The sequence below is a fragment of the Quercus suber genome, unplaced genomic scaffold (genome assembly GCF_002906115.3).
Source record: "Quercus suber isolate HL8 unplaced genomic scaffold, Cork oak 2.0 scaffold_455, whole genome shotgun sequence".
NCBI lineage: Eukaryota > Viridiplantae > Streptophyta > Magnoliopsida > Fagales > Fagaceae > Quercus > Quercus suber.
In genome coordinates this window covers 521,176-593,264 of record NW_027069906.1, presented here as the reverse complement: position 1 = coordinate 593,264, position 72,089 = coordinate 521,176, and the positions used below count along the sequence as shown (strand labels likewise).

At 35.3% G+C, this 72,089-nt stretch overlaps 4 protein-coding genes, 3 long non-coding RNA genes and 2 other non-coding genes across 10 annotated transcripts; 1 reads left to right on the top strand and 8 right to left on the bottom strand.

The window, feature by feature from the left end:
- Positions 1 to 28,454: 28,454 nt before the first annotated feature.
- Positions 28,455 to 39,834, bottom strand: LOC136062806 (uncharacterized). Its single transcript, XR_010624512.1, has 3 exons — positions 39,745 to 39,834; positions 39,291 to 39,386; positions 28,455 to 28,601 (listed from the first exon to the last, which is right to left on the bottom strand). It is a non-coding gene; the product is annotated as an uncharacterized LOC136062806 (long non-coding RNA).
- Positions 30,775 to 30,848, bottom strand: TRNAV-AAC (transfer RNA valine (anticodon AAC)). Its single transcript has one exon. It is a non-coding gene; the product is annotated as a tRNA-Val (tRNA).
- LOC111989232 (uncharacterized) lies at positions 31,941 to 35,167 on the bottom strand. The gene is made up of 4 exons (XM_024021016.2): positions 34,784 to 35,167; positions 33,833 to 33,886; positions 32,742 to 32,801; positions 31,941 to 32,398 (listed from the first exon to the last, which is right to left on the bottom strand). The coding sequence occupies exons 1-4, from the start codon at positions 35,135 to 35,137 to the stop codon at positions 32,270 to 32,272; spliced, it is 597 nt and encodes a 198-aa protein (XP_023876784.1). The 5' UTR covers positions 35,138 to 35,167; the 3' UTR covers positions 31,941 to 32,269.
- LOC111997222 (uncharacterized) lies at positions 38,261 to 38,949 on the bottom strand. The gene is made up of 2 exons (XR_002881329.2): positions 38,703 to 38,949; positions 38,261 to 38,600 (listed from the first exon to the last, which is right to left on the bottom strand). It is a non-coding gene; the product is annotated as an uncharacterized LOC111997222 (long non-coding RNA).
- Positions 39,835 to 42,213: 2,379 nt separating the features above from the next.
- LOC111989231 (uncharacterized) lies at positions 42,214 to 48,135 on the bottom strand. Of its 2 annotated transcripts, none has more exons than XM_065762373.1 (11): positions 47,985 to 48,135; positions 47,750 to 47,890; positions 46,933 to 47,091; positions 46,403 to 46,486; positions 45,951 to 46,046; positions 45,409 to 45,504; positions 44,704 to 44,823; positions 44,471 to 44,614; positions 43,765 to 43,885; positions 42,656 to 42,707; positions 42,214 to 42,553 (listed from the first exon to the last, which is right to left on the bottom strand). In XM_065762373.1, the coding sequence occupies exons 2-10, from the start codon at positions 47,846 to 47,848 to the stop codon at positions 42,700 to 42,702; spliced, it is 927 nt and encodes a 308-aa protein (XP_065618445.1). In that variant the 5' UTR covers positions 47,849 to 47,890; positions 47,985 to 48,135; the 3' UTR covers positions 42,214 to 42,553; positions 42,656 to 42,699. The 2 variants fall into 2 exon arrangements, with proteins under 2 accessions (XP_065618445.1, XP_065618444.1); XM_065762372.1 differs by having other exon boundaries at positions 43,778 to 43,885; positions 47,985 to 48,133.
- Positions 48,136 to 50,205: 2,070 nt separating this feature from the next.
- Positions 50,206 to 50,279, bottom strand: TRNAV-AAC (transfer RNA valine (anticodon AAC)). The gene has a single exon. It is a non-coding gene; the product is annotated as a tRNA-Val (tRNA).
- Positions 50,280 to 52,964: 2,685 nt separating this feature from the next.
- LOC111989204 (non-specific lipid-transfer protein AP10) lies at positions 52,965 to 53,327 on the bottom strand. Its single transcript, XM_024020996.2, has one exon. The coding sequence runs from the start codon at positions 53,325 to 53,327 to the stop codon at positions 52,965 to 52,967; it is 363 nt and encodes a 120-aa protein (XP_023876764.2).
- Positions 53,328 to 54,298: 971 nt separating this feature from the next.
- LOC136062815 (uncharacterized) lies at positions 54,299 to 56,388 on the top strand. Its single transcript, XR_010624525.1, has 5 exons — positions 54,299 to 54,439; positions 54,554 to 54,606; positions 54,752 to 54,884; positions 55,144 to 55,298; positions 56,126 to 56,388. It is a non-coding gene; the product is annotated as an uncharacterized LOC136062815 (long non-coding RNA).
- A 2,694-nt stretch (positions 56,389 to 59,082) lies between these two features.
- LOC111989236 (xyloglucan glycosyltransferase 4) lies at positions 59,083 to 62,166 on the bottom strand. Its single transcript, XM_024021023.2, has 4 exons — positions 61,192 to 62,166; positions 60,584 to 60,892; positions 60,095 to 60,499; positions 59,083 to 60,003 (listed from the first exon to the last, which is right to left on the bottom strand). The coding sequence occupies exons 1-4, from the start codon at positions 61,828 to 61,830 to the stop codon at positions 59,368 to 59,370; spliced, it is 1,989 nt and encodes a 662-aa protein (XP_023876791.1). The 5' UTR covers positions 61,831 to 62,166; the 3' UTR covers positions 59,083 to 59,367.
- Positions 62,167 to 72,089: the final 9,923 nt, after the last annotated feature.

The window sequence follows — 72,089 nt, the reverse complement described above, 5'->3', positions numbered from 1 at the left end:
TTAAGAGAATCATAATTATAACTATTGGAAAAACACATGTTTATATCGTACACAAAACATACGCAACAAAAAATTAACAAATCTACTTCATTCGCAATTGATAACATTTATTATGTAAATTTCAAAATATAAGAATAAGAGAGTGTACCTTGATGTGGAGAAATTCAAAACAAAAAATTAGAAGTGGGATCAAAAGGGAACAAATAAGACACTAGCTCCAATGGATTTTGAGCTTTTCTATCAGCTCTTGACAAGCTCAAGATTACCATTAATTATATTTAATACTACTATATAAATATAATTGCACTCTAAACCTTATTAATAAATTATATCTCAAGACTTTATTATATATACGACCAATACATTAAAATATTCGTAGTAAAAAAGTCATGAATGTTGACTGCCACTTTGAAGATCACTACATCTTAATCCTTCAATACCTAGTTTAATCCTTTAAGTTATTCATTATATATTTATCAAATCCAATTTCATAAATATATACTTTAGTAACTCCTTACTAAAGTGGTTAGACCAAACACTCTGAATAACCAAATCTATTAAACTTATTTTAAGAGAATATTTTATATCTCTGTTAAGAGATTATAAATTTCATCTTGAGAATATATGTTCCATCAATACTAAATGTGGCTGCCCAACATACTGAGATTTTGATTGTAACTTTAAATCTCACTCCTGATATATCAAAGCAACCTATACCTCATGATCAGATTCATTATTCTCTCAGGATTAAAAGTTGATATAAATAGAAGTCGTGAGATTTATTATTCATTTGACAGTTGTTAGTAAAATAATAAATTTCACAGTGATCCAATTCAATATGTCTTAACACTTAAAAACATATCAACTAGAAATATTCACTTCCATGATTAAGACAAATTATCTTAGTTGATATATAATATCTTCGCAGATGAAATGTCCAATTTCATCACCGACTAAGAACTAAAATTATGAGTTTACAAAGAACTTGTGTCTTATATTTTTTGTGACTAAATCACATACTATACATCTCATGGACTATATGATAATGTCCAAATATTCATGTTGCCATTATTTTAGATAATAATAAAACAACTTTATTAATCACAACATAATGTCATACATAGCATTATACAATAAGATTTAAAGGGCACATATCCTAACAATAACAATCTCCTAATTTATGTCTAACTTAGAAATTGGTCTTCAAATTCAAATTATATCATGATTAGGTTCATTATTCTCTCAGGATTAAGAGTTTATGTAAATAGAAGTCGTGAGATTTATTATTCATTTGACAGTAGTTAGTAGAATAATAAATCTCACAGCGGTCCAGTTCAATATGTTTTAACACTTAAAACATATCAACTAGAAGTCTCCACTTCCATGATTAAGACAAATCATATTAGTCGATATGTTATAGTCTTCGCAAATGAAATGTCCAATTTCATCATCGACTACGAACTAAAATTCTAAGTTTACAAAGAACTTATGACTTATATCTTTTGTAACTAAATTACATACTATACATCTCATGGACTATATGATAATGTCCAAATATTCATGTTACCATTATTTTAGATAGTAATAAAACAACTTTATCAATCACAACATAATGTCGTACATAATATCATACATAACATCATACAATAGGATTTAAAGGGCACATATCCTAACAATAACAATCTCCTAATTTATGTATAACTTAGAAATTGGTCTTCAAATCCAAATTATATCATGATCAAGTTCATAATTCTTTCAGAATTAAGTGTTGATGTAAATAGAAGTCATAAAATTTATTATTCATTTGACAGTCGTTAGTAGAATAATAAATCTCACAGTGGTCTAATTCAATATGTCTTAACACTTAAAACATATCAACATATCAACTAGAAGTCTCCACTTCTATAATCAAGACAAATCATCTTAGTTGATATTGTGGGCATCCAGAATGAGCTTAACGGGCTGACTTTCTCTTAGGCTCACAATCTATTTGTAATGTGGGCTTTGGATTTCCTACTTTGGGTGATTTTGGCTTAAAGACTCAACAATATCTCTCTTACCTTTGTATTTCTTCCCCTCCCCTTTTACGACTCTGTTGCTCTCAACTCTAAGCTTCCTCCCCAACCTCTCAACAACCTTTTCCTTTTCCTGGCTTCTCATATATATAGCCCAAAATTAGTGGAAGAATCATGATTACTCCTATGGCTAGTGGGAGAGGAGGTCCAATGTTGTTATCGCTAAGTGGGTGTTTAGTTGGGAATGGGGTGCGGTGAGAGTGGCATTGGAACTGGTTCCCACCTCAGGGGGGTGATGTTTGGCAGAGGTACTTCTCAAGAGGTCACCAGGCATCTAGGATATGGCCTTTCCAAGAAGTCACTCGTTGGAGATGAGATTTTCTGAGCAAACTCCTGGGCGTGAACCAATGAGCATATATTACAATGACCTGCCTAACGGGTTCTGGGCTGAACATGATGACATAAGTTTCACGTCCATGATCTTATTGGGCCTCAAGCCTGGCTTTTGACAAGGGTGTTAATATCATGGGCCATACTGTAAAGCTGGGGTTCAAAAGCCCTAATGGCCCTAGAGGCCCGGTGTTGTACAATAGCCCCCCCTTGATTCGTGCTTAGGGCCCGAGGACGAATCAAGGAATCCAAGAGACAGTAGCCATCCGGAAAGCTCCATGGGTAGGTATATTACAGTTGAAAGGCCTATTAATGTGCCCTCAAAAGATGCATTATATCTAGCTATTTGGTTCATCCGTCATCATTGTCTGAAGGTTCGTGAACCGAGGCGATGCCTGTGTGGCAGTTAAGAGGGGGATTCGTAGGGTTTCCCACCTCCCAAATATTAAATGCCATTTATTTCCCTTTTGGCTCCTATAAATAGGCATCCTTAAGTCTCTCCTTCATTTTTGCATTCCTCACCTTTCAAACTTTTACTTTGCTGAGCATACTCTCTCGTGCATTCATCCTCCCACCCAGAACATTTTTCCTCACCCACAGTAAGTCCCCTTTTCCTTTCTTTCTACTTGTTTTATTTCTTTCTATTCTATCTTAATCATAGTTCCAGGAGTCCTAGCTTAGATAATGGGTTATTCTTATCTCCTTTCTTCAGAAGCCTCTTTAGCTACCTTTAGGGCTGCCTACAACATCCCTGAGGATGTTAATATTGCCTACTGTCTGAGGGCGATATTGACATCCAAAGACGCAGTGGTGTAAATACAGTTTTCTTTCCCTTGATTGCAATTCGTGAGGGCGAGGTCAGGTTCCCCGTTGACCCCCTCATCCTAGGTACCCTTAGATTTTATAGTCTCTATCCCAACCAACTCTCCCCCAACTTATATCGAGTGGTGAGTTGCGTCAGTAGGTTGAACCAGTTGTTCGGGTTGCGACTGGATTACCATGACATCAACTTTATGTATAGTTTATGTGACAACATTAAGTCAGATTATTATTTAAAGATAAGAGACATAAGGGTATGGCTCATTTCATGCCTACCTAACTCTAATAGGAACTCGGCTGGAGAGTTCGTACGGGTGAGTAGCAACTGGTTTGCTGAGGAGCTCCCTTGTGCGTTTTCACCGCGCGAGGTTGGTCGGTACTGAGCATACCTTTTTAATTGCCTTCTATTAATTTCAATTTGGTCAAACAATTACTAACCGGTTTTTTTGTTGCTTCTGTGCAAAGAGCAAAAGGTTTAAGCCAAATCTTAGAGTTGTACACGTTTAAGACCAAAATTTTGTGCTTAGGTCAAAAATTTTAGTTCATTGGGATAGGCAACTCCGAGCGTCCCATTTAATCCTTGGTATTGAACTTGTGTATTCCACTTGGCAAGCATTTGGCCAAGCTTTATTGGTTGACAGTCCCCTCCTTTCCCACATCAATGTACGACATGCAAACTTCCTCCCCCTAAAACTTACAGTAGGTGAAGCTCGTGACATTAGTTTGCGGTATACCTGCATGGACAAACTCACACCCATACGTAACGAGCCTGCTGAACATGTGTCTAGACATCACTGAGAACAGGCACACGTGCCAATCCAGCTTGAAGCCCTCACTTAACCCGAGGCCCCTAGAACCCGAGGCTCCTCTTCAGGAAGCCAAGGAAGCAACCGTTGAATTAGTCAACTCTTTAAAAACCAAGTCCACTCAAGATCAGGACATGATGATAAGGAAAATAATGATGATCATTCGTTTTGTGCCTAGCGCCCGCTCGGCTGTGCTTGGGTAGTGCACCCGTGAGGACTCCTACCCAACCATCGGCAGGTATCGTCAAAGCCTACAGTCCAAACGACAATAAACATGGCATCTACCTACTGGCTCGACGGTAAACCTCTCCCCACAACCGCCTGTATAAGAGTATGGGATAAGGGCCAAGTGGGCCGTATTGCCCAGAGTTTGGTGCACGACCTCCTTTTGCCTGAGGATATACAAACTTTTAAGGACGGGACAGATGAGTCATTGGGCAGGCGGTTGCAATGGCACACTGTAGCGGTAATCTCTCGTCCCTTGGTTTTCTATTTGTTTTTACATACGCATATTCTTCTTGTTTTCATACTCCTCCTTATTGCTTGGTCAGGCCACACAACTGACTCATATCATTGATGGGTGGATGAAGGAGCTTTCTGAAGACGCTAAGCAGGAAAAGGCCCTTAAGGACATTGCCGAGGCTACAGCGAAAGAAAAAATGAAGGCCGTTGAGACTGCGGAGAAAAGGGTTACTGCGACCAAGACGGCTAGGGCTATGGCAGAAGGCAAGTCCGCAAAACTAGAGGTGCAACTAGGTGGTACCGAGCTGAAGTTGGGAAAGTCCTAGAGTCTAAACACCACTCTAGCAGAGGAGTTGGCCGATCTGAAGGCAGCGTTGGAAGCTTGTGAAAACAAGTGGTACAACAAGGGTTTTGCTGACACCGAGAACTCTGCAGAGCCAGTTTTTGAAGCTCAGAAGCTCGAGTTTGAGGAGGGGTGGTTGGCTTCCCTACAAGCTATGGAGGTCCCTAAGGATTCTTCTTTAAGGAACCCCAATCAAATCCCTTTCTTGAGTTTTCCAACTGTCGTATAGAATACCCTTGGAGCAATTGATGAGGAAGAAACCACTAGCATAAGGGAATTTGTGAAGGCAATTGACTCCCACACGGAGCTAGTTGACTTGGAGGCCACTAGCAACCCCTATGCTATAGACCAACCCAATGGGAATGTTCAGCCACAATCACCCCTTGCAGCTCAATAGCCTCCCAAGGACGTTACTCATTTTCAACCCGCAAACCCTATAAGTTAATTGTCGAACTAGATTTCTTCTATCAACTTTATTTTTCATTTACTTAAATAGTTTTTCTTTTCAGCAAGTTTGCCTACGTCACCAGGCTGTGGTGACAGAACAATTATTTTTCCCAGATTTAACTTTTCTATAGTCACCGAGTTATGGTGACAAAACATTGGTTTAGTTTTCATATGTCAGTTTTAATTACGTTTATGAATGTTTGCTATTATCTTTCATATTGTGTTCTTTGACTATTTTATGCACGTGTTCTAGATGGCCGGGTAGTCTAATCCCGATTCATCATAAGATGGAGATTTGATTACCCTGGACAGGGTCACCTATATCTAGAAGGAATTGGCTCCTCGGCAGTAACAACAAAACGTGACATGCATTGATCCTTTTGTACTTAGATAAATTTTGAGAATAGATTTCCTCCTGTTTGATGATGAGAATTGAACCTATTATAGGTTTTTGTTTTCGGGAGAATCAAGGTTTCTTCCTGCTTGACAATAAAAATCGAGTCAAGACTAGGTTTTTGTCCTTAGAATAATTTGGCATATGGTTTTCACCTGCTCGGCAATAAAATTGAGTCGGGAGCAGGTTTCTGTCCTTAGAGAACTTTTAGTGTTAGGTTTCCACCTGTTCGGTGATAAAGATCGAACCGAGAAGCAGGCTTCTCTCCTTAGAAAATTTTTAGTGTAAGGTTTCTACCTACTCGGTGATAATGATCGAACCAAGAAGCAAGCTTCTGTTCTTAGAAAATTTTTAGTGTAAGGTTTCCACCTACTCGACGATAATGATCGAACTGAGAAGCAAACTTCTGTCCTTAGAAAATTTTTAGTGTAAGGTTTCCACCTGCTCGGCAATAATGATCGAACTGAGAAATAAGCTTCTATCCTTAGCATAAAACAAGTTGCCTTGGTCTCCTTAACCTCTCTTCTTCTTCTTTTTTGTATTCGTTGACCGGCACTAATAAATAAACAATAATGGAATTAAATGCACCTACAATGGATAAACATCATCTATATTAGTTGATAAAGTATATATACAATGTTTCATTCAATTTACGCCCACGTGTACAATTGATCAGTGGTAGAACTTTTTTAAGTTGTGGATATTCTATGGCCGGGGAAGTGGTCTTTCATCTAGATCCTCCAAATAATATGCTTCTACTCCCGTGATAGCAATAACCCTGTAAGGCCCTTCCCAGATAGGGGCCAATTTCCCAGCATTCATATCTCGCATGTTCCCTACTGCTTTCCGTAGCACCAGGTCCTTAGCACTGAATTCCCTTGCTTTCACATCTCGGTAATAGCGCTGGGTGAGTTTCTGTTGATTCTTGGCTAGCCATATGGTTGCTGCTTCTTGATACTCTTCTAACGAATCCAAATGCTTCACCATCAACCTATCGTTCTAGGCGGGAGCAAATTCTTTGACCCGTATACTACATAGGTTTACCTCGGCCGGTATCATGGCTTCTGCCCTGTACATTAAGGAGAACGGGGTTTCTCTTGTAAATCTCCTAGGTGTTGTTCAATATGCCCATAAAACGTTGGGCAGCTCCTCTGCCCACCTACCCTTTGCTCCGTCCAATCTTTTCTTCAATCTGTTCACAATTGCCTTGTTGACGGCTTCAGCCTAGCCATCACTCTAAGGATATGGGGGGTGGAGTACCTGTTCTTAATGCACAGATCACTGCAAAACTCGTGAAAGGCTCTGCTATCAAATTGTAATCCATTGTTGGATATGAAAAAGTCCGACACCCCAAATCTCATGACTATATTCTTTCACATGAACTTCTTAACATCTACATCCTGAATATTGGCTAATGCCTTTAACTCCACCCACTTGATGAAGTAATCAACAGCTACTAAAACAAACTTCCAATTGCCAATTGCTCAGGGAAATGAACCGAGAATATCCAGCCTCCATCGTACAAAGGGCCAAGGGCTACTAATCAGATTCAGATGTCCTGTTGGCTGGTGGATCAAGGGGGCATACTTTTGGCACCATTCACACTTACAGACATACTCGACGGTGTCCTTCTACATCTGTGGCCACCAGAACCCCTGAGTCATCGCTCAATGGGCCAATGAGCGCCCCCCCCCCCCCCTCCCCCCCCCCCCCCACATGCCGCACACCCCATCATGTAACTCGGCCAAGAGTTCATTTACTTTCTCGGGGTGTAAACATAAAAGGTACTACCCCCTAAAGGACCTCCGATACAGCTTTCAATCTGCTGACAACCAATACCAAGTGGCTTTTCGGCGAACCCTATTAGCCTCCTTTTGATTGTCTGGGACCCGATCCTTGGCTAAGAAATCAATGATCGGGTTCATCCAACATGGCCCAGTTGTTGAAATCACTATAACACCAACTCTAGCGAAACCAACATTAATTGTCGTATTAATGCTCGACTCCATAATGAGCTTTACCTTGATTAACCTAAGCACGTCCTTCATCATCGCCGACTCCAACGCAGCTAGAGAGTCAGTATGTCTGTTCTGCCCTCGAGCCACTTAGGTCACCTTTGTCATACAAAACTTACTTAAAACTTGCTTTGCCACCTCTAAGTACTCTTTCATTCGAGAATCCCGAGCTTCAAAACTGCCCTGCACCTGGTTAACCACCAACCATGAATCTGAATAAACCTTTACATCTCGGGCACCCATGCCCAAAACGGTCCTCAATCTAGCAAGCAAGGCTTCGTACTTTACGTCATTGTCAGAGGCCCTAAACCCCAACCTAAAAGAATGCTCCAATTGCATTCCTTCTGGAGTGATAATGACAATTCTGGCACCAACCCCCATGGAACTTGACGCACCATCCACAAACACCTTCCATGGGTGACACTCCACATGACAAACTATCCCCCCTTGGTTCTTAGGAGAAAACTCCATAACAAAATCAGTAAGAACTTAGCGTTTCATCGAACTCCTTGGTTTGTATCTTATATTAAAGGATCCTAGTCGGGTCGCCCACTTAGCTATCCAACCTGTAAAGTCAGATCTCTTCAACAACGACTGTAAAGGATACTTGGTCAGGACATAGATAATATGGGCCTGAAAGTAGTGAGGCAACTTTCTCATAGCATGCACTAATGCCAACACCAACTTCTCCAAGGGTAAGTACCTTGTCTCAGCATCGACCATGGTCTTGCTAATGTAGTACATAGGCTGCTGCATCCCCAGGTCCCTCAAAAGCACAGCGCTCACGGCATGATTAGACACCGAGAGGTACATAAACAAGTCTTCCCTGGGCTTTGGGGCTGCTAACATGGGTGCCCGCATCAAATATTCCTTCAAGTATTGGAAAACCCTTTCACACTCCTCATTCCACTAAAACTCCCTCCATTTCTTCAAAAGTTGATAAAATGGATGGCAGCGGTCGGCAAAATTAGAAATGAATCGGTTAAGGGCAGCTAACATTTCGATTAAAATCTGTACCTCCTTTGGATTGCTCGGTGGCTTGAGACGCTGCACAGCATCAATCTGATCAAGATTGACCTCTATCCCACAGCTAGTGATCAAATAACCTAGGAACTTGCCAGCCCCCACCCCAAAGGCACACTTGTTCGCGTTTAGGCGCAGTTTATGTTGCCAAAGCACTTCAAATACCCTCGAAGATCCTCTATATGTCGTGCCTCCTATTTACTTTTCACTACCATGTCATTGATGTACATCTCAACCGTACGCCCAATATTGTCCCGAAACATTCTAGTCATCATTCGTTGGTATGTTACCCCATCATTCTTCAACCCAAAGGGCATTACGGTGTAATGGTAGTTTGCATCTGGGGAAATGAATGCAGTCTTCTCTTGGTCCTCAGCAACTAAGGCGATCTGATGATAACCCTGAAAGACATCTAGAAAGCTTATGCTCAGGTGCCCATAGGTAGCATCTACCAATTGATCTATCTTTGGTATAGGGAATGGGTCCTTTGGGCATGCTCAGTTCAAATCTGTGGAATCTACACAAACTCTCCATTTGCCATTCTTCTTTCTAACCACCACTGTATTCACCAGCCACTCTGGGAAAAAGATTTCCCTTATTGCCTTAGCCTCTTTTAACTTCCTGACCTCCTACCTCACTACCTCAACGTGTTCCTTGACCAACCTTCTCGGCTTCTACTTCTTTGATGGAAACGACAGGTCTACGTTGAGCTTGTGAACGATGAACTCGGGATCAACCCTGGGCACCTCATACGGGCTCCATGCAAATACATCTACATTCTGCATTAAAAATAACAATGTTTCTACTTATCTTCATCCTTCATACTTGCCCCTATCTGAAAATATCGGCTGACATCCGATAATATCTTTACTCTAATTAATTCCTTGGCACAACTAGCCCCCATTCCCTCTTAAGGCTTTTGTAATTGCTATGAAGGGGCTTCCTCAGCGGTCTCCTTCTGCCTGGCCTTCTTATTTTTCCAGTTTACCGTGGCCACTAGGCATTGCCTGGCCACCTGCTAGCTCCCTCTCACTATGGCAACGCCTTGTTCAGTGGGAAATTTAATCTTCACATGTAAGGTGGATGAGACAGCCCCTATTGCGTAAATCCACGACTTTTCCAGAATCGCCATGTATGGAGAAAATGAGTTAACCGCTATGAATACCAGCATCACTTCCTTACCTTCCATATTTACAGGAAGGGAAATTTGACCTTCAAGGATCACAACCCTTTCATCAAACCCGACTAATGGTGTATCATACTTTAAAAAGTCCTGGTTTTTTAACCCGAGCCCTTTGAATAGGTCCAGATACATCCTGTCGGCCCCACTTCCCTGGTCTACCATCACCCTTTTTATTAAGAAATTGCTTATCTGGGCCATGACTACCAATGCATCAATGTGTGGTTGAATTGTTCCTTCTAAATCATCCTCACCAAAAGCGATGGGCTCCTGGCTGATCTTCATATTCTTCTCGGGCGATCGCTTACCCATGCAATTTCCCATTAATGCTATGATCAACACTCCTCTTCCTGCCACAGTCGTGCATCTCGGGACGGTGTGTATAACCTCAATCACCCTTAATGGCGATGGGAGAGGGTTTCCCCTTTGTTGAGCACCATGCCCGGTACCCTGGTTTTCGGAATCTACCATAAACTCCTTTAGATATCTTGCCTTTACTAGTTGCCCAAGATGATCTTTTAACACTCAGAATTTCTCTGTGGTATGCCCCTTATCCTTGTGATACGTACAATACAAGTTTTGGTTCCTCTGAGACGGATTACCCCTCATCTTGTTCGGCCATCTAAAATACAACTCGTTCTTAATTCGGTCAATGATCTTATGCACCGGTTCTTTGAACATCACATTTGGCTCCCCCATTTGTACCTCTTGCTCTTGTATCTTTGAATCCTTACAGGGCCTTGGTTGAAAACTGCCCTGCCGGGGACGATTCACTAATGGGGCTTTACCCTTACTCTGTAGCTGATCATCCTTGAGGCATTTATACTCCTCAATACGCCTTTTGAGCTATCTCATATCCTCGGGAGGCTTCCTCGTCAATGACTCCCGAAGTTCGGAGTCTTCAAGCAACCCCATCCTAAAGGTGCTCGCCGCAATCTTCTCGTTCCCCCCACCTATCTCATTATAAAGCTCCCAGTACCGGCTGACATAACTGCAAAGGGTTTCCCCAACCCTCATCTTCATAGATAGTAACGCATCCACTGGTTGTGGTACCCGACTATAGGTTACAAACCGGACACCAAATTCTTGGATTAACTCTGCAAAACTGTGAATGGAGCCCTTCTATAACCCATTGAACCATCTCAATGCTGTGGGCTCGAGACTTGAGGGAAATACCTTACACATCAACGCATCATTGTGAGTGTACAAAGACATCATTTGGATGTAATGGCTAACGTGCTCCATTGGGTCTGTCCTCCCATCATAGGAATTAAACAATGGACGGGTAAACCTGCTCGGCATTGGGGCCCATTCAATGTCATTTGAGAATGGCGACTAAGCAGCTCTTCGTAAGGCGCGGCTCATAGCATCCATGGTGGCGTTACGGGGTCGTCGCTCTTCTAGGGAATCTAAACCCCGATCTGCATACTCTTATGAACGTGAGCGTTTTCGATGTTGACGGGACTCTCATGAATGTGAACAATCCTAATGTCGATGGGACTCCCGCAAATGTGAACGGTCCTGGTGTCGATGGGCGTCGGACCGATTGGATCTGGTACCATAGCAATCTCCCCCATTCACAAACCCCCTGGCTTGGTTATCTCGGTCCCATCTCTGGTGCCATGCCCCTACCGCCAACTCCAAATTTCTTACCAGTCTACGCAACCGTTCAAGCTCCTCATCTCTCTTGTCCAACTGCTTGTGCCTCAAAGCACCCGATATTGTACGGTTTGTCTGGTATAACTCCTCTCCAAGGCCAGACTGTTCTTCCTTGAGTTCACACTCCCTATCTTCACGCCTTTTTTGCCTTCGCTCTCGCCATGTGGATCCCCGGGATGATTCCACTGAACTGCTTTTAGCAAAACCTTCAGAATGTCCCCCGAACATCTTCTGGGCATGAGTCTCACCAAACCACAGTTTTGTAGGAGATTCCCACAAACAGCGCCAATTGTGGGCACCTAGAACAAGCTTAACGGGCTAAATTTCTCTTGGGCTCACAATCTATTTGTAATGTAGGCTTTGAATTTCCTACTTTGAGTGATTCTGGCTTAAAGACTCAACAATATCTCTCTTACCTTTGTATTTCTTCCCCTCCCCTCTTACGACTCTGTTGCTCTCAACTCTAAGCTTCCTCCCCAACCTCTCAACAACCTTTTCCTTTCCCTGGCTTCTCATATATATAGCCCAAAATTAGTGGAAGAATCATGATTACTCCTATGGCTAAGTGGGTGTTTAGTTGGGAGTAGGGTGCGGTGAGAGTGGCATTGGAATTGGTTCCTACCTCCAGGGGGTGATGTTTGGCAGAGGTACTTCTCAAGACGTCACCAGGCATCTAGGATATGGCCTTTCCGAGCAGTCATACTCGTTGGAGAGGAGATTTGCCGGGCAACCTCCTAGCCGTGAACTAATGAGTATATATTACAATGACCTGCCTAATAGGTTCTAGGCCGAACATGATGACATAAGGTTTGCATTCATGACCTTATTGGGCCTCAAGCCCGGCTTTTGACAAGGGTGTTAATATCATGGGCCATACTGTAGAGCTAGGGTTCAAAAGTCCAAATGGCCTTGGAGGCCTAATGCCATACATATATATTATAGTTTTTGCAGATGAAATGCCTAATTTCGACACCAACTACGTACTAACATTCTGAGTTTACAAAAAACTTGTGACTTATATCTTTCGTGACTAAATCACATACTATATACATCTTGTGGACTATATGATAATGTCCAAATATTTATGTTACTATTATTTTAGATAATAATAAAAACAACTTTATTAATCACAACATATTATCATAAATAGCATCATACAATAGGATTTAAAGGGCACATATCCTAACAATAACAATCTCCTAATTTATGTCTAACTTAGAAATTGGTCTTCAAATTCAAATTATATCATATCAAAACACTAAAATTATGTAATTCACTCAAAAATTAAAATACTAATATCAAATAAGGGGAAAAAAGAACATAAAGAAAGAAAATACTACAAATCATTAAATTAAACTATTAAAAATAATAATATTACTTTTTATCATCTATATTTTAAATAATTTGGATTTAGAGTAGGTACTTTCAACCCAAACCAATCTTTTCTTATTCTTAAGTAAGTGCACCGAATTGGACCGAATGGATCAAAGTGGAGTGAAATAAACCGAAGCAAACCGAAAATGACCAAAATAGACTGACATGGACCAAAGTGAACCAAAATGGACTGAATTGGACCAAATCATACTAAGATGGACCGAATTAGATTGAAATAGACCAAAGTGGATCGAATTAAACTAGATAAACAGAGGTGGACATAATGGAGTGAAGAAGACCAAATTGGATCAAAATGGACCAAAGTGGACCGAATTGACCAAATTAGACGAAAGTGAACCAAATGGAACAAAGTGGACCGAATAGACTGAGATGGACCGACTAGACAGAATGGACCAAAGTGGACTAAATCATTGGCCACATTACCTTTTTTTTTTTATTTATTGATTAATGTTATTCTAATTTTTTATAATATTAAATATATTAACCGATTGACTTTACACATTCATCTCGGAGGAATTTTTTTTTTTTTCTAATAATATCTTGAATAGTTTAATATATTTAACATTCTTTTGGGCTTTCCCTAGCGCTCCCCACACTCTCCTGAGTGTACTTCTTTTATCATTTCTCTTGCTTCTTCAAGGCCCCAACACCTTAAGGGGTTCCCATCATACCCTTTTTTGAAAAGGACCATATTATGCAAAAAGTAACACGTTGCCAACCTCTTGAGCTTGTATCTTTCGTTGTGTTTTTGTGGTAGAAAGATGGGAAGACCTAGAAAGACTTGATGAAAGGAGAGAAGAAGCCTGGGCATCAAACATTATTTTAAAAAAAAAAAAAAATTAGGGAAACAAATTAACAATAAAAACAGTAGTGACATGGCTGTAGATTTCACTCAATAGGTGCATAACAACATTAAAAACTAGTCTTTAACTTTTAGAACTTTTAGATATTAAAAAGAAGAGGGGGGTAAAAAGTCACTATCTTGATGTTGCTTGCTGAAGAATGGAAAGAATTTGTACATGAACATCATGAAGAAAAATCAAACGAAATGTACAACAGATACGATAACAACCCAAACATTAGAGAGATAAATATATAAATATATATATATATATATATATTCTTTTAAAGTTTCCTCGAAATGAAAAATACCAAATACCTTCTTGAAAGACTGATGGTTCCCTCATTGGGTATACTTGAGGGTATTAAACAAACTAGACTTGATACCTCTGATTTTTATTATATGAAAGAACTTCTTTGCCTCTTTGTTCTCGTAACAAAACAAACACACTATTAAAAAAGTAGTAATTTCATAATTTTCATTATAATTATGCTCTTAAGAAGAAGATACAGTAATTGCTTTCTTTTTATTACAAACTAGTCGCAGACCCACGCAATATGTGAGAATATATAATTATTTTGTAATATGATGTAATGTATAATTTATTCTCTAAAACTTATTGAAGATAATTTGTTCTCCTTAAAAATTGAACTATTTTTAAAAGTGTAATGTCCAAAAAATCTAGCAACCCAAGCCCACTTAGAACAGTGAGTTACACAATTAAATATTGGCCCAAATCAATAGAATTTGTAAGAGAGAGAAACGAACAACAAGAGGGGACTCTACCCAAGGATCAAGATAGAGAAAACAAGGTTAATCTTACAAAATAAAGGGGTATATCTCCCTCTACAAGCTCGCCGAAGGAGGCTAAGTTTGTACAAATAGTTACACTATTCACTCTCCTTTCTCTCTCCCCTTCTCTTTTGTGCTTCTCTCTTTTTGATACCTATGTCTCGATCTTTTTCTTAATGCTCCTTCTTTTCTTTATATACTCCTACCTCTCTCATATCTTAACCATCCATTCTCACCTAACTTCCTCCTTTCATGACACTTGTTGCTTTTAATATCTAAAGAAGATGGTGGAAGGAATCTACTAAGCTATAACTTACATTGTTCAGGTTACTTCCTCATCAATGGGGCTGATAGGCTACACTAGACCAGAAGCTTTCCCTAATGTCCACTAACTTCCTCCCTATTCAGATTCTTGCTCCCTTTTCCCTAATGTCCACTAATGAACACTAACTTCCTCTCCTCGGACAGCTCTTTTCCTCGAGCCAATGGCTCGTAGCATTCCCACACCAATGCTGCAACCCTTCAACTTCATCCTCGGTTCTCGGGCACCCATAAAAAGTATTATCTATTTCTGTTCTATTGTTTTGGTTTTTTTTTTTTTTTTTTATTATATTAAAGAAACTTTTGGGGGGGGGGTGCTTGATTGTAAAAAAAAAAAAAAAAAAAAAAAAAAAAAAAAAAAAAACAAAACAAAACAAAACAAAAAAACAAAAAACAAAACAAAACAAAACAAAAATTCATCAACCTAAAGAGGTGAGAGAGAGAGAGAGAGAGAGAGAGAGTCACATTTTTCTTAGCAATTGAACAAAAAATGAAAGTTTCACCTTGATTAAAATTAGTAAGTAAACATATTAAAACCAAAGTATATTATAACATAAAATCGTCGAACCAGAGAAGCAACTATTGAACTACAATATAAGCTACCAACAAAAAGACTCAAGACTTGTTATATTTATTTCAAATTTACTTCATTTTCTTGCAATCAAACAAATAGGCGCATAGGCTTCTCAATTTTTTTTTTTTTTTTTAATTTTTAAAGAAAGGTGTATAGGCATGTGAAGTGAAAGAAACCCACCGTGCAAGCCTAAAGTGGTTTAGAACTTCTCTTTGCAAAGTGGCATTATGGGCAACAATTTGCCACTTTTGAATTCAAAGAAAGAGTAGGCTTTTTGGCGGAGTAGTCAAGACAAAAGAATAGATTGTTAAAATCATTAAGACCTAGTTCTAAAATCTAATTGAAGTGACGAGAGATTTTGAAGTGATTATTTGGTAGGTTTCAATTTGCATGATCTAAATAGTTGCTAGTTGATCTGTTACTGATACAGTAGTTAGGAGTCAAAAGTTTTTTAATTATAATTAAGTTATATCAAGCTAATGTTATCTAGTTAGATAGCATTTAGCTAAGAGTATTGCAACTCAAATGGTTGGCATCTCTTAGTGTGTCCATGACATCCAAGATTCAAATCATCCCTTCCTGTTATTGTTAGAACATATATGTTTTAACTTGATTAAGAACATATGTCACTTAGTTATGTAAATTGGCTAATCCTTTGACAAAACGCACTCTACTTGTAATTGGGTAGTTCTAGGTGTTTTTAATACTTCAAGAAACAATGTTTCAAGGTCAAGTGTTGAAGTCATCAAGTCTGTCCAAGAGAAAGCAAGCTGAAGTGCAAGATTTTTAAAACTCGACACCTGCTCGATAGCTACCTTGACACCTAGCTATCTATCGAGCTCTTCAGCTGATTCTTATCGCAATCTCGATAGCTGGTCGATCGATCGAGAAAGTTTCTGTCTCCTCGACACCTCCTCGATAGCTGCTATCTGTTGAGATTCATTAAACCTCGACACCTCTCGACACCTCTCGATCGATCGAGGTTACGGAAAATCAGAATTTTTAGCTTTTTGATTTTTGGGCCAGGCTTATGTATTTGAGTAGGGTTTCTTTTCTCACAACCCTAGACTTATATAAGGCTTATTTTAAAGGCCGTCACATAAGAGAATAAGAGAATACAAGGAGAACATATGTAAAAAGGTGATAGATGCCTTATTCTCTCTAAAAGAAGCTACTGCGTCTTTGCGCCTTAGGGTTTTGTAACCAAATGCTTCTTGATCTTCATTGTTGATGAAGTGAAGAACTTTGCAGCCAACATTCTTCTTCCTTAAGTTGGTGAGTGAGTCACGTATTAGGATTCGTGCAAAGGAGTTAGTCACGTACTGGGATCCGTGCAATAAAAAGGGTGGCGTTCATATATTGAAGAGTTCAGAGGTTCTGAAGCGATAGAAGGTTTTTGCTGTGAGTTCATCTACGGGGATTGTAGAGTCTAGGGACAAAGGTTTTGTACTAGATCTGAAACTTCTCTTTACTATAGTGGATTGCTTTTCGGGAAGGTTTCCCCCCAGGTTTTTTACTGTGAAACTGGTTGGTTTCATTGGTTTTCCTGGGTCATCATATCTTGTCTTATTTTATTTTTCCGCTGCATGATTTTGACATGATATTGATGTTTGTTTGTTTTAACAAATTTGATTCATAATAATTCTAATTAACAACTTGGGTTTAAAACTTGTTAATTCTATCAACCGGGGTCTATATTTCCCAACAGTTATAACTATTGAAAAAAAAAAATTAGATAGCATATATATTTTCAATCTGCTTTGTTTAGAGTTGGATTGTTTGAATCGATAAAGTGATGATTGCTATTTGCCATATTTTGGGAATAGCATCTCAGGTTGTAACATTTGTTTTGTGCTAATTCTAAATTATAAAAGAAAAATAAGTGTGAATCAAATATTTGAATCACTTGTACATTAACCAATATTAAAATAATGATGGTGAACTGAATTTGTTTGTCTTACTATTTCAAAAACCACAAACAATAATGTATTGGACTCATTTGCTAGGTTTTGCATTGCTCTAGCTAGGGACATCATTTGTTGCTTGGTTTTTTTAGTCTCTTTTAGCCTCTGTTCCATTTATTGAAGGTATGCACTTGTAGTTTATTACTGCTCTCTGAGCTTTCCTAACCTATGTCTTATAAATGTCTCTGGACACTTAAGAAACCTTCATTGTCAAACTCCCATGTATTTGGATCAATGTTCCCAAACCCTACAAGAACCAAATTCCACATTTAGCATTACCAAAATCAGATAAAAATTAAACCCCCAATCATGTTTTGAGATTTTATATTTCCTTGTGACACACAAACCCATCAAACTTTTGAGGCAAATCTATTGTTGTTTATTGGACTACAAGATCAAATTATTGTTTATTGGACTACAAGAACAAATTATTGTGTGCTGCGCATAATAAGAAATAGTGTGCTAAACATAGTATTTATGATTGTTGAAACCAAACAAAAATTGAGAAAGTTCCCACATCAAAAAAGAACCATTGAGTTAAAAAAAAAAAAATGAAAATAGTAGTTGGAGTATACTCTATTATTGTTTCAAAACTATCAAAGGTAAATACATCAAACTTTGGTTTTCTTCTCTTTTTTTGATTACATAGAGTTAAACAAATGTAAGATGTAAGAAAACTAAAATGTCAAAGATAAACAAAGTGAACAAGTAAAACACAAATATAAAATAAAAATTTTACAACATGAATATGAAGTAAGAAGTTCTTGTAGAGATTTCTTATCTTTAAAAGCCCTTCTAAACCAAATCCTAGCCACCCATAGTTGTAAAGTGATCACATTGTTGGCAACCCACAAAAAATCATATCAACCACAAACTTTAAAAATCCAATGGAATATTTGAAGTTAGGGAAAAAGAAAAAATAAGAAGGGAAAGAACACGCCTCAGAGAGACTTTTCAAATCTGATGCCACTTTGGCAACTTTTGTGGAGGTAGAGAAAGAGCAATTGGAAATTTATAGTGTTAAAAATAACTTAGTTAATTGCAAGAGTGGCAATTGAAGGGTTTGAACTTCAAAAGAGCCAATCGGTTTTGAAGGGAAAAATGAAGAGTTGAGAATTGAAAGATGGTTGAATTAATGGTGATTTGGATTTAATGAGTTAAAGAATGTGTAAGGTTGTTAATAATGAGTTGGATTTATTAAGTTAGCGAATGTGCAAGATTGTTAATAATGAGTTGGATAAATGCTATGTTTCAGCTTTTAGATATATATACATATATATATATATATATATAGATTCCAAACAACCAAGAGAGGAATTTAAGAATTCTATGAAATCATTTCCATTCACTCTTTATTTTAACTTTCCATTCTTTTACGAACTCCCACACATGCAAACAACACACTGCAAGATGGACATTTGAGTTAACACTACCCCTAATGGTCTAAATATGTAGATCAGGACACTTGAGTTATGGTCTGTCGTATCAAAACCTTAATGTTGTGATGGACAATTCCACACCTTTAAAGGAAGAGAGGGGGAGTGTGTGTGTGTGTGTGGGGGGGGGGGGGGGGGGGGGTGTGGGGAATAAATATTGCACATGTATTCACAGATTTCTAAGTTGGCAATTAACTCTAGGGCTGTGAATGAACCAAACCGATCTGAATAACTCAGGCTTGGCTCAATAAAAAGTTTGTTCATTTTTTTTTTTTTTTTTTTTAATAAATAAGTCAAGCTTGAGCCTTAGTTTTAAGCTCGTTTAATAAACAAGTCGAGCCCAAACAAAAAAATTTGTTCACGAACATGCTCTGAGCTATTAGGCTTGATGCACAACAATCAAGTATAAACTCATTTATAGGTTTATATGTGTTAGCTAAATATACTCATTACATATATCTTAATAATAACATGGCCAAAATGAGACTACTACTTATATTACCTTAATTTTTTCATTCCTTTTAAACTAATCAAGAACAACTTTAGACTATAGTTACATTTAAAAATAAATGAATAATTAAGTAGGCCACATATGATCCTTCCCTCTCAATCATCTAAAATAAAGTTATAAAAAATATTAGTATTTTCTTATTCATAATGATTACAAACATGTACATTTCTAGTCCTTAAGCATCTAACGTGAATGTAAAAATTGTATTTTGAACAATTGCTGAAGATGTAGACAAGGAATGATGAATGAATGAATTTAATTATGTAAATTATTAATTTGAATAATTACTAATCATAAATAAGACTAAATGCATGATAAAATGAGTATACTATTTTCTTTTTCTTTTTTCTTAATTTTTGAGATTTAAGCATTTAATAATGTAATTTTTTTAGATCTCAAGCTCAAAAACTTGACCTGAGCTCGAGTTTGAACTTGATATTAAGCTTGAATTTGGCTTGACTAATAAATCAAGTCAAGCCAAGCCAAGCTCAGGCTTTTTGGTTTTCCCACGAGCTCAAGCTCAAATACTATTTTTAGGCTTGTCACAAGCTCAAGCCAAGCTTGAGCTTTTGATTTTTCTTGACGAGTCAAGCTTGAACATGCACTACTCGACAAAGCTCAACTTGTTTACGGCCCTAATTAACTCTGAATTCTGAAACATCTCTAATCTTGGCACGGACTAGAGGGCAACAGCTGAAGAAAAAGCTTGAATATAATACATAATAAATAGTATCCCATTAATCATCAAAAGACAATCTGCCCCAATTTATCTAGCAGAATTTAGTAAACTAAGCATATTTGCTGCACTTGCAGAAGGTATCACCGATTCTGGCCTGAAGGATAACAAGTCCAAAAAAGTCAGGCAACAGTATTTCTGCCAATCAAAAAACAGATGCAGTTTCTTACTACATCTTCCTACAATCCTCTTCAACCTGTCCATCTGCAAAACCAAAAGATTCACTAACTTCTGCCAAAACAAAGATATGAAAAAGCACAAAATAATAAAGCAATAGAAAATGAACAGAGCTCAAAATGCACTCACCCTTGAGATTTACAGCTAGGTTTGCTTGGGCATCAGCTTCCGAGTTAAATTCCTTGAAAATGATAATAACGTGTTATTTTGCATTCAGAGAACGTGTGGCAGAAAACAAGAATAATGTTTACCAAAAAAAAAAAACCATTGATCACATTTTATTAAGAAGGTTAATACTACCACAAATATAGCTTGCCATCTTTTGTTACGTAGCATTAGTATCAGGAATAACAACAAACTAATGGTCCACCAACTAGAATCTGATATGTCCTCAGGTACCGAACAAACACATAATGCAAGTGGCAAAAGTCATGAAAATAAAGCATTATAGTATGTTTTACCTCAAAGTTTGGGATGCATTATAAATGTTGAGACAAGATTTGGAGTGATACTGATGAGGGAGACGCAAGAAGATTATTATTTAGTATTATTTATGTTTGTAAGTCAATTGTATTTTTATGTTTTAGGTTTTATTAGCTTATTGGGCTTTTAGTATTTTAATTTAGAAGTAAGGTTACTTTTGTAATAAGGCAATTAGGGTTTCCTAGCCAATTAGAACTAGGGTTTAGCAATCCTTTATAAGCAACTTATTGTACTCCTTGAGGAGATAGCTGATATTTTTTATGAATGAAAACAATGGCCGTTTGGTTTTTCTTTGGTCTGGTGCTGACTCCAGGTCTACCCTAGGTGCTGACTCCTAGTGGTTTCCCCGCTTGGTGCTGACTCCAAGCAAGGCCTAGGTGCTGACTCCTAGGTCATATCCCTTTATTTTTCTATTGTTTAGTTTTCGTTCTGGTTGTCCTGGGTCATATTTGGTATTAGAGCAAATACCGATCCGTTGAAGAATTACCGCAGGAAAGAATCAGAAAAAAAAAAAAAAAAAAAAAAAAAAAAAAAAAAAAAAAAAAAAAAAAAAAAAAAAAAAAAAATAAAAAAAAAAAAAACCATTGATCACATTTTATTAAGAAGGTTAATACTACCACAAACATAGCTTGCCATCTTTTGTTACGTAGCATTAGTATCAGGAATAACAACAAACTAATGGTCCACCAACTAGAATCTGATATGTCCTCAGGTACCGAACAAACACATAATGCAAGTGGCAAAAGTCATTAAAATAAAGCATTATAGTATGTTTTACCTCAAAGTTTGGGATGCATTATAAATGTTGAGACAAGATTTGGAGTGATACATTACATTCTTTTTTCTTTTGGTAAAATAGAGAATTCAATTAAAACTAAAGATTAACAATGGTCTCAGGGCAACGCCTGTTAGAATACAATCCTGACAAATCAAAATCAATAAAAGCCTGGATTTCCACAGGTGGACAGTCATAAACTATAAGATCAGAATCTTGTTGTCCTCCCATTCTGGCCAAACCATCAGCGCATCTGTTTACTTCTCTATAACAGTGCTTAAACCGGACTTGAGGGATCCGAGTGATCAGCAGCCTGCAATCATCAACAATGGAGGAAATGATAGTATTAGTTGGGATTCGCAAGAACATCAAGGATGGCTTTAGCATCCATCTATATTTCTACAGCTTGGCTATTCCTAAGAATACAAAGGGAGAGACCATCTCGCACAGCCCATAATTCCGCCATGAAACTAGAAGTTATGCCAATGCATCAGGAAAATTCAAGTAACCAAGCTCCAGTTTCATCACGAAGAATTCCCCCACCTGCTATTCCCAGGTTACCCAAGGATGACCCATCCGTGTTGAGTTTGATCCACCCTCTACGAGGTTTTTCCCATTTGATTGATTTGAGAATGTATCAAACAGAGGCTTTCCCATTAATAACACTGATTGAATTCCAGGGCTTTTTGGGTGACTTCAAGATGGATATTTTGAGGGAAATGTTTGTTGTGAAACACAGTGGCATTCCTTTTAATCCATATGATCCAGATGGCAAAGATAAAGGTGGTGCTCCAGGATGTTTGGTTCTGCCCCTTCTCAGCTTTTTCTTTAGCATTTCTGGCTAGCCAATTAGCAACATCACCCGAGAACACATTATCATGAGGAGCAATGCCCAGATTTTGCCATACCAGTCTGACCACCCTACAATCACAAAGAATGTGAATGATTGTTTCTGTTTAATCGTTGCATAAGGGGCACAGAGGATCTAAGTTAACTCCCCTTGCAGTGAGACAGGATTTCACTCCAATGCTATTGTGAAGGCACTTCCAGAGAAAGAATTGGATTTTGGGCAGAGTTTGAATTTTCCAGAGCCATTCTCCCTCGAATGGAATGTGCTCGTTAACCGTAGCAAGGTCATAAGCACTCTTTAGATCAGATAATCCTCGCGAATTTTCAGCCCAGGCCAGTTTATCACTACTTGCAGCTGTAAAGTCATACGAAGTTGCTTGGATTTCCAGTTTCACATTGGGGAGGAGATCCATACAAATTTAGACCAATTCCATCCCCTTTCAGAGACCACATCCTTCACTCTCAGGTTGTCCTCTCCAGCAGGAAGAGGGCTTGGATAGTGCTTCTCACTGGATATTTTTCACTTAACTGCACACCACACTTCATCTTCAGCACACAGCACGGCTCCTGCACCAGCTTGTCCAGGATTTCCTTTCGAAGCACCATCAAACAGAAGAATACAGGAAGGCTGGGCAACTTCGATGACTTTCATATACTTCAACATCATGCAGAACACGAAGATCAGATCCTTTATTAACGGGCAAGGTCCAGAGGCTGGACCAGTGACATTGCAATTGCTTGGTTATGTTATACTCTGTTGATGCCAAATGCCACAAAAACTTTGCATATAACAGGACTCACGATTTTCACTTGCAAATACAAGAGCATATTTCTTCCATAAAGCATATACATTATATACAAAACCATTACACAGCCACATCACATGTTTAAAATTTGGGGAGTTACATTCATAGATAAATGAATATCCAAAATAAGAATCCAGATTAAGATATAAAGAGCCCCAACACAAAAGACCAGACTTAGAAAAATCTGGCTTTCCAAGCATTCAGGCAAGTTCCACTGTCATAGAAAACTAAACCTTTTACATCCATTGTTCCATTACATATTTGTAACCAGTGGAATAAGATGTATACAAAATTAAAATACTATATTATATGCATGCAAGTAGATCCATGGACATCAATAGTTTCAAAATTATATACATAATAATATATGCATGTATAGAAATACATATAGTTTTTAGTTCTGGTGGTAGTACATGAATGGTAGATACCAGGTCAGCAGCTTACACTGAGAGAAGAAATTACTTCAGCTTGATTGCTATAGTCTGACTTCAACTGTTTCTTCTGAGGATTTGTTGCAAATGAAGTTGATCCAGACACCTCCTGCGGTACAAGAACCAGACAAAGTGATTACTCACCACTACATCAATATCAATCCACCTTTTCTATTCTCAAGATGTTCACAAATAACAGCTTGGAAAAATGCTATTCATTCTGGGGTATTCTATAATGAACTCATCAAAACTTGTCTTTGACAAACTGTGGACTGGATTCTCAAATTAATGTCTGCATTGGAAACTGCCACAAATTTTTTTTCAAAATCTATATACTTCAATTGATTCCAACATTCTATGGACTATGTCTTCAGGCACAAATTTCTAATGAAGCATATGTTATCCATTTTAACTTACAACACTGTCTGAATCAAGCACTCCTTGTAATCTCTTTGTGGGAAAATCCTTGTCAGATGCTTTTACTCCGGAAGAAGCTGGTTACTGAAAGAAAAATGATATCCCCAATCATACAGTCAAAGCTCAGGAGTTCAACTAAGTTTTATTGAAGGCAGAAATTCAGAGAGATTACATTACTTTCTAACATAAACGCATGCTTGAACTTGAAAGCATAAAGAGCAACAGATGGACTTTAAAACCACCCAAATTCACCTTAATTTAACCCTTTTGGACAAGAAACCTAGGTTACACACTGCCAATTGAACAATGTAACAAACACATGCAAGAAAGCCTCAGTCTTAAACACAACGCAGACAAAATCAAAATAAAATAAGATTAAAAAAAAAAACGATTCCTTTTCACTTCCCTAATAAATTGTAGGGAATCCCTAGAAACAAAAACTAAATTTATCCAAATAAATAAGACCCAGAAGAGAAAATCCAAATGGGTATGTAAAAACTTGACTAAAAGATCAGACAAACCCACAAAGGAATTAACTTTTACATATAAGTTTCAAACAAAGATGAAGTCAGAAACTTTAAGTTTTAGGTTGAAAAAGATTACAGAAGATCCGGATTGAGCTTGGCAATCACTCAAACTCATGTAAAATGCCAACGATATCCCCTTTCCGTACTACATAAAAAGCATCCTTCTGTTCCGCCATTGATGTCCCAATACCCAAAAATCCTAGTGACCCAGCACAGCACTGCACTGCAAGTAAAGCACCAAGTATGATAAAGCAATGAACTTTAAACTTTGGAAAAAAAAATATTTCCGTGGCTTAGCACAGAGAGCTGAGTAGTTCAGAGAGAGAGGTCTAGTCAATTACACAGCTACTACTACTTTTTGAAAGAGTGGCAGAATGAGAGAGATGAAGAGCTAGAAAGTTGTGAGCTATGGTAATATCTGACGCACCTTATTTTGATGGTGATGATACTTATCCACGAGATTTTGTCAACTGGATAAATGGGATGGAGCAATTCTTTGAGCAAGCAAATTGGGCAGATAATAAAAAGGTTAGGTATGCCAAGTTGAAGTTAAGAGGTCACGCACAAAGGTTTTGGGAGAAGCTTGAATATTTCCGTTATGTGGATTATGAACCTGCCATCAGTGTGTGGGAAGATATGAAAGAAAAGCTTTGTGATGAGTATTTGTCACCATACTATCGAGCTAAGTATTTACCCCAATCTCAATCTCAGTGTGGTACTTTTCAAGTTGAAGTAAATACGATGAATTCTCATCATCATCCTATTTCATGTCCTCAATGCACTTTTGAACAATCTACCAAGAAAATATCTACCAAGGAAGTAACGGAATTAACTGTAAATCTCATGAAAGATATTCAAGACAGGATTGCTCAATACAAGAAGACTCAATCCGATTCAATTGGGAAACCAAGGACACTAGATCACAATGAACTTCTTGCTGCCCCAATAGAAGACAATATTGATGATGATATCTTAGTTGTTGAGAATCCTCCAGCAACACCAAAGCCTAATGTTGACATAGACGTACATGCCTCAACAAGTGTTGCTTTAACATGCGTGCAAGGAAATGAATCTATTGAAGAGCGGCAAGGTAAATAGATGGTGCTTAAAGAGAGTATTATGTTAGAGGGTGCACATGATGTGAAAGTTGAAGTTGTTAAATGTGCTTCTGATCAACCCTCCACAGTCCTTGAAGATCTACATCTTGGTGAAGTCGAAGAGGTTAAAACCACAGTGCTTCCTATGGTTCATAAGGTTCAAGAAGAGATTCTACTGATTCCACACATTGATTTTGTTATTCCAAATGAGTTTGATGTGGTGGAATTCAAGGTTTTTCTTTTCCCTGGGCTCCCTAAGGTGATTCCAGATTTAAAGCAAGTGTTACTTGTCAGCATCCTAATCCTTCAACACTTTAGAACTCGAGGTCGAGTTTTCTCCAACCAGAGGAAAATGATGAGGGAGACGCAAGAAGATTATTATTTAGTATTATTTATGTTTGCAAGTCAATTGTATTTTTATATTTTAAGTTTTATTAGCTTATTGGGCTTTTAGTATTTTAATTTAGAAGTATGGTTACTTTTGTAATAAGGCAATTAGGATTTCCTAGCCAATTAGAACTAGGGTTTAGCAATCCTTTATAAACAACTTATTGTACTCCTTGACGAGATAGCTGATATTTTTGATGAATGAAAACAATGGCCGTTTGGTTTTTCTTTGGTCTGGTGCTGACTCCAGGTCTACCCTAGGTGCTGACTCCTAGTGGTTTCCCCGCTTGGTGCTGACTCCAAGCAAGGCCTAGGTGCTGACTCCTAGGTCATATCCCTTTATTTTTCTATTGTTTAGTTTTCGTTCTGGTTGTCCTGCGTTAGATACATTACATTCTTTTTTCTTTTGGTAAAATAGAGAATTCAATTAAAACTAAAGATTAACAATGGTCTCAGGGCAACGCCTGTTAGAATACAATCCTGACAAATCAAAATCAATAAAAGCCTGGATTTCCACAGGTGGACAGTCATAAACTATAAGATCAGAATCTTGTTGTCCTCCCATTCTGGCCAAACCATCAGCGCATCTGTTTACTTCTCTATAACAGTGCTTAAACCGGACTTGAGGGATCCGAGTGATCAGCAGCCTGCAATCATCAACAATGGAGGAAATGATAGTATTAGTTGGGATTCGCAAGAACATCAAGGATGGCTTTAGCATCCATCTATATTTCTACAGCTTGGCTATTCCTAAGAATACAAAGGGAGAGACCATCTTGCACAGCCCATAATTCCGCCATGAAACTAGAAGTTATGCCAATGCATCAGGAAAATTCAAGTAACCAAGCTCCAGTTTCATCACGAAGAATTCCCCCACCTGCTATTCCCAGGTTACCCAAGGATGACCCATCCGTGTTGAGTTTGATCCACCCTCTACGAGGTTTTTCCCATTTGATTGATTTGAGAATGTATCAAACAGAGGCTTTCCCATTAATAACACTGATTGAATTCCAGGGCTTTTTGGGTGACTTCAAGATGGATATTTTGAGGGAAATGTTTGTTGTGAAACACAGTGGCATTCCTTTTAATCCATATGATCCAGATGGCAAAGATAAAGGTGGTGCTCCAGGATGTTTGGTTCTGCCCCTTCTCAGCTTTTTCTTTAGCATTTCTGGCTAGCCAATTAGCAACATCACCCGAGAACACATTATCATGAGGAGCAATGCCCAGATTTTGCCATACCAGTCTGACCACCCTACAATCACAAAGAATGTGAATGATTGTTTCTGTTTAATCGTTGCATAAGGGGCACAGAGGATCTAAGTTAACTCCCCTTGCAGTGAGACAGGATTTCACTCCAATGCTATTGTGAAGGCACTTCCAGAGAAAGAATTGGATTTTGGGCAGAGTTTGAATTTTCCAGAGCCATTCTCCCTCGAATGGAATGTGCTCGTTAACCGTAGCAAGGTCATAAGCACTCTTTAGATCAGATAATCCTCGAGAATTTTCAGCCCAGGCCAGTTTATCACTACTTGCAGCTGTAAAGTCATACGAAGTTGCTTGGATTTCCAGTTTCACATTGGGGAGGAGATCCATACAAATTTAGACCAATTCCATCCCCTTTCAGAGACCACATCCTTCACTCTCAGGTTGTCCTCTCCAGCAGGAAGAGGGCTTGGATAGTGCTTCTCACTGGATATTTTTCACTTAACTGCACACCACACTTCATCTTCAGCACACAGCACGGCTCCTGCACCAGCTTGTCCAGGATTTCCTTTCGAAGCACCATCAAACAGAAGAATACAGGAAGGCTGGGCAACTTCGATGACTTTCATATACTTCAACATCATGCAGAACACGAAGATCAGATCCTTTATTAACGGGCAAGGTCCAGAGGCTGGACCAGTGACATTGCAGTTGCTTGGTTATGTTATACTCTGTTGATGCCAAATGCCACAAAAACTTTGCATATAACAGGACTCACGATTTTCACTTGCAAATACAAGAGCATATTTCTTCCATAAAGCATATACATTATATACAAAACCATTACACAGCCACATCACATGTTTAAAATTTGGGGAGTTACATTCATAGATAAATGAATATCCAAAATAAGAATCCAGATTAAGATATAAAGAGCCCCAACACAAAAGACCAGACTTAGAAAAATCTGGCTTTCCAAGCATTCAGGCAAGTTCCACTGTCATAGAAAACTAAACCTTTTACATCCATTGTTCCATTACATATTTGTAACCAGTGGAATAAGATGTATACAAAATTAAAATACTATATTATATGCATGCAAGTAGATCCATGGACATCAATAGTTTCAAAATTATATACATAATAATATATGCATGTATAGAAATACATATAGTTTTTAGTTCTGGTGGTAGTACATGAATGGTAGATACCAGGTCAGCAGCTTACACTGAGAGAAGAAATTACTTCAGCTTGATTGCTATAGTCTGACTTCAACTGTTTCTTCTGAGGATTTGTTGCAAATGAAGTTGATCCAGACACCTCCTGCGGTACAAGAACCAGACAAAGTGATTACTCACCACTACATCAATATCAATCCACCTTTTCTATTCTCAAGATGTTCACAAATAACAGCTTGGAAAAATGCTATTCATTCTGGGGTATTCTATAATGAACTCATCAAAACTTGTCTTTGACAAACTGTGGACTGGATTCTCAAATTAATGTCTGCATTGGAAACTGCCACAAATTTTTTTTCAAAATCTATATACTTCAATTGATTCCAACATTCTATGGACTATGTCTTCAGGCACAAATTTCTAATGAAGCATATGTTATCCATTTTAACTTACAACACTGTCTGAATCAAGCACTCCTTGTAATCTCTTTGTGGGAAAATCCTTGTCAGATGCTTTTACTCCGGAAGAAGCTGGTTACTGAAAGAAAAATGATATCCCCAATCATACGGTCAAAGCTCAGGAGTTCAACTAAGTTTTATTGAAGGCAGAAATTCAGAGAGATTACATTACTTTCTAACATAAACGCATGCTTGAACTTGAAAGCATAAAGAGCAACAGATGGACTTTAAAACCATCCAAATTCACCTTAATTTAACCCTTTTGGACAAGAAACCTAGGTTACACACTGCCAATTGAACAATGTAACAAACACATGCAAGAAAGCCTCAGTCTTAAACACAACGCAGACAAAATCAAAATAAAATAAGATTAAAAAAAAAAACGATTCCTTTTCACTTCCCTAATAAATTGTAGGGAATCCCTAGAAACAAAAACTAAATTTATCCAAATAAATAAGACCCAGAAGAGAAAATCCAAATGGGTATGTAAAAACTTGACTAAAAGATCAGACAAACCCACAAAGGAATTAACTTTTACATATAAGTTTCAAACAAAGATGAAGTCAGAAACTTTAAGTTTTAGGTTGAAAAAGATTACAGAAGATCCGGATTGAGCTTGGCAATCACTCAAACTCATGTAAAATGCCAACGATATCCCCTTTCCGTACTACATAAAAAGCATCCTTCTGTTCCGCCATTGATGTCCCAATACCCAAAAATCCTAGTGACCCAGCACAGCACTGCACTGCAAGTAAAGCACCAAGTATGATAAAGCAATGAACTTTAAACTTTGGAAAAAAAAATATTTCCGTGGCTTAGCACAGAGAGCTGAGTAGTTCAGAGAGAGAGGTCTAGTCAATTACACAGCTACTACTACTTTTTGAAAGAGTGGCAGAATGAGAGAGATGAAGAGCTAGAAAGTCTCAATGAATATTGGAAAAATGGTTGGTGGGCTTTGGCGGGAAAGGGTTTATGGGTCCAAAACTTCAAACTCAGGCCAACCAGGTTTTATTTTTTTTTGGAAAGACGAGGCTTGGAATTTACTAATGAAAAACAAGTCTATTACAATAAACAAGACCAGTTTTATCTCTAGTTAGTATTTCCGCCGTCATATCTAGTGGGTCAAACAAAAAAAAAATCAGTTACATCAAGTTTAGCTTTCATCCTTGCAAGTTGGTCAGTGCAGCCATTTGCTTCTCTGAACATGTGCACTATCGAAGAGTTAGGAAGGCCTACAAAGTTTCAAGATAAATTATTGTGAAGTTTTAATGTGGGCTATATAATTCATATATTGTTCTACTCAAAAAATAATTCATATATTGTTATTTTTATTCTAAATTTCTTTTCTTTCTTTTATTCTTTTTTTTTTTTTGTTGAGAGAGATCAACTATGATAGGTTAATATTTGTTGTGATTTTCATTATTTGATAGGTTAAGATTCTCCTACACATATTTACCAACCATACAAATATATAAGCAAAGATACAAATCACTTTACCTCATTAATTCAATAAAAAAAAAAAAAAAAATTGAGAATCATATTACAAAAGACTTAAGTCTGTAAACTGTAAGTACCAATATTTTGTGGTTTGTGGGTATCTGACGTAGAAATTAATGCTTAGCATAGAAAAAAATTTATTAAAAATGTTTTAAGAAAAATGGGAGAAGAAAAGACGGGAATAAATGTAACCCATTCCACGAAGTTCTAAAACAAAAATAAAGGAGTTAGCTCACAAAACTTGGTTACAGGCCCAATCCACTTTTTTTTAAGCTCAAAAGTAGAGTAGGAGAGGAAAGGCTTAAACGCAATTTTGAAGCCGAAAACGACGCATACATTTATTAAAACGACAAGTGCTGACAATGGCGTCGCCCGGGTTCGAACCGGAGACCTTCAGTGTGTTAGACTGACGTGATAACCAACTACACCACGACACCTCTTTGGTTCATGGAGTTCGGTTCATTATCATAACACATCGGAGGTTTTTTTGGGCAACCGAAGTGTGTTGGAAAACATTCCCAACTATGTTGAATCAGTCCGAGTTGGGGAAGTGAAAAGTATGTACGGAGGTCCTGGGACTTCATTTTACAACTCTGTAATGATGTATATATCCATGGAATTGAGCACAAAAACCAAACTGGTAAGGGCATACTACATGCTTAATGCTCTGACCCTTTTATTAAATTACTTTATAATTACATTGCTAAGTACTAAATAATATCATTGTGAGTGAGTTATGACTCTGAAATTTGTGATTGTTATATTGTCGTGCAGATAATGCTGCTGCCAATGATGATATCCCATGTTTCATAATTTGTCTTCCTTGAAGTTTTATGGTTTGCTTTGGGGTGAGTGCTATGCCTGGGATGCAGTACGACTCTTGCTTTTTTGTGTTCCAAAGCTACAAAGACTTGCCGTTGAATCAATAGACCACCCTATGTTTTGTAGTCTCGTACTTACCAGTTACTCGGAGGAGCCATTGGATATTCCTGAATGTCTGTCATCACACCTCGTGACATGTCATTATAAAGGATTTTCAGGGAATGAGGTTTAAGATGGAACTTGTTAGACAAATCCTGAAGGCAGCAAGAGTATTAAAGATAATTAAAATCATGGCCGAAAGTCATCTAAGCTCGAAGGCAAAGCTTTGTATTCGCAGGGAGTTAATGAAGTTCTCGAGGAGCTCCCGGGCTTGTCAAATTGCATTTGACTAAGGGAATTTCTATTTTTAGTCTCTCTGTGTTTTTTAATTGGCAAGAGTAGTAGTTTTACGGGATACTCATTGTTCTTTTCATCTTTCATTTAAAACTTAAGTGAATTTAAGATTAAGAAATACAGGGCCTCAGATAACCAAATTGTCTCTGTTTTCATTTGTTTCCGTTCTCCCCTCTCTAGTCTCTACATTACACAGAAACACTTCATCCTCATACTACATGTTAAAGCCAACGTCTTTCCCTTTATTTAGCACAATTGTACCATACTTGTAAATCATGGTCCCACTTAGCATGCACAAATGACAAACCTGACTTCAGTGAAAAAGGAACCCTGAAAAAGTGCCATTGATATGATGGGCAGAACCAAACCCGAAAACTTGCTTGAAACATCTTTTTACCTAGCAAGCATCACAATCACAGCATAACAACATTTGCCAACTCGAATTTTAAAAATGATCTTGGTAAAGCAGTATCATTTTACATCTCTTGAGCATTGCAATGATTTCAGTATTTCACCACACCACCACCACCACCATAAAAGAATTGCCTAATCAGTTCAGTATGTCTAATCATATGCCTACATACCAAGATTCTAAGGAAATAGAGCTCAAGGATAAATTATTTTTTTCTGAGTTTCGTAAGTTCTAGGCAACGGAATCCTCTTCATCTTCAAAACTCAAATTCAAAGTTTGCAGCTTGAAGCCTGAACCTTGTATGGTCTCAACCAAACTAGAAGCCACTCCTGTAGCTTGTACTGTTGTCTGTTTTGTCAACTAAAAAGAGTAGGGAAAAAAAAAAGTCAATGTCTTGATGTCTCTTGCTGAAGAATGAAAATAAATTTTGATCTTGAACATTGAAAGAAAAAATAAATGATATGTACAACAGATAAAATAAACCATTCTCAATAAGCGAACCCCCAACTTCTGGGCAGCCCACCAGAACTTATAGGCAGGCAACTGATCTTAAGGGATTAAATAAATTTTTTGACAATTCTGGAAAATTTTATGTGTGCATGATTCATTAAGCATATCCCAACTTTTTACACCAACTACAGTTTCAATTGAAGTAGTTGTCACTTCCTTACAATTGGTAACCCAAAACCTAGTGCATACACACCTCAACACTTGCAATGCCCTCAACAACTTTAACCTTCAAATTAGTAATGCCCTCTGTTTCCTACAAAAGAAAAGATGAATAAGCAATAGTGCGAATCAAAATCCTACAGATAACAATTTATTAATAAGCGATTCATGAACTAGACATTTACTTTGTTCTCAGTGAGCAGTGAGCAGTGAGCAGTTTGCGTGTGCGTGTCTGAGCAATGTGTTTAGGCAGCAGTGAGCAGTTGACTTTCTTTTTTGAATTACGGTTGTGTATATATATATATATATATATATATAAAACTGACACTAGCTTGAAATTTCAACAATCAGGATGTATCTTGACCACACGGTTCTCTACCATATACCTTCCCCTTTCCTTTCACCCTTTGAACCTAATCTCTCCATTTACATAAGATACTAGCTCTGATTTCCCCACTTATAATATCAATATTTTGGGTTGAACTCTCAGCTATCAAATTTGACTAGACTATGTTGAATTAAAAACTAGCAACAAAAACTTTAAAATCTTCTCACAATCAAGTAAAACTAAAAATTTAACGCAAAAGGTTTCTTGTTAGGTTCCAAACTGGGTAGTCAAAGGCGTGCCAAGTGCTCAGGCGAGGCAAGGCGCCACAAAGGCACCTCAAAGGCCCAATCACAAGATCTACTAAGGCTGCAATTGAACAAGATACACTAAATTGGAACCAGCACCTTCCCACCTCCCCCTCCCTTTAACACTTTTCTCTCATCTCCAAGCAAATAATCTTAATGAACAAGATCAGTATAAATGTTAAAATGGAACTGAGAGAATATAGGGCTTTATTCTTCCATCATCGTATACAGAAATATAATCTCAATCATGGAACTCAAAGTACCATTGTAACACTAGAGCGAGGAAACAAATATGCTTTTGCATCCATTCATATAGGAAGGAGTTACTTATTCTTTTAAATTTGATAGTTACAACAATGGGGAAGGGGGATTTGAACTCTGAGAGTAGGCCATACCACTGAGTTTCAAGGCTCGACATGGAAAAAATTGCTTTTAGTAAGAAGAAATAATAAAAGGGAATCTAAAAGAGTTGGGATATATATATCAATATACCTCTAAAGCTTTGGTGACAGTAGGAACAGTTGCTTCATTCATGACTCCCTCTGCCTTCAAACATACAAATGTAGACTTTTAGTGATATACTAAGCAATTATAATCCATAGGTGAGATCCTATAAAGCTCTTAGATAACTCAAGGTAGAGCCTTTAATGTAACTCCACTATAAAGTTTCTAAAATTCTAACAATTTGTTATAAAGATTTGGTCACATCAGCAATAGGTTAAATTAATGTCAAAACAGATACACTCAATCAATGTTGTTCAAAACTTCAAATACTAACAAAATGTAAGCCACTCAATTGGAATTCTTTAGTAGAGTAGTGAATGGTTAAGATGTTAAGAATACTAAAGTTACTCAAACTTTTAGAGGATCCCACGTCAGAACTCTAGTTTCACATTTCATTTCAATGTACCTTGGGTAAAGTGTAATGGAGGCGATTTGGATTTTGTCAAGTCAGCAATAATTACACTAGCTGTTTTACTCAAATTGGTAGAGTATAATTTTTATAAGAAAAATACAAAGGGACAATTTTTTTTTCCACAAGTTTGCCACATTGACAATTTTTGATTTGCAATCTCACATGACCCATCACTGACACCATTTCAATTATGCCAAGGCAAAGATAAGGTCCAGACGTGTTTATTTTTAGCATGCACACATTGCGACGGGTCTAGCGCATTGGAGACACTAGACCCAAGCCAAAGTCCTTATGCAACAATTACAACAAACTACCATTATCAATTGTGAAAAAATGTGTCATTACTCTTCTTGTTTTACTTATCAAAAAAAAAAAAAAATTACTCTTCTTCCTGTTTTTATTAAATTATTAAATCATATAAAATAAAATAAAAAGTAACGAGAATTGGCACAAATAATTTCCACATTATAATTACATAATTAAAGAAAAATCAAATTAATTAATTTTTTTTGTTAAAAAAAAAATACCTGAAAGAACATGGTAAGGATGTCAGAAGGAGAAACGGGTACCGAAACGGCAGGTTGGTCTGGCGAAGACGACGACGTTTCTACTTCTTCTTCACCTAGTTGTTGTTCCTCTGGAATTATTTGGGTTTCTTCTTCCACAGACCTCACTATTCTCAGCAGCTGCAGCTGCTTCTGCTTCTTGGTGTTTTTCTCTTTAATTGTGAAACGTTGTTGGAAAGAATTCGAAACGACATGGTTTCGAAAAGGCAACCTCAGAAAAGGGCTGTTATTGGGAGTCGTACGGAGTGGTTTTACAGGATAAGCGGAAGCAGAAACTGAGAATGTTGCTGAGATTGAGAGTACATTGGTTGCCATTTTGGTTCACTCTGCTTTGCTTTTTAGCTTTCAGCGTTAAAGAAAAATCAAAAACAAAAAATTGTAAAAAAAAAAAAAAAAAAAAAAAAGGTACCTGAAAGAACATGGTAAGGATGTCAGAAGGAGAAACGGGTACCGAAACGGCAGGTTGGTCTGGCGAAGACGACGACGTTTCTACTTCTTCTTCACCTAGTTGTTGTTCCTCTGGAATTATTTGGGTTTCTTCTTCCACAGACCTCACTATTCTCAGCAGCTGCTTCTGCTTCTGCTTCTTGGTGTTTTTCTCTTTAATTGTGAAACGTTGTTGGACAGAATTCGAAACGACATGGTTTCGAAAAGGCAACCTCAGAAAAGGGCTGTTATTGGGAGTCGTACGGAGTGGTTTTACAGGATAAGCGGAAGCAGAAACTGAGAATGTTGCTGAGATTGAGAGTACATTGGTTGCCATTTTGGTTCACTCTGCTTTGCTTTTTAGCTTTCAGCGACTCTTTTTGTGCTTCTTCCCTCCCTATCCTAATCTGTAGGGAAAAAAAGTCCCTCATTTACACTTTTGACCCCAAAAATTTTAGTTTTAGTTTTGGATTTTTTTTTTTACTTTGAGATTTTTCATTTTAATTCATCAAGTTTATTCTTCAAAATAATTCTTTTACCCATCTATGTGATTGATATAATTTTTTATGTAATAACAGAATAATGTGTTTCTTCTGGTTTTCATCATTTTAATCACAAGCATGAACAAAATTGAATTTGGGGGATTAAAATAAAAATCTTAAACTTTAAGGACCAAAATAAAAAGTAAAACAAGGCTAAAATGTAAAACTGACCATTTAAGTTTTACCCATTTTCATTTCAGTACTTTAGGTTTGCATTTGGTCATTTCAGTCCTCTAAGTTTCAAAATTCCTCAATTCCCCATCTAAAAAAAAAAAAAAAAAAATTCCTCAATTCAGTACTCTATTAAAAAGCCATCCATTTATGCCATTAACACCCTAAAACAATGCCATCTTGGATTGATTTTAAAATTTAATTTCTATTTGATTATTTATTTCTTAATTTTAAAATATGTTAATTAAAAAAACTTAGAAATTAAAAAACAAAAAAAAAACAAAAAAACAATCAAACCCCAATCAAAGTTGTCCCTCATTGAGGGGAGAGAAGGAGATGATAACCACGAAAGCATGGGAAGAAGAGGGGACTATTGTGAAACAAAATAGCTTTGGTGAATCGAGGATTGGAGGCCGAAGATGAGGCAGTGGATGTGGTAGATTTTGGAAAGCAAAGAGTCAACCATGTGTGGGGAGTGTGGCTGACAACAATTTGGAATTGGTCGGAGTCTAAGTGTGACTTAGAAGAGGTCATGGGTGTCTTGGTTCACTTCGTGGTCTAAAATGTTCATAGCCATGGCGGTGAAGAGGAAAAAGGAATTCTAAGTTTTCGGTTTTGAGAGTATAAGAGTGAAAATGCAGAGTGATGAGTGAGTATATAAAAGAAAAAGGTCAAATTGAGATTATTGCAATGGTAATGGTGTTCATGGTATTGAGATTTCATTGTTGACTTATTCGGTGTGGAAGCCATTGATGATAGTTGGGAGAGACGTTTTATTTATTTATTTAATATTTCTAGTTTTTTTAATTAATGTTTTATAAATAAGAAATAAATAATTAAATTAGAATTAATCCAAAATGACATCGTTTTGGAGATATTAACAACAAAAATGGATGGCTTTTTAACATGAGGATTAAATTGAGGAATTTTGAAATTTAGAGGACTGAAATAACCAAATGCAAACTTAAAGAACTAAAATGAGAAGTGATAAAATTTAGAGAGTAAGTTTTGCATTTTGACCTAAAAACAAACCATAAGGGTCCAAACGTGTAATCTTGAATATTTTTTTACTATTCTATTTGATTTTGAGGGTTAAGAGCATACATTGATAGTTAGCTATTAAATATCTTAAAACTACATTTTATCTTTACAAAATAGGGCATAGTAGGGGTGAGGTCAGGAGAAACAACATCACATTTGGAGTGTTTAATGATTTATAGTTGAGAGATCTAAATAAAAATTACGACATTGATTGGTGATTTTCATGTGCTATTGCAAATTTGTATGCTTGAGAAATCAAAATAACAACCCTTTTTGATAGTGCAATAGTTGAGGGAAGAATTTAGAATCAACATTTTTTAAAGAGATTCCGGTTGAACCATAAGACTCTTATGGTCAAAATAAAAACCCAAAAATTAAAGAGATCAAAAAACATTATTTCACAAAACTATATAACCTTTTTAGAGTCTATAAGCTAAATCCTTCATAAAATCTTTAATTATTCATTAATAAATAAGTAATTCAAATTTCATCTCATCATTTATATCTTGAATAATTGATCATCTGTAAAGCCTTTTTTTGGATGGAGAGAACCGAGAAAAAGGAATGGTGAGCGATTGGAATAAGTATTTTGTATCAAATAATGCTATGTTATTCATATCAAAATCTAATAAACTAAAAACGTGAAAAAATAACTACCCACTAACATAATATCTTTTATTTGTTGGTGGGTAAGTTATTTTTTGTGTACATTTTTCTTGTTTATTGGATTTTGATATTGTTGACATGGTATTATTTGATACCAAATACATGAGGGAATTCAACAAACTAGACTCAATACCTCAGTTTTTTATTATATGAACGAACTTTTTTGCCTCTGCTCTCATAACAGAACAAACACACTATTAAAAAAGTAATAATTTCATAATTTTCATTATAATTATGCTCCTAAGAAGATACACTAATCGCTTTCCCTTTATTACAAATTCCAAACAACAAAGGGCAGAATTTAAGAATTCTACGAATTCATTTTCCATCCCCTCTTTATTTTAACTTTCCATTCTTTTAGGAACTCCCAAACATGCAAACAGCACACTGCAAGATGGACATTTGAGTTAACACTTCCCTATTCAGGTTCTCACTATAGCTACCACCTACTCTTAATATCTAAAAATCTATGGTCTAAATATGCTGATCAGGTCACTTGAGTTATGGTCTGTTGTATCAAAACCTTAATGTTGTGATGGACAATTCAACACCTTTAAGGGAAGCGGTGGGGTGTGGGTGGGGGGGATAAATATTACACAAATATTCTGTGTATTCACAGATTTCTAAATTGCCAATCAACACTAAACATCTCTAATCTTCACGGACTAGAGGACAACAGCTGAAGCAAAAGCTTATATATAATACATATTAAATAGTATCCCATTAATCATCAAAAGACAATCTGCCCCAATTTATCTAGCAGATTCTAGTAAACTAAGCATACTTAAATTTACTTCACCTGCAGAAGGTATCACAGATTCTGGCCTGAAGGATAACAAGTCCAAAAAAGTCAGGCAACAGCATTTCTGCCATTCAAAAAAAAGATGTAGCTTCTTCCTACATCTTCCTACAATCCTCTTCAACCTGCCCATCTGCATAAGCAAAAGATTCACTAACTTCTGCTGAAACAAAGATACGAAAAAAAGCAAAATAGTAAAACAATAGAAAATGAACGGAGCTCATAACGCACTCACCCTTGAGATTTACAGCTTGGTTTGCTTGAGCATCTGCTTCAGAGTTAAATTCCTTGAAAATGATAAAAATGTATTATTTTGCATTCAGAGAACGTGTGGCAGAAAACAAGAATAATGTTTTACAAAAAAAGTAGAAAAATAATAAGCATAGCACTACTATCTAAATACTAGCATATCCATCAATCACATTCTATAAAGAAGGTTAATACTAGCATGAACATAGCTTGCCACCTCTTGTTACGTAGGATACGTCCAGTTCCTGCCCCTCAAAACGCCCCCGCCCCCGCCCCCAACCACACCTATTCATTTTTTTTTTAGTTTCAAAAATGTCTCTAATGAACTCATCAAAACTTGTCCATTATATATAGAGAACTAAACCTTTTACATCCATAGTTACATTACATATTTGTAATCAGTAGAACACAATGGATACAAAATTAAAATACCATATTATATGCATGCAAGTAGATCCATGGACATCAATATTTTTAAAATTATATACATAATCATATATGCATGTATAGAAATACAGATAGTATTAGTTCTGGTGGTAGTACATGAATGGTAAATATCAGGTCAGCAGCTTACACCGAAAGAAGAAATTGCTTGAGCTTGAATGCCATAGTCTGACTTGAACTGTTTCTTCTGAGGATTTGTTGAAAATGAAGTTGATCCAGACAGATCCTGTGGTACAAGAACCAGACAAAGTGATTACTCACCACTACATCAATATCAATCCACCTTTTCTATTCTGAAGATGTTCCCAAATAACAGCTTGGAAAAATGCTATTCATTCTGGGTTATTCTATAATCCTGTGCCGCCTCTTCATTTTTTTTTTTAGCTTCAAAAATGTCTCTAATGAACTCATCAAAACTTGTCTTTGACAAACTGTGAACTGGATTCTCAAATTAATGTCTGCATTGGAAACTGCCACAATTTTTTGTCAAAATCTATATCCTTCAATGGATTCCAACATTCCATGGAGACTATGCCTTCAGACACAAATTTCTAATGAAGCATATGTTATGCATTTTAACTTACAACACTGTCTGAATCAAGCGCTCCTTGTAATCTCTTTGTGTGAAAATCCTTGTCAGCTGCTTTTACTCCAGAAGAATCTGGTTGCTGAAAAACAAAATGATATCCCCAATCATACAGTCAATAATTCAAGTAAAAATTTATTGTATCAAAATGATGTTGTTAACTAATATGTTCTACACCATAGAAGAAAGGTGCTATCAAAAGAGTCTTGATAACATGAAATATAGACACCACAATGGATTCAATGTCTTTTTTCCATAAAAAAAAAAAAAAAAAAAATTCCTCAATTCAGTACTCTATTAAAAAGCCATCCATTTATGCCATTAACACCCTAAAACAATGCCATCTTGGATTGATTTTAAAATTTAATTTCTATTTGATTATTTATTTCTTAATTTTAAAATATGTTAATTAAAAAAACTTAGAAATTAAAAAACAAAAAAAAAACAAAAAAACAATCAAACCCCAATCAAAGTTGTCCCTCATTGAGGGGAGAGAAGGAGATGATAACCACGAAAGCATGGGAAGAAGAGGGGACTATTGTGAAACAAAATAGCTTTGGTGAATCGAGGATTGGAGGCCGAAGATGAGGCAGTGGATGTGGTAGATTTTGGAAAGCAAAGAGTCAACCATGTGTGGGGAGTGTGGCTGACAACAATTTGGAATTGGTCGGAGTCTAAGTGTGACTTAGAAGAGGTCATGGGTGTCTTGGTTCACTTCGTGGTCTAAAATGTTCATAGCCATGGCGGTGAAGAGGAAAAAGGAATTCTAAGTTTTCGGTTTTGAGAGTATAAGAGTGAAAATGCAGAGTGATGAGTGAGTATATAAAAGAAAAAGGTCAAATTGAGATTATTGCAATGGTAATGGTGTTCATGGTATTGAGATTTCATTGTTGACTTATTCGGTGTGGAAGCCATTGATGATAGTTGGGAGAGACGTTTTATTTATTTATTTAATATTTCTAGTTTTTTTAATTAATGTTTTATAAATAAGAAATAAATAATTAAATTAGAATTAATCCAAAATGACATCGTTTTGGAGATATTAACAACAAAAATGGATGGCTTTTTAACATGAGGATTAAATTGAGGAATTTTGAAATTTAGAGGACTGAAATAACCAAATGCAAACTTAAAGAACTAAAATGAGAAGTGATAAAATTTAGAGAGTAAGTTTTGCATTTTGACCTAAAAACAAACCATAAGGGTCCAAACGTGTAATCTTGAATATTTTTTTACTATTCTATTTGATTTTGAGGGTTAAGAGCATACATTGATAGTTAGCTATTAAATATCTTAAAACTACATTTTATCTTTACAAAATAGGGCATAGTAGGGGTGAGGTCAGGAGAAACAACATCACATTTGGAGTGTTTAATGATTTATAGTTGAGAGATCTAAATAAAAATTACGACATTGATTGGTGATTTTCATGTGCTATTGCAAATTTGTATGCTTGAGAAATCAAAATAACAACCCTTTTTGATAGTGCAATAGTTGAGGGAAGAATTTAGAATCAACATTTTTTAAAGAGATTCCGGTTGAACCATAAGACTCTTATGGTCAAAATAAAAACCCAAAAATTAAAGAGATCAAAAAACATTATTTCACAAAACTATATAACCTTTTTAGAGTCTATAAGCTAAATCCTTCATAAAATCTTTAATTATTCATTAATAAATAAGTAATTCAAATTTCATCTCATCATTTATATCTTGAATAATTGATCATCTGTAAAGCCTTTTTTTGGATGGAGAGAACCGAGAAAAAGGAATGGTGAGCGATTGGAATAAGTATTTTGTATCAAATAATGCTATGTTATTCATATCAAAATCTAATAAACTAAAAACGTGAAAAAATAACTACCCACTAACATAATATCTTTTATTTGTTGGTGGGTAAGTTATTTTTTGTGTACATTTTTCTTGTTTATTGGATTTTGATATTGTTGACATGGTATTATTTGATACCAAATACATGAGGGAATTCAACAAACTAGACTCAATACCTCAGTTTTTTATTATATGAACGAACTTTTTTGCCTCTGCTCTCATAACAGAACAAACACACTATTAAAAAAGTAATAATTTCATAATTTTCATTATAATTATGCTCCTAAGAAGATACACTAATCGCTTTCCCTTTATTACAAATTCCAAACAACAAAGGGCAGAATTTAAGAATTCTACGAATTCATTTTCCATCCCCTCTTTATTTTAACTTTCCATTCTTTTAGGAACTCCCAAACATGCAAACAGCACACTGCAAGATGGACATTTGAGTTAACACTTCCCTATTCAGGTTCTCACTATAGCTACCACCTACTCTTAATATCTAAAAATCTATGGTCTAAATATGCTGATCAGGTCACTTGAGTTATGGTCTGTTGTATCAAAACCTTAATGTTGTGATGGACAATTCAACACCTTTAAGGGAAGCGGTGGGGGGGTGTGGAGCGGGGGGACAAATATTACACAAATATTCTGTGTATTCACAGATTTCTAAATTGCCAATCAACACTAAACATCTCTAATCTTCACGGACTAGAGGACAACAGCTGAAGCAAAAGCTTATATATAATACATATTAAATAGTATCCCATTAATCATCAAAAGACAATCTGCCCCAATTTATCTAGCAGATTCTAGTAAACTAAGCATACATAAATTTACTTCACCTGCAGAAGGTATCACAGATTCTGGCCTGAAGGATAACAAGTCCAAAAAAGGCAGGCAACAGCATTTCTGCCATTCAAAAAAAAGATGTAGCTTCTTCCTACATCTTCCTACAATCCTCTTCAACCTGCCCATCTGCATAAGCAAAAGATTCACTAACTTCTGCTGAAACAAAGATACGAAAAAAAGCAAAATAGTAAAACAATAGAAAATGAACGGAGCTCATAACGCACTCACCCTTGAGATTTACAGCTTGGTTTGCTTGAGCATCTGCTTCAGAGTTAAATTCCTTGAAAATGATAAAAATGTATTATTTTGCATTCAGAGAACGTGTGGCAGAAAACAAGAATAATGTTTTACAAAAAAAGTAGAAAAATAATAAGCATAGCACTACTATCTAAACACTAGCATATCCATCAATCACATTCTATAAAGAAGGTTAATACTAGCATGAACATAGCTTGCCACCTCTTGTTACGTAGGATACGTCCAGTATCAGGAATAACAACAAACTAATGGCCCACCAACTACTGTCTGATATGTCCTCAGGTACTGAACAAACACATAATCCAGGTGGCAAAATTCATGAAAATAAAGCATTATAGTATGTTTTATCTCAAAGTTTGGCATGCATGATCAATGTTGAGACAAGATATGGCATGATACATTGCATTCACTTTATTGATAACAAGCTCTAGAAAGCACTATCATCAGAGGCCACATAGCATAAGGGTAGCATGCCAGATAGAGTGATTATTTCTTGTCCTGATTAAGATAAATAGAGTGGGGAAATAACAGGATTGGAAATCAGCAGGCACGAAGCCAAGAATTCTAAATAAGATAGAGCAAATGCTGGTTCTTTAACAACCCTCTTTCAAAGCATGATGGCTTTCAATTTTTAATACTTATGATTTCATTAACTATGGACAAGATGAATGCAACACTTTCAATTCTAGAAGCATACAACTTTTTCATGTGGTTGCTATATCAGTTCTAACAGCATTTTGGTTTTGTCAGGATTCAAGAGTGGACAGCTACACCACTTATGGTAAAACTGACAGGAAAACTAAAAATGAACCCTAACTTATAGATGACAGCCATGGATTAAAAAATCCATAAGGAACAAGGGGTTTGTCAAGAATCAATATATAATTAAAAATATCTTCATAATGTTTTACAAATGCCCATGTTCTTGAGCTTAAATGGCACTTCCAACCCCTTAAAGAAGGAGTGGTAGGCAAGAGGTCTAATTCTGCAGGATGCATGAGTTAAAGTAAAGAGCAAAAGAAATTAAATTATATATCAGAAAATAATATCATATAGATAGTGCAGAAGAAACAAGTAACCATTTGCATGTACCCTAAGGACATGATTGATTTGGAATGACACAAATTTATCCTTAAGCTCCTTCGCCTCTTTACACAAATCAGCCATATTCTGATTTTTGGTTTTCCAAAGACCCTGAATCTGTATCATTAAGAAGCCTCATAAGAATGAATATTAAACAAACCATATATCCAAAGGGGCATAAACTCAAAAGGTAATGAAAGCCACTTGGTGAAAGGTAAAGCAACAAAGTAAAATATGTAACATGCCAGAAGAACAAAATAAGGGAATGACAATAAACTTGGTATCAAGGTAGCATCCAAAAATATGATCAATACGTGTCTTCCTTATCTTTATTATACCATCAACACCATATTAATTGCATCATAAGGGAATTGAACATATATTTATACAGGCTGCAGTTATGTTCAAGCCCAATTTGAAAAAGATGGACCTATGAGGACAATTTAAACGGAAAAAGAAAAAAAAAATCAATTATATAGTATAGTTAAGGTGTCTAGAGGCACCTGTAAATTGTAAATTTGGGTGTAGTGATTTCTTGTTTTCATTTTCACAGCGCAACCCAGCCCCCCCCCCCCCCCCCCAAAAAAAAAAAAAAAGGTTTCTAAGTGTCTATTTAAGATACAAAGGAGAAAAAGAAAAGGGGAGAGAGAGAGAGAGAGAGAGATCATAAAAAAATCAAAGTTACTGAATAGAACAACAAACCTGCATACAGACAAGTTTAGAGTCTCCTTGGACACGAATGTGTTTATACCCTTTCTTAAGAGCATGTTTCAAACCTAAAAGTACAGCTCGATATTCAGCAACATTATTTGTTGCAATGCCCACCCCTTCACGCAATCGGCAGACCTAACCAAGCTCAGAGTTAGAAAGAGCTACATTAAAAAATACAGATCAGAAACCTAAAAGCACTGGATATTCTTCAGTTAATTGCATACCATACTTCCATCTTCAGCACGCAGCACAGCTCCTGCACCAGCTTGTCCAGGATTTCCTTTCGAAGCACCATCAAACAGAAGAATACAGGAAGGCTGGGCAACTTGGACGACTTTCATATACTTCAACATTATGCAGAACACGAAGATCAGGTCCTTTATTAACACGCATGGTCCAGAGGCTGGACCACTGACATTGCAATTGCTTGGTTATTTTATACTTTGTTGATGCCAAAAAATTTTGCATATAACAAGACTTGCGATTTTCACTTGCAAATACAAGAACATATTTCTTCAATAAAGCATATACATTATATACAAAACCAATATACAGGCACATCACTGTTTAAAATTTGGGGAGTTACATTCATAGATAAATGAATATCCAAAATAAGAATCCAGATTAAGATATTAAGAGCCCCAACACAAAAGACTAGACTTAGACAAATTTGGCTTTCCAAGCATTCAGGCAAGTTCCACTGTTATAGAGAACTAAACCTTTTACATCCATAGTTCCATTACATATTTGTAACTAGTGGAACAAGATGTATACAAAATTAAAATACCATATTATATGCATGCAAGTAGATCCATGGACATCAATAGTTTTAAAATTAAATACATAATCATATATGCATGTATAGAAATACATATAGTGTTAGTTCTGGCAGTAGTACATGAATGGTAGATATTGGGTCAGCAGCTTACACCAAAAGAAGAAATTGCTTGAGCTTGATTGCTATAGTCTGACTTGAACTGTTTCTTCTGAGGATTTGTTGAAAATGAAGTTGATCCAGACACCTCCTGCGGTACAAGAACCAGAGAAAGTGATTACTCACCACTACATCAATATCAATCCACCTTTTCAATTCTCAAGATGTTCACAAATGACAGCTTGGGGTATTCTATAATCCTGTCACCCTGCCCCTCAAAACGCCCCCGCCCCCGCCCCCAACCACACCTATTCATTTTTTTTTTAGTTTCAAAAATGTCTCTAATGAACTCATCAAAACTTGTCCATTATATATAGAGAACTAAACCTTTTACATCCATAGTTACATTACATATTTGTAATCAGTAGAACACAATGGATACAAAATTAAAATACCATATTATATGCATGCAAGTAGATCCATGGACATCAATATTTTTAAAATTATATACATAATCATATATGCATGTATAGAAATACAGATAGTATTAGTTCTGGTGGTAGTACATGAATGGTAAATATCAGGTCAGCAGCTTACACCGAAAGAAGAAATTGCTTGAGCTTGAATGCCATAGTCTGACTTGAACTGTTTCTTCTGAGGATTTGTTGAAAATGAAGTTGATCCAGACAGATCCTGTGGTACAAGAACCAGACAAAGTGATTACTCACCACTACATCAATATCAATCCACCTTTTCTATTCTGAAGATGTTCCCAAATAACAGCTTGGAAAAATGCTATTCATTCTGGTTATTCTATAATCCTGTGCCGCCTCTTCATTTTTTTTTTAGCTTCAAAAATGTCTCTAATGAACTCATCAAAACTTGTCTTTGACAAACTGTGAACTGGATTCTCAAATTAATGTCTGCATTGGAAACTGCCACAATTTTTTGTCAAAATCTATATCCTTCAATGGATTCCAACATTCCATGGAGACTATGCCTTCAGACACAAATTTCTAATGAAGCATATGTTATGCATTTTAACTTACAACACTGTCTGAATCAAGCGCTCCTTGTAATCTCTTTGTGTGAAAATCCTTGTCAGCTGCTTTTACTCCAGAAGAATCTGGTTGCTGAAAAACAAAATGATATCCCCAATCATACAGTCAATAATTCAAGTAAAAATTTATTGTATCAAAATGATGTTGTTAACTAATATGTTCTACACCATAGAAGAAAGGTGCTATCAAAAGAGTCTTGATAACATGAAATATAGACACCACAATGGATTCAATGTCTTTTTTCCACCCGACAACGGACTTTTTTTTAGAACAACAATAAAATGATCAACAGTAAAAATTGAACTGAAAAGAAAAGCAAAGAATCAAGCTTCCTTTTAAGTCCAAAGACAGTATAAGGCTTATAAATGGTTCAGAGATACTATACATCAAAATGTGGAAGAACAGTTCAAAACTTTCATAATAATGATGTGCTTTAACAATATCAAGCCCTTGATGTCCATGTAGAAAATAAATGAGAGGAGAAAAATATCTATTAGTGGGGTGCTTCATTAACAAACCTGAAAGGGGCAAGCAACAAGCTTGCCAAACAGATCATCTGTCACATCAGCAGCGCCAACAGAATAAGTAGCATTATTAAGCCCATGTGAGGCAAGGTGCTCCTCAGCATCCTTAGACAAGCAATATCCTTTGTACACACTTATGGAAGGATTCCACACCTATAAAGGAAAAGAAACCTTATTTCCGTCCGTTTTTAGTTTTTTATGAATGAATTCGTTAAAAATTTAGCCTGTGACAAGTAGGAAAGATCAGACTAGGTACCAACAAACTAGGTAAAACCATGATATTTAACACAGACTGAACTTAAATCATTCTTCAAACTATGGGTACAACTCAAAAGTCTCAAAGCTCAGAAGTGAGAACCATCGTATACTAATACAACATAGCCAGGAGTTCAACTAAGTTTTATTGAAGACAGAAATTTAGAGAGATTGCATTACTTTCTAACAAAAACGCATAAAGAGCAACAGATGGACTTTAAAACCATCCAAATTCACCTTAATTTAACCCTTTTGGACAAGAAACCTAGGTTACACACTGCCAATTGAACAAGCAAGAAAGCCTCTGTCTTAAACAAAATGCAGACAAAAAAAAAAAAAACGATTCCTTTTCACTTCCCTAATAAATTTTAGGGAATCCATAGAAACAAACACTAAATTTATCCAACTAAAGAAGATCCAGAAGAGAAAATCCAACTGGGTATGTAAAAACTTGACTAAATGATTACACAAACCCACAAAGGAATTAACCTTTACATGTAACTTTCAAACAAAGATAAAGTCAGAAACTTTTAAGTTTTAGGTTGAAAAAGAGTACAGAAGACCCGGATTGAGCTTGGCAATCACTCAAACTGTTGTAAATGGCAACGATATCCCCTTTCCGTACAACATAAAAAGCGTCCTTCTCTTCCGCCATTGATGTCCCAATACCCAAAAATCTTAGTGACCCAGCACAGCACTGCAAGTAAAACACCCAGTATGATAAAAATCAGAAGCATCCAAAAAATTCAATAAAAAGAGCAAAGAACTTTAGAAAAAAATTGGATCCGTACCTTAGCAGAGAGAGAGGTCTAGTCCGTTACAGTACTACTTTTTTGAAAGGTGGCAGAATGAGAGAGATGAAGAGCGAGAAAGAACATGGAAAAATGGTTGGTGGGCTTTGGCGGGAAAGGATTTATGGGCCATAGAGTCCAAACCTTCAAACTCAGGCCTTCAAGGTTTCAAGAGAAATTATTGTGAAGTTTTGACTTGTGCTTTTTCTAATTTATACGGGTAAAAATATCATTTTAGTTCTTATTAATTTTATCTTTATATTTTAATAGTAGTTAATTTGATTTTTATTATTTTTAATTTAAAATCAATTTAATTTCTACTGTTAACTCAATGATGAAAACTGTAAATAATATTATCACTATTATTATATTACAAAAGATTTTATTCAAATGGGGGGTGAGTCTCTTGTTTATAGAATACTCAAAACTAAATATTTTCCAACAACTGATTTTGTTCATGCTCCGATTGGACACAACCCTTCTTATATATGGAGGAGTTTAATTTATACCCAAAGCTTAGTCATTGAAGGTATGTGATGGAGAGTTGGTAATGGAGCAAATATCAAGATTTGGCAAGATAAATGGCTGCCAGGGGTATCATCTCATAAAGTATTTTCTCCAAGGTTGTTTTTGAGTGCTGATATGAATGTTGCTGACTTGATTGACTCACAAAAGGTAAGGTGGAAAACTGAAGTGCTTGACAACCTCTTTATCCCTCATGAAGCCGACTTGATTAAGAGTATTCCTTTGAGTGTTACTCTACCAGCGGACAAACAGGTTTGGGTTGAAACTTCTATTGGAAATTTTATTGTTAGGAGTGCTTATAAATTAGCGGTTAATTTGTTTACAACTGCAAACCATGGAACTACTTCTGATGGTTGTTTATTGAGAAAATTTTGGAACAAAATTTGGTCTTTGCCCATTCCCCATAAGGTGCGGCACTTTTGTTGGCGCGCTTGCCGTGACACTTTACCAACCAAAGTCAAGTTAAGGAGGCGTAATGTGATTACAGATGATATGTGTGTTTGCTGTCATGAAGAAGCTGAGACGAATGGACACATTTTTTTGGGGCTGTCCGAAAGCACAAGAAACTTAAGCTGCTTCAAAATTATAACTACTGCATTTGGATGTTCATTGTGGCTCTTTTATGGATCTGTTATGGCTTGTTATAATGACTAATGAGTCAGGTGAGGAAAAATGTTCACAGGTGGTCACAATGGCTTGGGCACTTTGGAGTAATAGAAATGAAATTCTTTATGGTGGAGAAGGCAAAACAGGTCCGGCCATTGCTCTTTGGACAACACATTTTCTTCAAGAGTACTGGTTTGCTACGGGTTCAAGCTTTCAAGCTACACCAGATTCGGTACAGCACTTACCTGATGCACAACATCAGCCTATGCTTGCGGCCTGGCTTCCTCCTTCAGCGGGTTTCTTTAAAATCAATGTAGATGGGGCTCTTTTTCCATCAAAGAAGCAAGCTGGGATTGGTGTAGTGATAAGAGATGTTCAAGGCAGATTGAAGGCTGCTTTATGCAGAAAACTTAAAGCTCCAATGGGGTCAGTCGAAGTTGAAGCTGAGGCCTATGAGGCTGGTCTGTTGCTGGCAAGGCATTTGGAGTTGTGAGATGTTGTGTTGGAAGGTGATTTCTTGATAATTTCCAATGCTCTCAAGTGACATACAATACCACCCTCTTCTATAGATGCTATCTTGGAAGGCATTCATGAGTTAGGTGCTGAACTTGGTGTTGTTCATTTCTCTCATGTACATAGGATTGGCAATAAGTCAGCCCATATTCTAGCAAGACAAGCTCAAAACCTTGTCAATGATGTAATTTGGATTGAAGAGATTCCTTGCTATATTCAGCAAGCTCTTATCCAGGATGTATCTGTATTGTGATGTTGTTATAATAATATTTTCAATGTGTTTTCTATCCAAAAAAAAAAAAGACTTTATTCAATAACTGTGAGAACCAACCAATATTTTGTGTTTTGTAGGTAGTTAACGTTACAAATAATGCTTAGCTCATAAATGTGACCCATTCCACATCAAAGTTCTAAAAGAAAAAAAAAAGGGACTAGCTCATAAAACTTGGTTACAGGCCCAATCCACTTTCAAAAAAAAAAAAAAAAAAAAAAAAAAAAAGAGCTCAAAAGTAGAGTAGGAGAAGAAAAGGTTAAACGCAATTTTGAAGCAAAAACCAACGCATAGATTTGAGAAAAATGGCGTCGCCCGGGTTCGAACCGGAGACCTTCAGTGTGTTAGACTGACGTGATAACCAACTACACCACGACACCTCTGTTGATGATGGAGTTCGGTTGCGTAATATAATCCATCGCCGTGCAATTCCCATACAAACACAAATAAGTGTGAAATAACACCACCGAATCACACCCACATATTTCCGCAGCTCGTACCCATCCTCTGGTCAATTTGTTAATTTCATTATTATGTGATCAATTTGATAGTATCTTTGTCACCCCACTTTTCAATTTTTCTTTGGGGAGGAGTTTAAATAGTCCTATATTAGGCAAAGCTTTGTATTTGCAACGAGTTCCTAAATCCTAAGGAGCTCCCAGGCTTGTCAAATTGCATATGACTAAGGTTATTTCTACTTTTAGTCTCTCTCTGTCTTTTAATTGGCAAGAAGTAGTAGTTTTATGGGATACTCATTGCTCTTTTCATCTTTCATTTGAAACTTTAATGGATTCAAGACTAAGAAATACTTTGTTTATTTATGAAATTTGCTTTCCCTCTCCTCCCAATAAGTCCCATCCCCTCTTCATCCCTCCATTCCTTGTTTTTTCTTTTAAAAAAGGTCATAAGAGTGTGATTTTTGAATGATTCAAATTGCAAACAATATATTTTGAACTAATTGTCACTAGGTATTCCAGACCTATATATTCATGAAACAATGTTATATGGTTAATTAATTAATGAAGACTTATTTCCTGTGCAACAAGGAGAGCTTTTTGTAACAAATTTTCAGGGGGCTACCATCTTATTAAGGTAAAATGCAATCTGTAAATGACAACATCATTGAAGAATGTTAGCATGTTGTATTTTATGCTCCTATGTTGGAAAGTTTTATTTAGCATGACATGAAAATTACTATATTGACTCTGTGGCTTCTCTTATGGCTGTTATCCATCAGTTGTCCCTTGCTTAATTGGACATGGATTTGTTCTGCGACCTACTCACTACACTTGCGAGCATTCTCGTGTTTCTTTGGACTGTGTTAATGTTGATGTTGACGTATTGGATGACTACGTATAGATCCTTGTGTAGTGGATTGAGAGTTCAACTTCTTAATTTGTGAACCTGCCATACAGGGCCGGCTCAAGGCCTAAGCCCCACCAAAAAACAAAATTTTTCTTGGGAAAAAAGACCTCACATTTCATAATTAAATATACATTTTTTTTATTAGTGATGTTAAGAATACTATGAATTTTACTATTGGCTTATAAATTGTCATGTTATTAATCACAAAAAAATGATATAAACATTCATTTGTTAAATTGATAAAATTCATCAATGAGAGACAATGTCACATTATATTTTGAACATTTTATAGTGCTTTTAATTAGGTCATTTTTCTTTTTCATTTCTATTAAGATTCTCAAAGTACGAGACTAATAGAACCTTAACTCAATTGAAACCCTAAAATATTTCAAAAAGATATTGCAAATATGTTAAATCATCAATTATAGATTAATTTCCCCTAATAGTTTGAGACTTATTTTTGTAAGCTAATATCCTACAAAATCACACACCAAATAATATCTATCTCTCTTTCTCTTAAAATCAAAATATAAAATTAAAAATTAGATTACAACTTTATTTAACTATGCATCGTCTTATATTTAAAATAAAGTATTTTTTTTCAATCGCAATATATTTTTGTTTCTTTTTATTTATATTTATAATTCAACTATGATATCCAATTCTCTATATGAAATTAACATTAGTCTAGTTGGTATTATTTTTGTATTTAATGTATCAAATTAACCTTAATTTGATTAGTATTAAATAATTTTGTTTAATTAATATTTACGTATTAAATGCCTTGCATAAATTTTTTGCCTTAGGTCTCAAATTATGTTGGGCCGCCCCTGCTGCCATCCCAAATTATGTTGGGCCGCCCCTGCTGCCATATCATCTAGCATATCAGTATTTAAGTTTGCTTGATATACTACTGCAATGTACATTTACAGTTTGTTTACCCTGTCATGCCCTCTCGATTTCTAGTGAAAAATGACCAGATTATGATTATCTTGAAAATAAATTCCTCCTAGTAAATGAGAGACAAAAGAGATCTTTCACTACATGTAAGTGCAACTTATGGGAATGGTCATTGTTGCAGTAAGTCAATAACTACATCGATCGCATTATTAGTGGGATATACGTACATGGAGGCTAATTCAAGAAATTAGAGAGAAATATTAAAATTAGAGAATTTATAATAAATAACGGATTTTTTTTTTTTTTCTTTTGGGTGATAAATGATACTCCGGATGTTTTTATTCATATAACTAATTTTTCATCATACATATTAAAATATAGCCAAAGAAAGTCAAAGCTCCAACAAATTTTGCAACACAAAATATTTGGCTATTTTACTCCAATTTTTTTTCACGGATATGGCATCAAGGAGTTCTGCATATCACCAAAGAAAAAAAAAACCATATTAATTAGTAGAGAATTTATCAAGGATATATAGATATTACCCAAAGACAACAAATTTTTTTTTTATTAATATTATAAAATTGAACATTATGATGATTACTCCATGATGATTGTTCTTTTCTATAAATTCTAAACACCAATTCTTTTTTAGTGAAATTTTACTTATAATTAAAATCCACATAACTATCACTTGTACGTAACAATACCCATATATTTGTTTTGAGAGATCGCAGTGATCAAAATCATTTACTCTTTTCTGTCATCTTGAGAGAGAGAGAGAGAGAGAGAGAGAGAGATTACGAGTTGCAGTTCTCGTTGGGATCAATGGGTATAGGAACATCAAGTTTGCATAATGGGGAAAGTTGTTTAGCTCTGTCAGGATCAAACTCGAGATATATTGCAATAGATCTCAAACAGAAACACAACCCCTTTCGTAGTCCAGGGGCGTTATCTTGTTTCATTAGAAGCTTTGCACCTTCGCAACAGGTTTGGCTAGGAGATGTGACAGAAGTTCGCTGCAAAAATGGTTTACAAGGAATTGCAACTTGATTAAAAGCCTCTTGGCAATTTATGAAATTTTGAGGACTTGCAGTTGCCCTTAGGATCAAAATCATTAGCCCAAAGACCAATACAACCCAACTCTTCATTTTGCTCTCCATTGTGTTTGGACTAAAGAGAATATTGCTTAGCTGCAATATAAACTTGCTTTGGAGTATAGATGCAAGAATTATTTATAAAGTCTCATGACCAATATATATATATATATATAATGAGTTTAAATTCAATTAGAATCTTGCCGCATCATATTTTCTTTAATTAATAAAAGAGATATAATTTCATATACAAACTTAATGATATTAAATATCATAGTAAATATCTTTAACTAACCATAATAAATACCTTTTAATTAGTCATAATGATCAAATTTCATATTAATTTAAAAACACAACCAACATAAATGTCTATTAATTAACTATTATAATTATCAAATTTCATTGTATACAAAATAAAATGATAAGAAAAATAATTTTTTATGGGATAATTGCAGCAAACTCACATGTGCTTTGGCTTGAAATCACTTTGTCTACTTGTGGTTTAAAAAAATGTCACTTTACCCACCTGAGGTATGCTCTATTTGTCTCTCATTGCCCACATTTGTTAAAAAAAAAAGTAAATATGTATTTTGCTCTCTCCTTCTATTTATGTCTTTCTCCTCCTAAAAAACAAAAAGAAGGTCGAAAAGTGCAATCTGTAAAAAACTTTATGCAATGTCTTAAAACATTAGTTGTAACTATAGAAACTTGGCTCAAGAAATTCAATGGAACACAAAAATTCAATAGAACACATAAATCAATCAATATATTACTAAAAGCTAAAGCATAGCATTTAATGTTGCTACGCTCACATTGAGCCACGTCAGTTGCCACGTCATTCCCATCCCCTTTTATGAATTTTTAATTTAATTTTAAAATAGATTTTACCAATTTTAAAATACTAATAAAAATAAAATTATTTCTAGCCCTATTACTACTTTAAAGTCCACTACTTATACATTTAATTCCACTATAAAGCCCAAGCCCACACCCAAAGCCTTTAAAACTAAAATCCCTGATGTTTTTTTCACGGTTACAACTTCCTGTCTCCCAGTCCCATGTTTTGTTTCATTGTTTTAGGTTTAGTCCCTTCCCTTTCCCCCTCCTCACTTTTTGATTCTCACAGTTTCAGCTTCTATTCTACTGTTTCACTCACGTTTTCATCTTCATGTTCTACGGTTTCAGCTTCTGTGCTCTATTTAATCCCTGATGTTATTTCGTGTTGTGCTCTATTCTTTTGTTTGATGGTTGTTTTTTTTTTTTTTTTCCTTTCTCCGTTTGTTTCTGCCTAGGGTGTTGAATTTGTTACTGTTGGGTTACTTAATTGGAGCACTGCTTCTTTTGTGTATGTTCATTCTGTTTTGAAACCTCTTGAGTCAAATCTAGGATTTTTATCTATATCTATATATCTTGAATTTGTTCAATTAATTGGGTTATTTTTATCTATATCTATATATCCAGGATTTTTATTCTTCTTACACACATATAAGGATATCGGAGAGTAAGCGGTGGACGAGCAAGAGTCAGAGTTGCTGTTCTTTCCGTCTCCTCAATATTCAGTCTCCACTCCCGTTTGAGCCTTTCTCTTCCCCGACGACGGAATTAGCCAACTCCTCCAAGAAGGTCACTCTCTCTCTCTCTCTCCGACTAAACCCATTTTAGTACGAATAGCATCAGATATTCTTGAATCGTTTTAGCTTTTATTTAGTTTTACTAATTGGTTTATATTTGAATTGCTTTTAGTTTGAGTATTGTTGGTTTCAAAAGTCATTTGGATTATAATAGTCTAATCACACCTTAGAATTTGTTCAATTAATTGGGTTTGTTTGTTTGTTTCCATCTCATTAATTTTTTAATATAATTTCTTATTATGATTTCGTAGTCGATAAAGGTAATCGTAAATGTGCACACAAAGATAGATGGAGAGAGATTGAGAGAAATTCTAGGACTGTCAAACTGCTTCCATGTCAAATCATCACCCACCTTCAACCTGCCTCTTGACACCTTCATATACTGCAAGAACCACTACCAGTACAGGTATTTTTAACAACAAAAATGTGTTAAATATTATTTAGGTTTTGTTATTTGTTAGTTTTTTTTTTTATTAATTTTGTGAAAAATAATTATTAATATAACTCATATTTGTAGTCTAATTATTGTGTTGATGGTTTAATTAGGCTGACAACTATTCACAGTTGCTTATGCTTCACTGTCATCATTCTTTTGAACCCTTGGAAGGGTGAGCTTCAGCAATTTGAAATAAAATGATTTGAAAGAAGATAAAGTTTTTCACTTACCAAAAAAAAAGGAAAGTAGATAAGGTTTTAGTCAATAGGCTTTCTATGTTGCTCCTATGGGCATAAGGCTAATCTTCATTTTCCAGCATTCAAACTAACATTATTGCTGCTGTGTGCTGCTATACTAAGGCCTGGTGCTGCTGTTTGTGAATTTTTGTTGTTGTTGTTGTTGTACATGCTAAAATGCATTATGCTTCTACTGTACTTAGTGTTAGTTGTATTGTGATAATTGGTAATTGTTGGCATTGTACTAGGAATTGATGCAAAGTCCAGGAAGTTTTGGTAGTTATTGGCAAATTCTTAAAAAAGCATTAGTGAGAAATATTAACATAGGTTGTGTTTGTTTGCTTGATGTTAATAGAAGGTTGCAAGGTAAATTCAAATGTTAATAAAAATTGGCCTCTTTAAGAGTGTGCCACTCAGCTTTGGAGTCTTCACAATTTTACACCTCAACAATATTTTTAATTTTCATTTTTAGCACGGTATTTTAGTTAATATTTTACTTAGTTTGAACTTTGAACTACTTTGAACCCGATAATGCACTCCCCCTCTCTCTATCTCTAATAGCAACCTCTAAGGACAACCATCCAAAGGCAAGATGGCATGTGGGTTACTGCTGCAAGTGTTGGCTTGAAAAGAAAAGACTGCAGTTGATTCAAATGCTCCAGCTCCTGCTTGCAGTGCACACAAGACTGAGACAGGGCTGATGAATAACTTTATATATAATAACATTATAACCTTATTTCACAAAGTTCAAGGTCCTCAATGTTTTTCTTTTAATATGTTTTTTTATTTTATTTAAATGGATGTAGTTTATTTAAAGATATGTAAAGCATTCTTGTGTTTGCATGTTCTGCTCCCTTTCTACTATTTATTAATTGCACCATATATGAATTTTTAAATGATACTCCTGAATGTGATTTTTTAAGCACATTGAGGATGACAAGAAAAAGGAATAAACAACTAGGATTATCAGGATTTTGCAAATAGATTGAATAATAGAAGGGATTATGTTAAAAAAAATGATAGAGACCTTAGATTTCATGAAAGAAAGGATGCAATTGATAATAAACATGGGATGCCTACTAGTAGTTTGAGGTTGTTAACTAAAGGTACAAATTAGTAATATAAAGTTAGATGTTGTTTTTAACTTTGTACTTAGGTAGAACACAACAATCAAATTTCTCATATTGGTATAGTGTTTTAAGAGATTTGAACTTCTATAAATACTCATGTATTATTTAACATTCTTAAAAATAAATAAATAACACTATTTTGGAACTTAGTTATTAATTTTTCCGTGCATCGCACAGGTTAGCGACTAGTAAATTCTAAAAACTCAATCAAACGATATGCATCTAAGCTAGAAGCTAGACAATTAGCATTTCCTAAACGCTCAAATGTACAATTCACCTATGCACATAAACCATTCTTATGCCAAACATTTATAAACACTTATTACAAGGAAAAAGATCAAGTTGATAAGTCATATTATATAAGGTTTGTTGGTCTGCATGATTGAAATTTCACTTAATTATCTTCTCTTGTCCCCCTCCTCCTTTCATGTGCTCTATCTTACTCTTACCCCACTACTCATTCTCATCAAGAACTTCCATCTTACCCCTCCATTGTTTGTGCCACCGTGGAGACTGCCTTAAAAGTTGGGCCGGTGAGACATGGTACAAGCTGAGAATTGCTTGGTTTTTCTTTCCCTTTCTCATTATTTGAAATATAAGCCTTTTAACTCTAAATCAAAAGGTCCAAGTCCAAACATAGCTTCTTTCTTAATTGTGTATTATTTAATATGTAGATAATGCAATTATAACTCAATTGTTATCTGAAACAATTATATCATGGAATAAGCCCATTCTTATTGTATAAAGAAAACTTGTTTAATATTCCATGAACAATGCTCTCTCATGTCACATGATTAGTAGGTCTCACAATAAATATAAAATAGTGGGATCTACTATTATGTGAAACTATTATGTGAAAGGAGAGAGTATTACTCCGAAAGTATTGAATAATTGCTTGTGGGATCAGTCCAAATTACTAGTCTAATTTGTTTATTCCAGGTCAACATAATTGATAAATAGTTGAGATAGGTGATGCAATGTAGCCATTAAATTTGTTTTCTTGCTACCTCTAATTTTGACCTACTAAACCTATCCTTTGTTATGTTCCTTCCTTGTGATTTGGGATTTCTATTATTCGATTTATAAAAGGTACAAAAGTCTTTGAATTGTTGAAAGATAATAGAAAAAGTCTTTTGGTGGTTTTATACAATTGTACTCAAAGAAAGTTTGTTTTTCTCACATTGGCTTTTAATGAGAATCGTCCTATTGTTGTTTTAATTGGTAACTTATGATAGCTCCTTCAAACATTGGCATTATTCCAAACAATGGATAAGAACAAAGTAGCAATAATTAAATGCAGAGGGCAAATGGGGGCAACTGCTGAGAAAGGTGGAACAGAGGCTTCCTAATGAGGATTTGATGAAAAGCAATAATCAAGAAGCAAGCAGCACAAGAGCAACAAGAACTCAAGTAGTATTATTATAAAACAAAAATGGGACAACGTTTGTGATAAGTTATAACCAACTGCACCAAGAGGGTACTACCACATGACACACTCTTGGTTTACTAAATAAAAAGTAAACATAATTTCATGCCTCAATTCCTTGATTGAGATAATACGTATGGGGAGGGAAGAGATTAGCACACTCAAAACCATAGGGTCGATCCTGATCAAGATGATCTTTCAAGAAAGGTGGTCATTCCATAAAATTAATATATATATGTATATATATAAAATAAAATAAAAATAAAAGAAGAAGAAGAAGAAGAAGAAGAAGAAGAAGAAGAAGAAGAAGAAGAAAGAAAGAAAGAAAGATTGTCATTGTTGCAGAAGCCTATTCAATTACTTCCGTTATTTCAATTTTCAACATAACATAGGTGTCAGTGCAATACAGATCTTGCATGAAAAATTTGCAAATCATTATATTGATTTCTAGCCAGGCCTTGATATGCAAAAATCATGCGGTATTGGTAATGTAAAAGCTTACAAAAAGCTATAAACTCTAGGTGGTGACAATAAAAGTTCAAAGGCACTTGCAACGAATTCTTGATGTTAACTGAAGAGTGAAGACAATCTTCCTTCCTTCTTCCTTTTCTTTTTTTTTTCTTTTTTTTTTGGGGGGTGGGGGTGGTGGTGGGGGGTGTGATCATCAGGCAGAAGATAGTCAATGGATCAATCTTTGAGACCGTCGTGAAACTGATATGAGAAATTCTTTGGGTGATGCCTGCTAGGCTACTGCTATATGCCTGCAAGAGCATATTGTTATAATGCGTTTATACTTTCTATTATTATGTTCTAATGGCCAAACATTATACTCCTCTATCTCTCTATCCATAGTCTTCCATATCCTAGCAGCTCTTCTTTCATCAAGGAAGGTGTAGATTTCTTTTCTATGGAGGTTTGAAAAGGAGAGATAGAAAATCATCTCAATGGAAAGTAACATGACATGTCTGAACTGTTCAATTTTGTATTAGCAAGGCTTTCATTATTCAAACACTGACAAGATATATGATTCTCTAATAAAACACAATTTACTTTTATCTTTATCCAATGATCCTGATAGCAAGTATTCCTAATATATGACTATATTATATCCAGTTCCAGCCAAGGATTAAATGCTACAGAACTGGAGATGCTCATAAAACATGTATGAAAATCTCCCTTTTTAAAATTTTCAATTCTGTGTAAGTGCCAAAAAATAAATATCAAAGAATGAGAATTGTCTACTCCATTTAGCTCATCTGCTCGCCAATTAAGTCCAAGCCTACGACAAGGAAAGACAATCCTTGGAACAGCAAGAAATAGAAATGAACTCCATGTGCTGATAAGAGACTCCTGGCTGATGCAGTGAGCAGAAGCAAAGCAAGTGCAAGCTCCTTCCTGTAGAGCTTGTTTTTCTTCTTCACAGAAGGGACGTCTTCTGCTGTGAGTTTACTCAACAATTCTAAACCAGACTCAGAATGCCTCCTACTGATCTTCTCTTCACTCAAAGACTTTGATTCTCTCTCAGCAAAGGCCAATAGATCTGATTCAGATGATCTACCAGTCTTCTTAGTCACTACCCACTCATAAGCACTTCCCAACTGGAATAACCCAGAGACCATGGCATTGAATTTTGTAACGGACATTGTGTTCTCAAAAAGTAGGTAAGGAACCAAGAAAGGGAATTGTTTTGGTGATGGGAGAATGTTCAAAAAAGACATGAAGATGGGGACATAACAAATTACCCAAAGCGGTAATTCTGCCTCAGGAATGAACATGGTCAATGGAAGTATGATACAGAACAATGTGAATGAGTAAAAGGGAAGTATAAGTTTCCTAAGAAGAAAGAAAAGCAATATCAGGTTGGCCTTCTTCCATATTGTTATCTGCAAAAAAAAAAAAAAGCTCAAATAAAAAAAACTACTCAGAATTACCAGTTCAAATGGGAATTAAGCAAATTAAGGAAGGTGAGGAAACCTTAGAAGTTATGATAGCAGGAAGGCATAGGCGGAAGAGCTGCATTGGACCCGAATGCCAGCGATGCTGTTGTTTCTTATAAGTTTCATAAGACTCCGGTAATTCACAAAGCACTTTGACATCATTGAGGAAGATGAATTTCCATCCGTTCAAGTGTGCCCGAACTGCAATGTCCATATCCTCAACTGTGGTTCTCTCAAGCCAGCCTCCTGAGTCCTCTAAAGCCTCAATTCTCCAAACTCCTGCTGTACCATTGAATCCAAAGAAATTGAGAAAAACACCATTGACTTGCTGCTCCACCTCAAAATGGAAGCAGAGATTGATGTTCTGCAACCTTGTAAGCAAATTCTCATCCTTGTTCACAAATGACCAGCGAGCCTGGACAAGGCCCAATTCAGGATTTCCCTGTACAAATCACAACACCATTAAGAATGACTATAGTCAAAGGGTACAAAGATAGTACATCCCTTTTTATTTGGCTTATATTACCTTGAAGTGAGGAACAGTTAATTTAAGGAAATCAGGATTTGGCTGGAAGTCTGCATCAAGTATTGCAACAAATTCATAATCTTTGACGTAATCACAGCCCATGGCTGATTTTAGATTGCCGGCTTTGTACCCAGTTCTGATTAATCGATGTCTGTATACTATGTTTACCCCCTTCTCACGCCACGACGAGACTTCATCTTTGATTAGAAGCTGTAGATTTCCATCATCTGAATCGTCTAGGACTTGAATTAATACTCGTTCCCTTGGCCAATCAAGCTGACAGGCAGCAGCGATTGATTGTGCAAATACCTTAATAAAACATAGTATTTTAGCACCAGACTAAGAAGCAAAGTTATATTAAGCAATAGAACTCTGACAAGGAACTATTCAATCATGAATTTGATTGTAAATTTGTTAATGGGGCCTGTGAGAGAAGATATGCAAATTACAATAATAATTCAAAACAAGTCATGTTAGTTGAAACTTACAAAATCATTATATAAAAGCTAATGCATAAACCACCAATTAAAGTTCAATATTTACAAAGTAAACAAATAAGCATATGGCAACAGACAACAGAGAAAACCAAGTGAGTTCTGTTCTGTTACCTCTCTCTCATTGCACATTGGAATCTGAACAAGGACCATTGGGAAACTTGAACAATCCTCAATATCATAAGCTTCTCCTTCTATTGTGGGCTTCAGCTTCTTGTACTTAATCCAGAAACACCCAATGCATAGAACTAGCCGATCGAGAGATTGAATCAAGAATAGCACAGTGCAGGATTTAGAAAGAAATATCACAAAAGGAGCAATATAGTCAACTCTAAAAGACAGCCAAGCCATATAGGACCATTGCACAAGACCCTGAACCTCCCAAGGGCGAAGCATTTGCAAATTCCATTTCTTGAAATGAGCAATGACTTCTAACACCAAAGCTAAAATCGAAATAACAAGAAAAACTTTGATAAATCTATACAACCTTCCTCTGCTCTTGGGCTCTTCTTCACTTACATCAGATAAGGCAATGCGTTTCTTAATTGAAAGAAACATGGACTTGAAAGTCATGGCCACCCATGAAAGACTGGTCAGAACTCTGTGAGCTTTGAGAAGAAGAACCCATGTAAATTGCTTGGGACTCGCAGCCTTCTGTTTATCTGGAAGCAACAATGAATCTGAACCATTGACCTCTGGAAAAGATAAGTTGTTAGGCTTCTCAATTGTGACCACAACAGTGTTTGTTGCCATTTCTTTTCCTGGAATTCAAATTCACAGGAAAGAAAGTGGAAAAAAGAATCACTGCCCAGATCAAGATTTTTGAAAAGAATATATGGGGTGAGCCTGTAATTCAGTTATGACTCTGGTATAGCATTAAAGAAGAGAAAGTAGGAGAAGCAGACCATGAAAACTGTCAGTTTTATATGATTTTCTCTGAAATCTGGATCTTTGAATTCAGAGTGGAAACAGAATAACAGGTTTCAGGTGGAGTTGAACTTGGAAGTTTGACAACTGGTATTCCAGGTTAAAGCATAATGCAGCTGAGAGAGAGAGAGAGAGAGAGAGAGAGAGAGAATATGCACTTACTACACTCAGCGAACTACTAATAAAGAAAAAGAAGGCACTAATTTTTATTTATTTTATTTATTTTTTTAAATCTGTATGGTAAGAAGTTTTTTTTATTTTGAGAAGATACATGGAATGGTAAGAAATTTGGAAGGTCAAGCTATTTTATAAAAATCAATGATCAATTACTTGTCAACACTAACCACTTAAAATTGGTATCTATATTGGATTGCTTAAAATTTCATAGAACATCGTGCTTATCTTTGTTAAAAAGAATTTTATTTTTACTTTAAGATAAACTTATTGTGTCCACTCCAGCTATTTTATAAAAACCAATGATCAATTATTTGTTAAGAGTAATTACCTGGAATTGGTATCTATGTTGGATTGCTTAAAATTTCATAGATTGCCATGTTTATCTTTGTTAGAAAGAGTTTTATTTTTACTTTCAGATAGAATTTTTACTTATAGTATCCACTCTAGCTATTTTATAAAAATCAATGATCAACTATGCATCAGGACTAATTATCTGAAATTGGTGTCTAATGTTGGATTGCTTGATTCTTTATAGAACACTATATTTATCTTTAAAGTTAGATAGAGTTTTATTTTTACTTTAAGATAGAAGTTCAATTTATGGTGTAATCTATTATTTATCGACAATAAACTTTCAAAAATGACTTTTGATATTAAAAACCAAAAGAATGCTTAAATGTGTTCCAGCTTGGTTAGCCTGGTAAGTTGTCAAGAAATTTGGATGACAACTAGATACAGCCAAATTGCAGATCACCCACAAAAAGTTCTGTCTGTTGATTTGGGCACCGTGTGTTCCTACAGAGAGTTTCTTTCTCACACTTTCACCACTTGCAAAGAAGTTTCTCTTCCTTGTTTGGGTTATCATTTGATTCATTTATTAACCGCCATTATTATTCCACGCGGATTGTGAACAAGTCTAACCCTTTTTTTTTTTTTGACAAGTCTAACCTAATCTTTGACAACTAGATACAGCCAAATTGCAGATCACCCACAAAAAGTTCTGTCTGTTGATTTGGGCACCGTGTGTTCCTACAGAGAGTTTCTTTCTCACACTTTCACCACTTGCAAAGAAGTTTCTCTTCCTTGTTTGGGTTATCATTTGATTAATTTAATAACCGCCATTATTAATCCACGCGGATTGTGAACAAGTCTGACCTTTTTTTTTGACAAGTCTAACCTAATCTGTGTATTATATTTGAATAATTGTTCAAGGAGCAACATCTTATTTTTCTCATAATGTAAACCACTAATCCTAATCATGTGTTCATATCAAATAAATCCCAATCATGTGCGTCTTCAAGATCTTTTCATTTTGACAACTCCGGCCAATCAGAGTCATTTTTGACTCTTTGAAATGCCATTAAGTTCCAAGAAATGTTAGAAAATGAGTTTAAGAAAAGAAATAATCATGATATTAGGTTTTTAAAAAAATTTAAAAAAATAACAAACCAAGTAAACAACTAATTGATTAAACTCTAGGACGATTATATAATATATTTCTGATGATTTTTGTTCCTGGTAGAGAGAAAGATGTGAGACATAGTAGTGCATGTACTGTAATTAATAAGTAATAATTTAAGTCTAATATATAAATATAGAATTAGATGTGAAGTCAAACTAAGGGCACGCTACTGAGTTTTGTTTGGATTAAAAAATGCTGATTCCTGGTAATATTTATTTGTTATTTATTTAAAATTTTAATTAATTATTCTTCTTTTCAAATTATTTTGCATCTGGGTAACTCTAACTCTGACATTTAGCATATGCTTTAGTTTCATCTTAATTCCCACACCTAAGAATATGAAAGAATAACATGGTCACTCAAAACAAGAGCATTGATAAATATATAGGTATATAGGTATATATATAGATATAAGCAATGACACGCTGTATTGTGGCACAGAAACAGAAAAATTTTACTTTTCTTAAATTCTCCAATTCTTTGTTTCTTACTTCTATCAGTTCTATGTGATTTCACAAATTTTTTTTTTTTGGTTATATTTTATCTTTTTGGGTCATAAAATTTTGTGTCCATTGCTTGAACAAAAAGGTGGAGTTAGGGTTGAGCTTGACTTATTTATATAGAAAAAAAAAAAAAAAAAAAAAAACTATATCCTAACTCAAGCTTTAGCTTTTTATGAAAAACAATGTAGAAGCATTATCAATTTGTTGGTTAATGGCCAAATATTGAAGCAACGTTATCTCATTGATCATAGGAAATTTAATGAAAGTGACAAACAATAGCATCTCCCATGTGTCAAATTGGATTCCCCTTAATTATTTGTAAACAAAAATAAGTTCATATGAGAGGACTATATGTATTTTGTATAAATACATTTATAGCCGCGGGGTCACTCGATTTAGTGGTTCTGGAGCCCATTTGAGCCTAACCTAGCTAAAAGGTTCTTTAATTGAAGCTCATTTAATTTACATTCCCTAATTTTAAGTGTCAGTGGGTTTTTCTTCTTAAAAAAAAGGGGTTTAAAGTGTTAGTTCATAACTTGATATAACTATATAACGCTGCGTTTGTTTCAATGAAAAATCTTACATAAATATAGTTTTTTTGGTTTTTTTTTTTTTTTTTTTTTTTGTTTTTCTATGTTTTGTAGTGTCTTTTTTTTTTTTTTTTTTTTTTTTTTTTTTTTTTTTTAATTTAAATTTTTAGAATCAAGTTTAAAGTGTTAGTTTCTTCTTAAAAAAAGGGTTTAAAGTGTTAGTTCATAACTTGATATAGCTATATAATGCTGCGTTTGTTTTAATGAAAAATCTTACGTAAATATAGTTTTTTTGTTTTTCTATGTTTTGTAGTGTCATAATTTTTTTTTTTTTTAAAAGGTAATTGGAAAACTATCTCTTAACTTCCCTAATTTAACTTGGAATGAGATAAAGTTGTTTTCCACAAAAATTTCTTGGAAAACAAATCTATCTCACGCCAAGGAAAATAAGGGAAGTGAAAATATAGTTTTTCAACTCATTCTATCATTGCTACCAAACATAGGAAAATAAGATAATTTTCTAAAATATGCTTCTTGTAAAATAATTCATTTTAAAAAAATATTAATGTCGAAACAAATAATAATAAATTTAGTATTGCAAATAATAATAATAACAGGTTTTGGGGAAAATTGCACTTTCCTACTTTAAAATAATGAGTAATGCCTTCCTTAACTACTGGTAATAAGAATTTTGTCCCCTACCATTACGATTTCTGTTAAATTTGCCAACAATCTTAATGGTAAAAGGTAAAGTGCTTATTATCTATATGTATACTCAAAGGAAAACATTACTGAGTTTTGAAGTAACAAAAGCATATAGAAGTTACATTAACCTGATCGTTAACAAAGAGTAGAAGCTTGATATTACAAAGTAGATGGGAAACATAGAAAAGTCAAAGAATGAAATAAACGTGTTGGAAAGAATCTCTAAATCAATCGGTTGTATTAGGTGTAGGCCTTCCATCATGAGTTGTCTTACTGTGCATAAATTAAGGGATCAAAGAATTTCAACATTAATCAAGGAACCTTCATTATCAAAAAAACAAAAAAGAAAAAGAAAAATCAAGAAACCTTCATTTGAATTTCTAACATTTTCCCTTGTTGATTGACAGCGTTGTTGCACAAATCAAGGAGCCTACAATGCCAAATGTCATTTGCAAAACAGTCAATAGCCAGTTAATGATGATCAACAGTCAACTTGGAGAGAAACAAGAAGTTGCCATTCAAACAAGTTTTTGTGACACGGAGTTCATTTAAGGAGATTTGTTAGGTGCTGGGAAGCACAAACATTTTATTTAGGGTGCCGTACTCGTGTCATACTGATGTCATACCTGCCGTGTTATGTTAAATTTTTTTGAAAATTGCTCATATTGCTTTGTCGTACTCGTACTTATGTCCATGTTCGTGCTTACAAGATTATGTAACATTTGAATTTTTCTTTATTAAACTTTTTTTTTTAATCATAGAAAACATATTTTGAAAACTTGCATTATTTTGGCATGCCAAACACTAAAAAATACGAAAAATGTTATTAAAAAAATTGTTATTAGCCAAAACAAAATAGAACGTTAGACATCACAAAAGAAGCAAGGATAGAAAATATGTAATTTTCTGTCATATTTTAGGACCAAGAAACAAATGGGACTTGTTGTTACATGTGGTTTGATGGGTATGCATCCTAGCAACCAAGCATTGCAACTGAAGCCTCATCCAGTAAAGCCCACTACTACTAGTAAGTATTGTATCTAGCAGAGCATAATATGGCAGATTATTTGCATCTTAAAAGGATTTGTCTTGGTTCTTTGCCACGGTCACGTGTGAGTAACTGTCCTACTCGAACTCGTCCATGTGATCTGCTAAACTGGTCATGGCTGTACACATAATTTTAGGATATTATCTAGTACTTTCAACTTGCCATCTCATGATGTGTATGTAACACTATATATTGTAATCACAGTATCATACATTAAAAAAAAAAAAAAGTGGGCCTATTTGTGTGTGGTGTCTCGCCCTTTAATCAAATTATTTTATTTCACATCCATGAGACATTCTAAAAATCAAAATCACGATGAACTGATAGTGTGGTAGATTGAATTTGAAATCTTAGCTTCAATTGACTCGAGTACCTCAAGAAAGTTGTGCGATAAGTAACCGGTGATCTAACGCATCCAAGTGTCAGCAAATTATTTGCCATAAGTAAGCATATCATTGGCGTCCCAAATGCACTGATAACATCATCATTTTTGTTTTGGTTAAGTAACAGCATCAAGTTGTGCAAAACTAATCTTTCTTTATGAAAGGACAATTTTGGAGTAGTTGAGTGGTTTGCGGTGCGCAATTGTGGTCTCCCAGTTTAGGCAACCTCTTGGTCACCACCAAAACAGGTACATTTGTGCGGTTAAATTTACTTACCAGAAAGAGTGCTATAATACACTACTACTACAATTATAGACACACAAATTTAATATGCCCAGCCGCATATGGAATATCAAGAGAAGAATAAAAAATAAAAAAAATGGGGGTGGGGATCCTGATGCATACCAAAAGTCCAAAATTAGTGCTTTTTAAAAAAAAAAAATTTATAAAATTCATTTATTTATGTAAATTGTTGGTTCAAATTTGAATTTCCCATTAGTGTAATCTTATTGCTATGAATGAAGATTATGTTTATGGTTTAATTATTTTTTTATTGATGTTTTCTGGAAGCCTATTTAAAAATGGCTATGATGTATTTGAAGAACGAATTTGATGTTTTGGAATTTTCCAATAATTGGGTGTTGATTATTTGGTAGTCAACTTGATGCTAATTCCAAGGAACCCATCAGCTGATTCATAGGATCTATCCTTTATTTTCTATTCAATTATTTTACCCCCAATTCCATTAAATTTTATCTTGCGTCAGATCTAATACATGAGGTCTCAAGAACCAAAGATCCAACTATCCAAGAAAGGCTAGGAGGCTTTTATTTTTGTGTTAATTCTGCTGGAAATCATTAGACCATGGATGTGCAAAACTTGTATTTAGAAGTGCCCTATAATGGTGGACTACACCTTTTAGATTTTGATACAACTATCCAACCAACTAGTGTGTATTTTGAGATTCAGAAGAATGAGGATAAGTTATCCAAATTATAGACCCACTCACATCAATTTAAAATTTCAAAGCTACTGATGTTCAAAATGGTGAACCACTGGATTGATTGTCATGATTTACATACATATTGGGCCACGTGGTGTCCCTCTTGATGCAAAAGATGCATTATGTGTCATGAACTGCCGACACTAAGTAAATATGCTACATGTATGTCACAACTCAAAAGCTAAAATTTCAATCTAATAAGAAAAAATAAATACTCACAAGGATCACAAAAAGGTTGCAGTAGGCACTTGACAGACATTAAATTAAACGAGTGACCGGTACAATAACTAAGAAATAAGAATGTGAGAGTATCTGATATGTTAGATAGGAGTCTAAAGCTTGTCTATTTGGTGAGATGTCCATTTCAAAATCAAGATTGCATTGGGGTTTCGATATAAATGGATGATTATAGAACCTTATCTACCACCTTGCCTGTATAGTATAGTTGGTCATATGGTAGGGAATTGTCAACTGTCAAAGACTGCACAGATAAACACTAACAATATTTCAGGGTAGACATCCAAGTATCTTCCAATTACTAAGGTTTTGTTTTTTTTCCTACTAGGTGAATCTTCAGTGTCTCAAGGGTAACCTAAACTTCTTGAAAAATCACACTAATCGAATACCACCATATGTGACAAAGGCCAACGCCCTTGCTGATTCATATATGGTGCTACAATAGTAAAGCATTGCCTTGCACCTCAAATTTGGACCAACTCTATTATACTCAAGAAAATGGAGTAGGATGAGAGAGGATGAAAATCTTCCATTTTTATATGTTTTCTAACAAAAATGTATTACTTATTTGATTATTTTTTAATGAATAAGATATTTATTCAATCAAATAACAGAACCAAGTTTTACAAACAAGTAGAAAAGTGCAGACAACAAGTAGCAGAAATGCAAAAACATCGTACTCATTACGGCCTAATCTAACTAAGCACATAACAAAACAGAATTAGGAAACTTCCAATTACAACATAAGGCTTTATTTTAAATTGAGTTTTTATCTCTGATTCTACTTGCAAGCCTATACACTTCACAGTTTGTATATTTGTATCTGTCATTATGGTGTTGAAAATCTACACTCATTTTTCACCCTACCATTATGCACTCTCTAATCTCTATCCCTCCTAATGTGGTAAATGGTAGCAGAACAGGCCAATTCAGCTCCCATATCTAATCACCTACCTTTCTATGAAACAGACAGAACTTTAGAACTTCTTGACAAATTCGTTGACTCATGGAATAATCAAAATACAAATAGTCCCTTGATTCCATGATTCCATAAGTATATCTGCCTTATATACCCGTTTAAATATTCTTTACCTAGTAAGCAGCCTATTCTTAATTGCCAGCCAAGAGATAAATGAATGCTTGGGAATATGCCCAGGAAACCAGATGCTCTTCCACCAGTTAATGCAGCTGTGTTTTTCGCTAATCATTTCCCAAGTTTCAGTAAACCTAGATCTACCATTATCAACAGAAAAATGTACCACATTTTGAATCCCACCATACAGTTACTGAACACAGTACAAGTGAAAAATTCTTTGAGATGAGATTACTATGCATTGGCATAAAGCCATTAACTCTCTGATTCTTCTCATTGTACTTTTGGCCTAGCATTTAAACTCTTTGGCTGGCCAATTAAATTTACACCATGTGTCTTCATTAATATATTCATCATCTATAGCTGGAAGTTCTTGTATTTTAACATCACATGCAATGTCCATCTGTCCTAATTTGCATTATATTTTAACATAATTGACTTCATTAATTTGATTTGCCTAATGACTTCATTAATGTATCTTCAATAATTTGCCTAATGACTAGGGTCTTGATTTTTCAATCTTATTATTGTCTCTAGTTATACTTGTTAAGATGTGTTAAGACTCAGAGTCTAATAAAAAGATTGAAGTCTTGAAGGATCTCATAGCTGCATTACTCTTCTGTAAAGAGTTGAAAGTCCAGCTTTTTTATTTTTCTCTCTAAAAAGTATTCTAATGCATCAATCTCAAATCATGATCACGCAATCAATCTCAAATCATGATCACGCGATCAATCTCAAATCGTCATCATTTTATGCGTTCCATACAATTTGTCAGATAATAAACTTGTTGGCAACAAATAAGATACCATTACTTAAAAGAAATTCTAGGTTACAGTCATGTTGATGTCTTGAACTTCAAGACATACATATGGCTATATGTCTTCTTCTGTCGATAATTCTCATGTCTGAAACACTTTTTTTTTTTTTGGATGAATTAGAGTTTCCTTCAACCAAAGGAAAAGTACATTTATAGAAAACTGCATGGCAGTACAAGAATCCAGCATAAAACCAAAAAAAAAAACTGAAAACCAAGATTACAAAGCTAATCAGCACATATGGCCTATGTATCTTCTTCTATGGTCATTTTCAATGATCCTATCCTTAATTTCCTGGTAGGTCTTTAACACTCTCAACTTCTCTCTGGGAGAGGAAAATTAACTTTGTTATTCAGAATGCCCAAAGTTAATCGATACCTAAGGATCTACATCAACAATGCATGAAACAGCCTCTAGGGATTAATATTGATTGTATAGGGTACACTGTACAGTGTACAGAAGAACAATTAGCAGTACTCATCTGACAAATGCTATACATATTGAATTTTTTTGTTAATGATAAATTATCGATTACCCCAAAATGTTTAGTTGTTAAGAAATGGTGAATTTAATTATTTATTCCAACAATTACAAATGCTGTATATTGAAAGCTTTTCACTTCCAGTCTCCACATTTAAAGAACTAAGGAGAGTCTGGCCATTTATGTCCCCACATTTTAAATAGCCAAAGTATAACTATACTCTCTGCTTGACAACAGTACCTCTCTATTCTCAACATGCACCTGCTTGCACCAGAAATGCAGGTTTATATTCTATTCCATTATACACACAAGCAGCTCCTCTGTAACACCTTGTTTATTGTTAACATAGCCAAATGGGCAAATGGAAATTGCTTTGCTTACCAGCAACCACATGTGGCCAATAGAAGCAACATTATATGCCGCCCAAAAAAAGCCCAAGTATTTAATTACTTGGAGTCTAGAAGTATATGAGTCACCTAATTAAATTCATAATTTCCTAACAACTTAACTTTTGAAAAAAATTGGTAATCAATCATAATTCTAGAGTAAGAGATCAAATGGCTTAAGTTGATGAGAATCATTATAAAATTATCAACCTCTATAAGTAGCTCTCCACATGTCACCTCCAATATGTTGGCCTAGATCAATGTTATTTTATAGTGAAAGACTTCGGCCACATCATTTTGAAAAAGCATCCTCTCTATTTCAAATAGATCCATGCAGCTAATACTATTAGATTCAAAAAAATAAAATCTTAATCATGAATATGAGTATGCTATATTGATTATTAAAAAAGACTGCTAAAGTTATTATGAATTCTACTATAAAATACATATAAATAAATTTCTTAACCTTTTTTTTCTTGTCTTCTTTAAAAAAATAACTATGTTTCTTTTTTTGGTTTTATGTTTAAAAAATAACACATTAATTTATAAGACTAATGTACTAAAATTTTTAATATTTGTCATTCTATTTATAAATAGAAAATTACACTATAACAGTTTTCCTCAATGTTAGTTAAATAGTGGATTGCGTCAATTTTTTCTAGCAAGCCGAAATTCAGTGTTCTAATGTTAATGGGTTTCAGGAAGACAGGAACAACCCAAAGTTTCAAGCGAAATAGCTATACCAACTTCCAATCAGGCCCAAAGATACCCTTTACCATTTGGGCCCAAAAACTGACTCGAAAAGATAAGTGTCAAAGCCTTTATCAGTTGATGGGACAAAGTATGCACCAAGCATAAAACAGTCTCTCGTAAACATAACCAGGAATATTTCCCTTTTTGTACTAAAAGGTTGGAACTAGGCGAAAGTATAATATGTTGCTGTTTTCTGGGCCCTAAAGTGAAATAAAAAAAAAAAAAAAAAAAAAGGAAAAAAGAAGAAGAGAGTATTTGAATGGATTTAATGCTGGGCCATAAAAAAAAAAAAACAATTATTTATTGTGTGTACAAACTAGAAACAGTAAGTGAATAAGTCAGTGAATTATAATACTCTACACAGTATACACACACTTAGACATTTAGTCACGTGTGGCTCTAGGTACCTGTCTCAATAAGAAATTCAAGAATATATTTCATTCAATAACAAGTAACAACTACTATCATGGATTTCAAGAATTAACAAATATGTCCATTAACAAATAAAT

Bases quoted from the DNA above. Each gene is read 5' to 3' on its own strand.
- LOC111989232 (XM_024021016.2), bottom strand. From the start codon at position 35,137: ATGGCAACCAATGTACTCTCAATCTCAGCAACATTCTCAGTTTCTGCT. The intron at 32,802-33,832 runs GTATATTGATAT...TTTCTTTTGTAG, and splicing joins CTGTCACCAAAGCTTTAGAG to GAAACAGAGGGCATTACTAA. The intron at 32,399-32,741 runs GTGTGTATGCAC...TACTCTTTTTAG, and splicing joins AGGGCATTGCAAGTGTTGAG to TTGACAAAACAGACAACAGT.
- LOC111989231 (XM_065762372.1), bottom strand. From the start codon at position 47,848: ATGGCGGAAGAGAAGGACGCTTTTTATGTTGTACGGAAAGGGGATATC. The intron at 44,615-44,703 runs GTATGCAATTAA...GAGCTTGGTTAG, and splicing joins GTGCTGAAGATGGAAGTATG to GTCTGCCGATTGCGTGAAGG. The intron at 42,708-43,777 runs GTACATGCAAAT...ATCATTTTCAAG, and splicing joins AAATCAATCATGTCCTTAGG to GAATTTAACTCTGAAGCAGA.
- LOC111989204 (XM_024020996.2), bottom strand. From the start codon at position 53,327: ATGGAGAGCAAAATGAAGAGTTGGGTTGTATTGGTCTTTGGGCTAATG.
- LOC111989236 (XM_024021023.2), bottom strand. From the start codon at position 61,830: ATGGCAACAAACACTGTTGTGGTCACAATTGAGAAGCCTAACAACTTA. The intron at 60,893-61,191 runs GTAACAGAACAG...TGTTTTATTAAG, and splicing joins CAATGTGCAATGAGAGAGAG to GTATTTGCACAATCAATCGC. The intron at 60,004-60,094 runs GTTTCCTCACCT...TTTTTTTTGCAG, and splicing joins CTGCTATCATAACTTCTAAG to ATAACAATATGGAAGAAGGC.